Here is a 64,756-nt window from a genome sequence, read left to right on the forward strand (position 1 = left end):
GCACTCCAAATCCAAACATGTGAAAACGGAGCTGGAAAATCAAAATTTCATTCCTTCCGTTCTCATCCCTTTTGTGTGCCCAGTCTGTGAATTATTGGCACATGTGTGGTATTGCTGTACTCAGGACAACCCGCAGAATGATTTTTGCGGTGTTTGTCTAAAGTGGCACGGGTTGGGCACAGTATATGAGGCACTAAAATGACATTTTTGAGATAAAAACGCAATTTTTACTCTGCACCATTTACTTTGCATTTAATTTTGACCAGCGTGTCGGGGGTTAAAATGCTCACCACAACCACCGATAAATTCTTTGAGGGGTCTAGTTTCCGTAATGGTATCATTTATTGGGGTTTCTATTGCACTGGCACCTCACGGGCCCTGCCAACATGACATGGCACTCCAAATCCAAACATGTGAAAACGGAGCTGGAAAATCAAAATTTCACTCCTTCCGTTTTCATCCCTTCTGTGTGCCCAGTCTGTAAATTATTGGCACATGTGTGGTATTGCTGTACTCAGGACAACCCGCAGAATGATTTTTGGGGTGTTTGTCTAAAGTGGCATGGGTTGGGCACAGTATATGAGGCACTAAAATGACATTTTTGAGATAAAAACGCAATTTTTACTCTGCACCATTTACTTTGCATTTAATTTTGACCAGCGTGTCGGGGGTTAAAATGCTCACCACAACCACCGATAAATTCTTTGAGGGGTCTAGTTTCCGTAATGGTATCATTTATTGGGGTTTCTATTGCACTGGCACCTCACGGGCCCTGCCAACATGACATGGCACTCCAAATCCAAACATGTGAAAACGGAGCTGGAAAATCAAAATTTCACTCCTTCCGTTTTCATCCCTTCTGTGTGCCCAGTCTGTAAATTATTGGCACATGTGTGGTATTGCTGTACTCAGGACAACCCGCAGAATGATTTTTGGGGTGTTTGTCTAAAGTGGCATGGGTTGGGCACAGTATATGAGGCACTAAAATGACATTTTTGAGATAAAAACGCAATTTTTACTCTGCACCATTTACTTTGCATTTAATTTTGACCAGCGTGTCGGGGGTTAAAATGCTCACCACAACCACCGATAAATTCTTTGAGGGGTCTAGTTTCCGTAATGGTATCATTTATTGGGGTTTCTATTGCACTGGCACCTCACGGGCCCTGCCAACATGACATGGCACTCCAAATCCAAACATGTGAAAACGGAGCTGGAAAATCTAAATTTCACTCCTTCTGTTTTCATCCCTTCTGTGTGCCCAGTCTGTAAATTATTGGCACATGTGTGGTATTGCTGTACTCGGGACAACCTGCAGAATGATTTTTGGGGTGTTTGTCTAAAGTGGCACGGGTTGGGCACAGTATATGAGGCACTAAAATGACATTTTTGAGATAAAAACGCAATTTTTACTCTGCACCATTTACTTTGCATTTAATTTTGACCAGCGTGTCGGGGGTTAAAATGCTCAGCACAACCACCGATAAATTCTTTGAGGGGTCTAGTTTCCGTAATGGTATCATTTATTGGGGTTTCTATTGCACTGGCACCTCACGGGCCCTGCCAACATGACATGGCACTCCAAATCCAAACATGTGAAAACGGAGCTGGAAAATCAAAATTTCACTCCTTCCGTTTTCATCCCTTCTGTGTGCCCAGTCTGTGAATTATTGGCACATGTGTGGTATTGCTGTACTCGGGACAACCTGCAGAATGATTTTTGGGGTGTTTGTCTAAAGTGGCATGGGTTGGGCACAGTATATGAGGCACTAAAATGACATTTTTGAGATAAAAACGCAATTTTTACTCTGCACCATTTACTTTGCATTTAATTTTGACCAGCGTGTCGGGGGTTAAAATGCTCACCACAACCACCGATATATTCTTTGAGGGGTCTAGTTTCCGTAATGGTATCATTTATTGGGGGTTTCTATTGCACTGGCACCTCACGGGCCCTGCCAACATGACATGGCACTCCAAATCCAAACATGTGAAAACGGAGCTGGAAAATCAAAATTTCACTCCTTCCGTTCTCATCCCTTCTGTGCGCCCAGTCTGTAAATTATTGGCACATGTGTGGTATTGCTGTACTCGGGACAACCCGCAGAATGATTTTTGGGGTGTTTGTCTAAAGTGGCATGGGTTGGGCACAGTATATGAGGCACTAAAATGACATTTTTGAGATAAAAACACAATTTTTACTCTGCACCATTTACTTTGCATTCAATTTTGACCAGCGTGTCGGGGGTTAAAATGCTCACCACAACCACCGATAAATTCTTTGAGGGGTCTAGTTTCCGAAATGGTGACATTTTGGGGGGTTTTCTATTGTACTTTTACTTCAGGGGCTCTTCAATTACACTGTGGCACCACAAAATATTTGCAGCCAAATTGGCCTTCCAAATTCCCGGTATCGCTAACTCTGTTCTGGACATCGATGTGCGGGGAAACAGCAGCTGACATCCACATGTCTGGTATTGCCGTACTCGGAAGAAGCAGGGCAAGAAATTAGGAATATATATTTACCTCAAATTCCTTCTGAATGTATCCGTTTTAGGGCTAAATTGGAAAGATTGAAATCAAAAATTGAAATTTCAAAATTTCCACTCCATTTTCATATGCTTCCGGAAAAATAATTAAAGGGTTAACAGACTTCTTAAATGCTGATTTGAATAGGTTGAGATGTTAGGTTCATAAATTGGTGTTACTTGTGGGGGTATATAGTACATAAGCCTTTATAGAGCACTTCCAAACTGAATTGATCACCAAAAAGTTCGCATTTTTCAAATTTCAAGAAAATCTGAGAAGTTGCTACTAAAACTTCAAACCTTCTCACATCCATAAAAATAATGGAAACGTAAAACAAATTATGGATATAAAAAGAAGACCAATGGCAAAAGGTTTCTATCAAAAAAAATTTGTGGTATCACTTTTTGTCTAAAAATTATAACATTTGAAACTTTGAAAATAGTCATTTTTTTCAAATTTTTCCTAAATTTTTGAATTTTTACCCCCCAAAAAAGGAACGGATCACTGAAATGACACTACTAACATAAACTACAATGTCTCACGAGAAAACAATCTCAAAATCACAGAGATATCTTAAAGCGTTGAAAAGTTATTACCACAGGAAGAGACACTGGTCAAATTTCCAAAAAAAGTTGCGAGCCTTAACCTGCAAACAGGCTGCGTCCTTAAGGGGTTAATATTCATGTAAAAATTATATTATGATATAAAAACAAACATTTACTTGTTTCTTGCAGCAGTATAAAATTGAACAGGTACATTTAGGCGGCTACATTCGTATATATACGTCGGCCGTATACATACATCCCCCATACACTTCTATGGACTCATGGCGCCTATCTTTCTATGGAATACGGCACCATGCGCTGTGTATACCTATGGAGAGGGGCGGGGGTGAGCAGCGCTCATACCTTGCTCCCCTCCCCGGTGCTGATGCATGCCCGCCTTACTACGGTATGGCGACCATACATCGTGTGAATGTAGCCTTAGAAACACCCTCCAAAAAGGTGGTATAGGGGGCACATTGAGGAGAGAGGGACAAAGTTTTAAAGATTCCTTGTAGAATTGCCAAGACATTAAATTGTGATGAGGATATGGTAGCATACAGATTTTTTTTTAAACCAGACTTCACCTCAGAAAGTTAATAGATAAAAGGATTACATTTTTTCCTGCAGCAAATGTAATTAAAAAAAAAAAAAAACAAGAAAACACATTTGTCTTATAATTTGTTGTAGCACACAAAATCACTTTCCAGTTTATTAGTTTATTTTACAAAATAAATTGGAAGGGAAGGGATGACATACAAATAAAAAGCTGCACAGTCATACTTACAGAAATCAGCACAGAGAAAACCTACTATTAGACCATACAAGGTTCTTCAGTTTGTGCCGCTTACAAATGTCTTGGAGTTAACAATATGATTTAAAGCATGGTAGATGAAGATTCTGCTGGTGGAAAACTAACCATATCCAACTCTGAAGTACTCCTAGAATTTCCAATGTAAAACCAGGATTTTTTTCTAGGAAAAACAGCTACTAGCTACCAATTCACTTATCTGGTGATCATTACAGGAAGGTAAACCTCCACTTAAAAAGCTGTACAAGAGAAATCCCCATGCAAGGGGCATATTAGCTATATGATGGGAGCCTTGTGAGCCGCACAAACATCAGCCCATATAGAACTTCAGATGGATTTCCAAGTGTCCAGTTTATGCCAACCATCTTCAGTGTCTGCTACATCACTCCTGTGCTGGAGGATCCTGGCCCTCACGCTTTACTGAAATGAGAAAGAAAAGTACAATTATTGTTTTAATGTTCTCATTTAATAAACTGTTTTATGAGCAAAGTTATTTTAAGGTATAGAAGAAAATACTGCAAACAACATTTAACCTCTTAACGGCGCAGCCCTTTTTTCGTTTTTGCATTTTCATTTTTCAATCCCCACCTTCAAAAATCTGTAACTTTTTTATTTTTCCATGTACAGAGCTGTGCGATGGCTTATTTTCTGCGTAACAAATTACACTTCAAAATGTTGGGAAGCTGGAAAAAAATTCCAAATGCAGTGAAGTTGGTAAAAAAACGCATTTGTGCCGTATTCTTGTGAGCTTGGATTTTACGGATTTCACTGAGCGCCCCAAATGACATGTCTACTTTATTCTTTGTGTCGGCACGATTACGGGGATACCAAATTTGTATAGGTTTTATAATGTTTTCATACATTAAAAAATATTTAAAACCTCCTGTACAAAATTTTTTGGGGGATTTTGCCATCTTCTGGCGCTAACAACTTTTTTTATACTTGGTGCATGGAGCTGTGGGTGGTGTCATTTTTTGCGGATTTTGATAACGTTTACAATGTTATTTTTAGAACTGTGCAACCTTTTGATCACTTTTTATAGAATTTTTTAATTTTTTTTTTAAAAATGGCAAAAAAGTGCCATTTTCGACTTTGGGGCGAGATTTTCCCTTGCCGGTTTAAACGCAGTGAAAAAACGCTATCACATTTTGATAGATCGGGCATTTTCGGACGCAGCGATACCTAATGTGTTAAGGATTTTTACTGTGTATTTATATTTATATCAGTTCTAGGAAAAAGGGGGGTGATTTGAGTTTTTAGGGTTTTTTATATTTTTTTTTCCTTTTTTATTTTTACTATTTTTCAGACTCCCTAGGGTACTTTAACCCTAGGTTGTCTGTAAGATCCTATCATATACTGCCATACTACAGTATAGAAGTATATGGGGATTTTACTCCTCATACATTACAATGTGCTGATAGCACATTGTAATGCATGGGTTAACCCGAAGTATCCTCGGTTCTTCGCGAGACGTCACGCGGAGCCGCCGGACGCGATCGGCAGGAAAACACCCGCGGTGTTACCGGTAAGCCTTTGCTTCAATATGCAGCAAAGACTTACCGGCAATGGAGAGGGCTCGGCCCACCCCCAGCTTGATAAATGTTTTTTTTGCAAGTTTAAAGAGGAGGTTGACAACTTGTACAATAAAAAATGGCAAGCTTTCCATTACTTACTTTCGTCTCTGGCTTTCATACGGGCTATGAAGGAATAGCTTTTGTTCCTGCGATAATTTTCATAAGGGTCATCAAGGGAAACTCCAACACCCTTATACTGGTCCCACTTGTCACGAACGTCACCTCCTTTAATTGGATCTTGAATTCCCTGCTCATTGGCACCAAGACCACCAGCTCCACTCCATCCTAAAAGAATGAACACAAATAAATGAGCTTACACTGTGTGGCCTTTGACAGGTTTTTCGGGTTTTATTTTTATGCCATTCACAGCACAGGTCCAATAACAATTCTGTTGTAATATACAGATTTTTACCAAATACGTGGTGGTGGTGGGTGTATATGTGGGGGTGCGTTTAATAATAATAATTCTTTATTTATATAGCGCACACAGATTACGCAGCGCTGCACAAAGCATTTCAAATTGGTCCCTGTCCCCATGGGGCTCACAATCTAAACAATCTAACAGTATGTTTTGGAGTGTGGGAGGAAACCAGAGTACCCGGAGGAAACCCACGCAAACATGGAGAGAACATACAAACTCTTTGCAGATGTTGACCTGGGTGGGATTCATACTTTATCAAGTGTTTTTATGGAAAAGTGACATTTGAGAGGCTTATATTTTATTTATTTTAATTTAATGTTTTAGTTAACAAGATTTTATTGAATTAAAAGCATAATAGTGCCTTATAATAGGTCATGGTATAACATATGCCCCTCGCAGGGACAGAAGTTATTTTAGAGTGATGCATAACCAGCTACTGTATTATACAAACTGAACGAGTGAATGATGGAGGAGAGTTGTGGAGTGTTGGATTAACTTCAGAATGGAGTCAGTACAAGATTAGTATAGGGGGTCACGAAAGGTAAGAGTGGTAACAAGCATACGTGTTCGTGAGCCATATGTAATCTACCAATATCCTTAATGTTTTAAAAATTTTTATTTTACTCAATACAAACTGATGTTTGATCTGTACCATTTCCAATAGCCACCATTAACCCCTTCCCGACATTTGACGTACTATTACTGCATGGCGGGAGGTGCGTTCCCGCAAAATGCAGTAATAGTACGTCAAGCTTCTGGCACCGGCTCCTGAACGGAGCCGGCGCCAGAAGCTGCGGGTGTCGGCTATATATTATAGCCGACACCTGCCTCTAACACCTGCGATCAGAGATTTCTCCGATCGCGGGTGTTAACCCCTAACACACCGCGGTCGCGCTGACCGCGGCGTGTCAGGGGCATTTAGCTGGAATCGGACCCCCCGCGGTGCTTATCGGGGGGTCTGCTGCTCCGATCGCAGCCCCGGGACTGCCAGTGCCCGGGGCTGTGCGATCCTCCTTCCGGGAGCCGGGTCCGTGCCTTCTGGCAGGACCCGGCTGTGACACACTGAGCATGCGCAGTGTGTCACATAATACAGTGTAATACATCTCTATTACACTGTATTAGGTGAAGAATAGCTTGAACAAGTGATCAGTGGATCACTTGTTCAAGCTAACCTGTAAAAGTAAAAAAAAAAAAAAAGTAAAAATCACTAATTAAACACACTTTTGAATAAAAAGAATTAATTAAATAAAGTTAAAGTCCCCTAAACACAAACATTCCCTATACACATCTAATAAAGTGAAAAAAAAACCCTGAAAATCACCAAAGAACCCCACATATTTGGTATTGCTGCGTCCATAACAATCTGTACAATAAGTCAGAAACATTATTGGACCCGAACGGTGAATGCCGTAAAAACAAAACGCGAAAAACTCGCCAAAAATGTACATTTTCATAAAATCCCTTCACAAAATTGTTCCAAAAAGTGATAAAAAAAAAAGTTATTTGCACCAAAATGGTCCCAGTGAAAAGGACAACTCAACAAGTAAAAAAATAAGCCCTAAACTAGCACGGTCAACCAAAAAATATTAAAGTTATATCTCAGAAAAGATGGCGATGCAAAAACAAATGAGATTTTCTTTATATTTTTTTTCCCTGTAAAATATATAAAACTATATAAATGAGGCATCACCGTAATCATAGTGATCTAGAGAATAAAAATATTATAGTATTTTAAGTGTACGACCCCCAAAATATACAAAAAAAAGAACCCAAAATTGACAATTTTCTTTTCCTCCATATATTAAAGAGTTAATAAAATCTCATTGAGGCGTGGCCAACTGCCGTAGGAGATGGATGCACTGTGTGCAAGCTCCTCTGCCCAGTGAAGTATCCCCAGCCATCCTACCCTTGAAGGGGGTCTGACATCCCAGAAAGAGTCACCTCTACCTCCAGGGGGCTTATTGGGTCCCATACAAGTACCTCTGTCCGGGGAACTTTGTTGCTGAGTGGCCCCCACGGATTCCCGGGCCTCATCCACTACCAGAGGCCTTCTGGCTCCAACAACAGAGCCTGTGACTGCCGCTCCCCATCGCTGCCCCACCGGAGCATAAGGTGGGCTTTTGTGACTGTGGGGGGGTCTTTTCTGGCTGCGGCCTACCTGTGGCCCGAATCCCCGGCCTCGCCTGGCGGCGGCTCCCGGCGCATGTGCACCCTCACCCGGACCGGAAGTCGGAGGTTCACCGCTGGCTCCTACATCAGCCCAGCTCTGCCCAAAGCCCCATCTGGCCTCCGGATCCCTGTAGGAGCCTCCGCAGCCCGTTTCCAGCACCCAGCAGGCCCTGAGGCCCACATGTTCAGTGAGGCCTACTAGGCCTTAGAAGCCCCGGCCTCGAGTAAATCTGCTGCCCGACCTTAGGGCTCTGCATCTGGGGAGGTGATCAGGAGCCTTCCCCCGGGACTACACTGTGGAACCCAGGACCAGGATCAGTAAGGGCCCCTGGACTCTGCTATACTTTCTGTTAAGGGGCTAAGACTGTATACTGCTCTTCCAGGCATAGGGGCATCTTCCCGGCGTCCGTTACGCATCCATCAGGACGGATTGCTCTGGTGTTCCTCCCCATTGTGTGCACCCTTTGCCTGGTTCCCCTGCTGGCAGCTGAATACTCCCACATCAGGTCAGTTGTGCTGGCGAACGGCTTGTCTGTAATTTACTACCACCATGCACCAGAGAGCGTGTGACGAGGAGCGTGGCTGGACCTTGAGGAAGATGGCCGCACACTGAGTGAGCTCTGTTACCCCGGTGCCAGAATTACCCCGAAAGAGAGGAGCTACCCTGGCCCCTAAAGCTAAAAAGGCCCCTGGAAGGGGAGTGAAGACCCCTGGACCACGACCAGTCACATCGAGAGGAGATACGGCACTCACCCGGTACCTCCGCTCCGTTCCCGCCACTGAACTACCGGCGGGGCCTGCGCACAGTCGCAGAATGCCGGCGAAAAAGGCTCCACCAGCATCACCGGGAGCCACGCCGTCGCCCACGGCCTCAGCGGGTAAGCGCGGCTCCCCGGACACCTCCATATTGCCCCCGCAGATGCGGCGCCATGCGGTGGCTTCCCTGCAACACGCGGACTCCGGTCGCCATCTTGGCGCCCATGCGCCACAGGTGCAGCAGGCTTCCCCTCTGGCGCAGCAGCGACAGTCCTCAGGCGCATCGACTAAGGAGAAAAGACAGGGATCTCCTAGGCAGCAGCATGGAGGTGAGCAGATGTCCCAAACTATTGACCCTCTGCTTATTGATGATGGCTTGCCCCCTGTGGCATCTGGACAGGGAGACCTGCAAACACAGGCACCGCCTCTCAGATCCCCGACTATATCGCAGCCAGGAGTGTTCACACCTGGGATTCCATATGTGCCGCTATCGCAGTCACTTGGCGACGACATCAGTGCTACTCCTGCTATGGCACGCTATGCAGCACCTTCCCCAGAATGGGAGTCCTCACCCGAACAACAATTTACCACCTCTGCTGAGGACAGGAGATTACCGGCCCCTGATCTCAACTGGCATGCCCACTTGCAGAACCTGCCCACTAAAGAGGACTTTAAGTGTTTGATGGCTGAGGTCAAAGAAACCTTTAAAACTGAATTTTCGGAGATGAGACGTGACATCCAGTCTATGACGCAGAAAATTGACACCCTGGAAGCTGAGCAAGCAGATACAAAACGCCAAGTTTCTCATACGCAACAGGTTCTGCACACACAGTCCTCCATGCTACAGGATATGGCCAGACATCTGGAAGACCTAGATAACAGGGGCAGGCGCAACAATATTCGGGTGAGGGGCATCCCTGAAGTTGAGGGTAAGGAGGATGTCTGTTCTACTCTCCAAGCCTTGTTTTCTGCACTGCTGGGGGAACCGGAGACGCAAGTCAAACTGGACAGAGCACACCGAGCACTAAGGCCTAAAATGATGGGGGCGAACCCGAGAGATATCATCTGCTGTGTCCACGATTTTGAGCTAAAAGAGCGTATTATGTCCCTGGCAAGGAAAAAGAGGGATTTCACTTTCAATGGCGAGGAGGTGCAGCTCTATCAGGACTTGTTAGCAATTACCCTTCAGAAGAGGAGGATTATGCGGCCGTTGCTGAATGTGTTACGTGAGCACGAGATCTCCTACAGATGGAACTTTCCATTTGTTTTATTGGCTACCAAAGATGGAGTCACGACCACACTATCTGCAAGTGCGGATTTGCAGGAATTCTGCAATGTCTGGGATATCCCGACTCCAGAGATGGATGATTGGGACCTTCTCCCTCCGAGGTTTCAGCGGCTAGATGGCAGCCAACCTCAGCAGAAACGAAGAAGACAGCGAAATAGAACCTCCTCTCGAGACCCGCCTGATTAAGGGCGACTGACCGCCCTGCTGCATATCCTTTACAGTTAACTTCTTGTGCCATGTTGGTCCAGAGGAGGGGGGTTTCTTTTATATAATTGTACTTCCAGGGTACTTCCTCTCTTAATTTGTTAACTACTTACGTGCACTAAGGCACTGGGGTGCTTCTCCCGGTGTAACGTTTCATTGTAATTTACTGTTTAACCCTTTTTCTTAGGGTGTGATAAACTTGTGCTTCAGAGTGTTTATAGACCTTTAGAGTTCTCCGTTGCCACACTACCCCCCGAGAGTAGGTCCTGCTCAGACCTTACCCCCCTAGTTTTTAGGTGGTTAAGGATTCTGGATCAGCCGACTGTGCTCCCCGAGTTCAGGGGCAGACCGGCTGTATAGACCTACACTGGAGATGGGAGAGTCCTCCTCTCTCTAGTTTCAGTATTGTCATTCTATTTTTTCCCTCCCTACCTGGTTTGTTCTATTTATTTGTTTTCCCTTCCCTGTCGTCCTTGATTGAGTGTCTGACTCCCCGATTGTCTGTTGTGTCTTTGTCTGTTGGTCTTTGTTTTCTTTTTTGTCTCCCCTTCTGCTGTAGGGTGCTGTGTACGAGGGGCCTCATTCCCAGCACCTGGAAGAGGGGTGCCGGAGGCACTGATTAGATCCTCCCCGTTGGAGACTGTCCTGAGGTAAAATCTGCATAGGAGACACTACCTGCACCAACCCCACACGATAGCTGTTTAATTCACCATGGTCCAATTCCTGACACTGAATGTGAAGGGGCTTTCCTGCAGGAAACGCACTGACACCACCGGGAACCTTAATTTTGCGAGGCATCTATACCCTGTCTCTTATATGGCCTCCACCGATAATAAAAAGGCGGGAGTAGCGATTTTATTCTCTACTTCTTGTCCCATCGTCCCGGAAACAGTGACCTCGGATCCCAATGGGCGATACATTATCATTCAGGGTAAATTGTTTGGGTCCACAATTCTCTTATGCAATTTGTATGCCCCCAATAAGTCTCAGGTTCGCTTTGTCACCAAAGTCCTGAACAAATTAGCTAAACTCCCGCCAGCGCCATTACTGCTGGGGGGCGACTTTAACGTAATTTTTTCAGAGACCATGGACCGCTTAGCAATAAACCCAACGCCCCCAGCAAGATCCCAAAACACCATCTCCGCGGCCTTCCGCAGAGTCATCCGACGTTTTGCCCTATATGACTTATGGAGGGTGGGCAACCCGGGCGACCGCTCTTTTACCTTCTACTCGGCCCCGCATGGCACACACACCCGTATTGATTACTGGTTTGGAGACATACAAATACTGCGGCTGATGCAATCTGCAGAGGTGGGGGATATTTCCTGTTCAGATCATGCGCCAGTACACTTAACACTAAGGGAGGATTTCTCTTCAGTTAGGGCTTGTCACTGGCGCCTAAACGAGTCCCTTCTTAAAAAACCCTTAATTAAGGAGGAGCTTACTGCAGCCTTAAAAGAATATTTTCAATTTAATGAGGAATCTATACCCTCCATCCCTATGATCTGGGAGGCCCACAAAGCAGTTTTTAGGGGACACTGTATGGAGCAAGGGGCCAGACTCAAAAAGAATAGGCTGCATTTGGAAAGGGAACTGCGAAAGGAGATAGGCAAACAAGAGGCAGCACTTCTAGCTAAACCCACTAGGAGTCGCTTACGCCGGTTGACAGAGACAAGGGAGCAGCTTGGGGAAATTCAAACGCAAGCGGTGGAGAAACTACTTGTGTTCACTAAACAAAGATATTATGAGCAAGCCAATAAACCACACTCTCTGTTAGCAAGGCAGCTGAGGGAAAGGAGAGACCTTCAGGTCCCCCATGTCATACGGGATGCTGCGGGAGGCCTACTTCATGACCCGAGGGCAATAGCATCACGCTTCCATGAATTTTATGCCAAACTATATTCTCTACCAGATACCCTGCCCCGAGACGAGAGCCACAGGAAAGCAACGCTGGTTGATTTTTTAGAATCGTGCTCCCTTCCAGGGCTATCCCGGGAGGCTGTAGAGGCCCTCAACTCAGACCTAACACCAAATGAGATAGGAGAGGTAATAAAGGAAATGCCCAATGGGAAGTCCCCTGGCCCGGATGGGCTCACATACTTGTACTATCAAGTTTTCTCCGATGTGTTGTTGCCCCGTATGACGAAGTTATTTAACACCTTCCTCAAAGGCGAACCCCTGCCTGAGACCCTTACTCACTCATACATTACTCTCATCCCTAAACCGGGAAAAGACGCAACTGATTGTGCCAATTACAGACCAATAGCACTCTTAAATACAGATTTGAAAATTTTTACGAAATTACTGGCCAATCGTTTGATTCAGTGGATCCCCCACCTGATCCATAAAGATCAGGTTGGGTTTGTCCCTGGTCGACAGGGGGGAGACAACACTAGGAGAACAATTGATCTCATTGACCTGGTTAACAAACGGGGGGATCAAGCTCTGGTATTGAGCTTAGACGCGGAAAAGGCGTTTGATCGCCTTAGTTGGCCCTTTATGTTCCAGGTCATGGAACAAATCGGTATACGGGGCCCTTTCCTTCAGGCGTTGAAAGGGCTATACTCAAATCCCACAGCCCAAATCAAGCTCCCGCACGCATCTTCCCCACCTCTGCAGATACGCAATGGCACGCAACAGGGTTGCCCGCTATCCCCACTTCTGTTCATACTGTGCATAGAGCCACTGGCCTCCATCATCAGGCAAGACCCCAATATTCATGGTATTGCACTCCGGGATAAAGAATTCAAGTTGGCGCTTTTCGCGGACGATATTTTGCTTACTGTAACTCAGCCCCTTATCTCTCTGCCCAATTTACACGCGCGGCTGTTACAATACGGGCGCTTATCCGGATACAAGGTCAACACTACTAAGACGGAGGCTATGCCGCTTAATTTACCACAACCATTAGTGGACAACCTCAAACTGTCCTTTAAATTCAACTGGAAAACGGACGCTATTAAATATTTGGGGATATTACTGACTCCTTCGTATGGCTCTCTCTATGCACAGAATTTCCCTGGGCTTTTCCGGGAGATAAGAACCTTGCTGGATAAATGGAATTCCCTTCCCCTGTCTCTTTTTGGCAGGATAGCAGCGGTCAAAATGACCATCTTGCCTAAGTTGCTTTATGGCTTTGAGACGTTGCCAGTGTCGATCCCGCTAGGCGCCTTGCGATCTCTACAGGCGATGATCTTGCATTTCATATGGGCCAAAAAGAGACATAGGGTTTCCAAGTCAGTCCTGTTATCCCACAAGTCTAGGGGAGGCTTGTCAGTGCCAGATATCACTAAGTATTATTGGGCGACCCACCTGAGACGCATTCCAGCCTGGTCCACTTTGTGGGCATTCTCCAAGTGGATGGAGATTGAAAAATTGTGGTTAGCCCCATTCCACCCCAACTCCTACCTCTGGTCGGAGAAACCACCCCCAACACCTAGCTCTTTGCTAGGTCCCATTGCCTTCACAATCAGAGTTTGGAAGGCTTGTATGAACAAATTCCCTTTGGTGTCACAGTGTTCTCCGATGCAGTCCTTTTTACATACTCCTTCCTTGCAGTGTGCAGGGGCTATGCAGGATTTCAAGCCCTGGCATGAGAAGGGGTTATTCAGATTTGCAGACATTGTGGACTACCGGGATAGGAAGATTTTACCCTTTGAGGCCCTGCGAGACAAGTTCAACCTCCCGCCCTCCGCCAATCTGCACTATATGCGGATCAGACATCTGCTGCAATCTATAGAGGGTACTGAGACGGTCTCGGTGCCTACGGTTTTTGAGCACATATGTAAAAATGCCACTCAAACGGCTGGTCTTATATCAGACATTTATATGGTATTATTACACCCGGACCCAGAAGAGGTGATCGCATACATGACCAAGTGGGAGGCCATAGTGGGGGAGACGATATAACAGGAGACTTGGCAGTTGATCTGGCGGAGAGATGTCTCGTTGTGCCACGAACAAGGAGAACCAGTACAAGCTAATGTTACAGTGGTACCATACACCCTCTTTGCTGCATAGATTGTTCCCTGACACACCTGACATCTGCTGGCGTTGTGGTCTCGCTGGCGGGACCCTTCAGCACATCTTTTGGAGCTGCCCATTCATACAGCCCTTCTGGCAAGAGGTAAAGACTCTTGTTCAAGCAGTCACAGCGGTAGTTGCTCCGCTCTCCCCTCTATTCTATCTACTGAATGTCTCTACCCAACCCCTGGCCAAGACAACCACCAAAATGTGTCTGCACATACTCACTGCAGCCAGGTGCCTAATATCGCAATTTTGGAAGAGACAGGCCCCCCCCCCTCTCGCCTTGACCTTCTCTCCAGAGTGAGGGGTATTCGCACAATGGAATCCCTAACTGCCTCCTTGGACAATCGCATTCAGGCTTTTGATAAGGTGTGGAACCAGTGGGACCGTTTCTGGGCAGGGGAGTTGGGGCGTGAGGAGGGGTGAAGCGGTCATCCAATGGATTGGGGGGAATCTTTTTTCTTTGTTTACATGTCGTTTGTCGTTACTGTGAGTATGAATGGTACCCTTGTGTTTCTATTATTGGTTGTTTTTTCGTTATGGGTTATTAGGACCCTTGCTAGGAAGGTGTTAATACTTAGGCGAGTATGTTTGATTGTAACCTCTAGCGGTGAGGCCAAATATTTCATAAATCCGATGCAGTTCCTGACTGCCCATTTAAAGGCCTCTGCACTGTTAGGATTCTGTGTAACATGATAACACACCTGGAATCGTTGTTTACCTATTATGTTTGATAAATGAATAATTCCTAGCCAAAGTAACAGATTGGTGTATATTCCTGCTCCTAGATCTTGTTTTTTATGTTTAAATTTAAAAATCTTATTGCCTGTTTTGCCTGCTTATATGTGTCATCACATTGTATGTTAAACGTTTAATAAAAATACAATTATAAAAAAAAAAAAAAAATCTCATCTAAAAGCTACTGACCCACTAAAATGAAGTATTTGTAAAGTGCATCTCATGTCGCAAAAAATAAGCCCTTATATGTCCATATTGCCAAAATAAAGATTGTATAGCCATTATAAAGTGACAATGCATAATCTGCTCTGAATGGCGCAGCTCCCCCCTCAATGCCCTGGCGTGTGCCCATACAGCAGGTTACCACCACATATGGGGTATTATTATACACGGGAGAGATTGGGTATAAAAATTTTTGGAGCGTTTTGGCATTTTATCCACTGAGAATTTGTACATTTTACGAAAAATACATTAATTTAGTAAAAAAAAAAAAATTAATTTCAAAATTGCATCCGATTTTGTTTTAACCCCTGTAAACCAATTAAAGGGTTAACAAACTTAATAAAAGTTGTTTTACGTACGTTGGGGGGTGTAGTTTTTATAATGGGGTTTTACTTTTATTTAGGCCTCTCAAAGTGACTTCAAACCTGAGAGGGTCCCTCAATAGCAGGATTTTGCTTTTTTTTATGAAAATGTGAAAAATCGCACCTACAAACAGCTTACAAAAATGATAGTATGTATAAAAAACCACGGAGGTATAAAGTAGACATTTGGTGAATGTTAGTTATTACGTTTTCTGGTGTTATGACTATGTGTGGAAAAAGTAGAACATTTTGAATTTCAAAAATTGAGAATTTTTCCAAATTTTCACCAAATATCTGATTTTCTCATAAATAAATGCAAAACATACCACCAAAATTTTTTAACTAACATGAAGTACAATGTGTCACGAGAAAACAATTTCAAAATCACTTGGATATGTTAAAGCGTTCCAAAGTTATAACCACTTATAGTGACACAGGGCAGATTTGAAAAAATGGGCCGTGTCAGGAAGGTGAAAAGTGACTTCGGCGTTAACTTTTACATATACACTTATCACCATCAGGACTGGAGTGTGAAAGGGGGCAGCTACGACAGGGCAGAGAGTACAGTGCTGGGTCATTTATTTTTGAGATACAAAAGCGTTGCATATAAACTTCCATATAAAAATCTGCCAATGACAATAAATTTATGACTTACCCATTTTCACCAGCATCTGATGTCCCTTGTTCTCTTCCCCTAGGCGTACATTGGGGACATTTCCTCCAGAGCCTGATCCTAAACCTGAAGAAGAACTGCAAGAGCAACAATTGGGGTAGGTTTACTAAGCAAAACATGCTAGGATTCTGGCAACAGTAGGGCTACAAAGCTGTCTGACAAAATTTTCATTACTTATATTGATCTAAGTGTTTAAGATAATTTACAAAAAGAGAAAGGACTTTTTTTCACAATAGGGTTCATGCAAAGAAAGATAGCTTTGGTCATTAATGATGAAGAAAATGAGGAGTGCAGGCTGCATTTTGTAGGATATAAATAATGAAGGAGCATAACAGAAACCCTTAAACACAGATACGAGCTTATAAGCTTATATCTACTTTCAGCAAATAATTGATATAGTTTAATGAAAAGTTATACAATTTTTAAATATACTTTCTGTATTGATTCCCCTGGCTTTCTAGATCTCTGCTTGCAATACTTCTATAGAAATTGTGGTTTCTTTCCAGTGGATAGAAATCTGTCCCTGGTCATGTGATGGACACACATGTAATTTATACAGAAAGAACACAGGAAAAATGTGCAACTTTTACACAAACTATATACATTTTTTGTTGAAAGTGGACAACCCCTTTAAAAGGAGTTTCCACACCAACAAAAGTTAGACCCTAGCCACGAGATAGGTTCCTCCGTTGGACCCCTCGTCACCCCGTCAGACTAATGGAGCAGATGGCCGCAAATGACCGTTCTTCTACATTAATATCTATGGAACTAATGGAAATTGCTGAGCGCTGCGCATCACTGAGACCCCCACTAATCAGCAAGTTGGGCCCTAGACCGTGGATAGGGCCTAACTTTGCTTCGTGGGAAAACCCCTTTAAACTAAAGCATAAAACATTTATCACCAGCAAATGTGAAAATATAGCCCGTTATATATAAAAACTACTTGTTTCCTCTAAGCAGCCCAGTGTATTAGATTAACTTCTTTAGGCCAAGTTTACAACTGTATCAGGAGTTTCAATTACACTGTGATTTAGGAGAGCATAATGGAAATGAAAAACAGGAAGGAAAGCATCCACTATGCTTCCAAGATATACACTGGGGAAAAAAGTTGGACTTTGTGTGAATTTGTCCTCTATAAATAATAGATGGCCTAAAACAGTGATGGCGAACCTTTTAGAGACTGAGTGCCCAAACTACAACCGAAAGCCACATATTTTTCACAAAGTGCCAAATGCCAATTTAAAGTGACTTATTGCTCCCTGCTGTGTCACAGATTTGAACGTATTGGAGCCCTGAAGACACCAACACAGAAGATGGAGAAATTCATATTATTATTGTAGCTTCCGTCTAAGGTCCCCTTTAACAGGATGAATCACAGGCCCTAAGAAGGGGCTTCACTGATAATCCACCTCTGTCCACTCCTCCTTGCTCCTCCCTTACTCTTCAAGTCACTTTAAAATAGCGCTGAACATGGCAGGTTCTGGGCTGCCTGTGACTGCAGGAGGAGGAGTCCTGAATGGTGACCTTTGTGCTGGGTAATGGCCTTGGTGCCCACAGATAGGGGTCCAAGTGCCACCTATGCCATAGGTTTGCCACCACTGGCCTAAAAGAACCAGCTAAAAGCAGGGTTCTTCTGGACTCTGACCTATCTTTTGCACTGTATATTCATTCACTCGCTCTTGCCACATGCATCTCAAAACGAACTTTAGAATCCGCCCAATTCTCACATTGGAAACCCCTAAAAACGCTAATTGTTGCACTGATTCACTCTCGTATAGACTACTGCAACTTCCTAAACTCTCTCCACTCTGATCTATGCCTAAAGAAATTCTACCACGAGAACCTTCCTACATCTCTTCTCTCTTCCAAGTCTATCACCCAACCCAAGATCTTCGATCTGTCAGTGATCTTAGATTATATTATTGCTTAATTCCTACCCCCATTCCAATTCCAATTCCCATGTCCAGGACTTCTCCACCTCCACCTCTTTGGAATACCCTATCCTGGCTAACAAACTAATACACAACCTCCATATATGCTCTTTAAACTCATCTCTTTAGGCAAGCATATCACATTCCCTAACTGCATGAAGCTTCAACTCTCTCTTTACTATCCCAGCCAATGTACTCCTCCTGTTAATCCAGTAGACACCAAATACCAAGCTACTTGAAAGATGGTAGACTGCCTTTAGTGTCTCTGGTTACTCAGAACTTGACCATTATTGCACCCTATCCAATTTATACTTACGGTGGAGTTGCACTTCGAGAACGAGATCTACGCTTTCTTCCAGGGGAGAATGATTTTGACCTGGATCGTGATCTTGAACGACTTCGGGAGGACCGAGAACGGCTTCTACTCCTTCAAAAAGACACGTACAGCTCAATTTACATGCTTTTACTAAAGAGATGCTAAAACACAGCGCGTGATTAAAAACCTGTAATTTGTTCATTGTCCCATCTTACCTTGATCTAGATCGAGAATAAGACCTGGATCTGGATCGAGATCTCGACCGAGACCTAGAGTATGAGCGGGAGGACTTTGAAGATCTGGAGTTGGAACGGGAAGAGGAGGGACCACGACTTTTTGATCGGCTGTTAGATCTTGATGGCCTAACCACAACAACAGTAACTTTAATTTATACTGAACAAAACACAGAAATACTCTAAATGTTTGACACATACTAAGCCATTTTATAGTGAATGAACCATATTTAACCAGATTATTTTAGCAATTTACGTTTATTTTAGAAGGAGGCCATGGATAACAAATATTAGAAGATTATGAGTAAATACCCCTGGTTTTTAATTCTTGATTTTGACAGTAGATTTCCTTTAAAAAGCACGATAAGCGGCAAGGTGCCTGGTATAATGAGGCGAACTAATGTTTAGTTAAAGCTCAGAATAGCAGGTTTTGTTTTCTGTTGTGCCGAAGAAAGGCTTTTTTGTTTGTTATTTATTATTGCTACATGCTACAGTATTAATCTTTAAAAATATTACTTAACCCCTAGGGGACACAGCCTATTTTGGCCTTAAGGACGCGGCCCCATTCTTCAAATCTGACCTGTGTCACTATAAGTGGTTATAGTTTTGGAACGCTATGAGATATCCAGGGGATTTTGAGATTGTTTTCTCGTGACACATTGTACTTCAAATTAGTTTAAAAATTTGGATGATATCTTTTGTGTTTAGTTATGAAAAAAAACTAAATTTGGCAAAAATTTGGAAAAATTCTTTATTTTCAACGTTCTCTACTTTTGATGCAGATAGTCATAGCTCCCAAATAAATTCATAACTTACATTTCCCAAATGTCTGCTTTATGTTGGCATGGTTTTTTAAGATTCCACATATTTTACTAGAATGTTATGAGGCTCAGAATTTAGGTATCATTTTTCAAATTTTTTGTAAAGTCACCAAAACCCGTATTTAGATGGACCTGCTCAACTTCTAATTGACACTGAGAGGCCTAAATAATAGTGGGACTCGTAAAATACCCCATTGTGGAAACTACACACCTCAACGTATGAAAAACCACTTTTAAGAAGTTTGTTAACGCTTTACGTGTTTTAAAGGGGTTAAAACAAAATGGAGGTGCAGTCTGCAAATTGTAATATTTTTTCACAATACACTCATTTTGGGTGGAAAATTAAACATTTACAATGGATTAAATGAATAAAGGCTCCACAAAGTTTGTTACCCAATTTCTCCCGAGTACACGGATACCCCATATGTGGTGGTAACCTGCTGTATGGGCGCACGGCCGGGCATAGAAGGGAAGGAGGCGCCATCCAGATCAGATTTGCTATGTCACATTGTACAGGCTATAATTTTTTTCTTTTTTTAATGTGGACCTATAGGGGCTTATTTCTTTTGCCACATGAGATGCACTTTTCTGGTACGTAATTTGGGGGAATCTATAGGCTAATTGGTGAGATTTTATTAACTCTTTGTTGGTGGAGGAAATGAAAATCATCACTTTTCAGGAAGATTTTTATGGGTTTTTTTTTTTGCCCGTTTACCATACCATGAAAATAGTATATTATTTTTATTCTATGGGTCGCCACGATTACAAAAAGACCTCATTTATATAGATTTTTTATTTTTTCCCCATTTTTAGTGCATAAAAAGTAATTTGGCAAAAATGTTGTTACTTTTAGCATCACCGTCTTTCATATGCATAACTTTTTTATTTTTCGCCTCACAAATCTGTTTAAGGGCTTATTTTTTGCGAGAAGGATTGTTCTTTTTAGTGGTCTTATTTTAGAGTGCATAACATTTTTTAAATCCCTTTTTAGAGCATTTTTATAGGGTATTAATTGAAAATGATCTTTTTTCTGGAGCTTTTTTTTGTTTTGTTTTTTACGGGGTTAACTTTGCGGATCTAATAACGATTCTGTTTTATTATGCAGATTGTTACGGACGCAGGGATACCAAATATGTGGGGGTTTTGTGTATTTTATTCAATTGTACTGAATAAAAACCAATTTGGAGAAAATCTTGTTCATTTTAGCATCATCATCTTTTCATATGCATAACTTTTTTATTTTTCGGCTGACAAATCTAGTTAGGGGCTTATTTTTTGCGAGAAGAGTTGTTCTTTTTAGTGGGCTTATTTTGGAGTGCATAACATTTTTTAAATTACTTTTTAGAGCATTTTTTTATAGGGTATTAATTAAAAATTATCTTTTTTTGGAACGTTTTTGCGGGTTTTTTTTCTACGGCGTGTACCGCGCGGGTCCAGTAACGATTCTGTTTTATTATACAGATTGTTACGGACGCGGCCATACCAAATATGCGGGGTTTTTTGTGTTTTTTATACTTTATTAAGTGTTTTTATGGGAAAGTGACATTTTAGGGGCTTATATTTTTATGTATTTATTTTTTATTTATTATAATGTGTAGTGTTAAGTGTTTTTTCATATTTTTACTTCTACATACTTGAACTTAAACCAGTGATGCTCTGATCACTGGTTTAAGTTCAATACACTGCTCTACAATACTATTTTATTGTAGAGCAGTGTAAACTGTCTGAGCAAGCTTGCGCATGCTCAGACAGTTTACAGTCAGACCCGGAAGGGGTCTGACTGCCATGGAAACCGGGCAGCTCCGGGGCACATGCCAGTCCCCGGAGCTGCCCAGAAGTGGATCGGATCCCCCGGTAAGCGGCACGGGGGATCCGATCCACAGCGCAATCACACCCTTAAACGCCGCGGTCATGTTTGACCGCGGCGTGTAAGGGGTTAACACCCGCGATCGGAGCCGGCTCCGATCGCGGGTGTTAGCGCAGGCTGTCAGCTGTACTAGACAGCTGACAGCCGCTGCTTCTGGTACCGGCTCCGTTCGTGAGCCGGTGCCAGAAGCAGGACGTTATAGAACGTCCCCGTGCGCTAAGCATCTAGCCCCGGGGACGTACTATAACGTCCTGGTGCGCCTAGGGGTTAAAAGGTATTCATACCTGCTTCTTTTATCCTGTCCCTTCCTTCGGCGAGCTCTCATCTTTGCTCTGAAGAACTCATAAAGTCCATTCTGCTCCCATCCTTCACTGGGGAAAGAATAAATGGGTGTGGGGAGAGATCTTAATAATAGGCATATAAATCGGTTTAATTGAAAATAACATATTTTCTTACAACATACATTTCAGGTACATTTTCTTAAACATATGAAGACACAGATTAAGTCAAAATTAGTGCACCAGGATTCAACCCCAATAGGAAACATGTCTAACTCCCTCAAAAAAAGGAGATTAGGGTGGGACATTAAGTAGGTGGGACAGCCTTTATAAGAATCAGCAGGGTCCCAGTGGGAAAATTGCCTGCTCCTCAGCGCCGAAATTGGAATTTCGTTAAGTCTGCAGATTTTGACCACACACACTAACAAAAGGATTAAAAGTTGAGAGTAAATATTTGAAACCTTATGCTTGTGTAAAACGTTAAAAATTAGGTTAATAAGAATTACTTGATTTTAAAAAAAATTACAAAAAAAAAAAAAATCTATGTATTTGATTAAAGTCCTTTTTTTTCTTCCTTACTACCTACCAATTTATATGTGTGTGTAAATAAGCTTTTTCTTATACACAGACTGTAGATAGTTCCAAATGACTGAAAAGGGTTGTCTACTTACACAAACCATATAAAATATTTGCTGAAAGGAAAAGATATCCAATTTTCCAACACTTTCTGCATCAATTCCTCATTGTTTTATACATCTCTGCTTGCTGTCCTGCTAAAAGCTTCAATTTTTACTTCCAGTGGATAGACATCTGTCCATGTGATGTTATGAAGGTGCACAAGCTGTTATTATCACACAGCTCCTATTACTCCCTGTGATAATAACGGTTTGTGCACCACCATCACATCACAGACAGATTTCTATCCACTGGAAGTAAAAATAGAAGCATTTATAGCAGGACAGCAGAGGACAGAGATTTAGAAAACCATGAGGGATTGATACAGAAAGTATATTGGAAATTGTAAACTAACCATATCAAATATTTGTGAAACCCCTTTATCTCTTTACAGTCACTTGACTCAACCATTTGTCTTAAAGAGCTGAACTATTAAAGGGGTATTCCGGGAATATGAACGACTGACACAAAAATCCTCGATGATATAAATAAATGAGTACAACAATACTCAATGTCATTAGTCACAAAGCGGAGGTTAAATAGTTTGATTTTATGATTTACAAAATGTATGGCCTCTCTAAAGTAGGTGGAGTTATCACTAAGATGGAAACTACAAGTTCCATGATCCTTTAGTTCTCAGTAACTCCTCCTCCCTCTTATGCTCTGCTCCCAGTGATGCTCTGCTCTGTTACCATAGTAATGATGTGTAACTCCCATCACCACAACACTGGCCATACTGGATGCACTTCAACCAACCGACTATAGCCAAACGTAGTGGTGATCACATGACCTGCCGGGGCAGGTGCAGGACATGTGATATGGACATGTGACCAGCGGCCATCTTCTGTTCTGTGTCTGATCCGCAATGGACCACGCGGGGGAAATTAACGGACTGATTAAAGGGCCAGTAGCATTTAAATTCTTCTGCTAATTCTAATTTTCTTCTAAGGGGAGCAAAATTTTAAACAACAACTAATTACATACTAGTTTATATTTTGAGTACCCATTTGTATATGAATTATGCTTATTCCTGGAATACCCCTTTAAGTGAAACATTCTCCCAGCTTGTGAACAGTTACTCTTAAGCCTTCTCTTCCCATCAGTCTGTTGTGTACAGACTTCAGAACGGCTTTCAGATATACTATAAAATTAAGTGATGCTCAATAAGTCGTGTCATTCATTAACAATATCAGAAAATAGATTTTTCATAGTAAAACAGAGGGTTCCACGTGTCTGGCCTCCTCAAAAGTAGTAATATCTGCCAAAGTTATAGGACAAGCAAGTTTGTTCCGACAATCACATGCGGCTGTTTAACCGACTGGCCCAAACACAGAGCAGCTGACCCAACATGTCTAGCTCAGTTCAGCTTTCTCAGAGTTCAGGCCATGAAATATGGGAAATATGCACATGTAAAAAGCAAACCGCTTTAGGGTTCAGGAATAACCAAAAAGAAATAAAATAAATATAACTTACCTATTCCGAGGTCTGTCATGTGATGGAGGGCTGTAAAAAGCCTCAACAGCAGCCAAAAGTCTATCACTTGGTGGCATTGGAGGAGGAAGACGGATATCCTTAGGGTCAAGAGGTTTGTACTCATGATCTTCCAGCTACAGGAAAGTGATGTAAACAAAATAAAAATGAGGAGAAAATTTACTGAAATATGTTGTATATCACCAACTGATGCTGTACATGCAAAACATGTACTTTATATACTCGTACACAATGCTAATGATGAACAAAAAGGAATAATTACCTTGACCAAAGGAGCCATAAGTCCTGCTGGAAGATCAAAATAAGGAACATTTGGCACAAGACTTGGGTCATCATGGTTGACATGTGGAGGTCCTTGTCTACGCATGTGAGGGGGTTGCCCATTAAAACCATGCGGAGGAGGGCCAAAGTCTTGGTGCTGGGGACCTCCCCCCCATGGAGGATGTTCATTCATACCAGGATGTGGCATTCTGTGGCCTTGGTGATGGTGTGGAGGGCCCATCTCTAAAGAGATTGACAATAGATTATCAATTTAAATTAAATTTCTATGGATTATTGATATATACAAAAATCTTATTAATGAACAATATCAAGATGGAGAACAATACTACCTGAAGGAAAGTCTCCTTGGGGATAATCAAAACGATGAGGAAAGGGTGGTCTCTCAAAAGGATGGCGTGGGGGGAAATCATCCTGGATAAATCGTGGTGGAAATCTGTTGAAATTATGAGGATGAGGTGGTTGATTAAACTGTGGAGGGTGCTGTTGATGGGGTGGAAATGGCCCCCGAAAATGTGGAGGATGCTGCATGCGAAAATGTGGGTCTCTTTGAGCACCGCCACCCCCCCAAGGTGGTTGATCATGTTGGTTACTCCAAGGAGCATCAAACTGGTTATTCCATGGAGGTTCTCTCTGATTGTTCCATGCTGGTTCAGGTTCATTGTTCCAGTTTGGATCTCTGTCACTCCACATGCCTTCGTGGCTATTATTCCATGGAGGGCAATGAGGGGGGCCCTGATGATGAGGAAAAGGGGGCTGATCACAGGGCTATAGATAAAGTTAAAATGACAAGAATTTAAAGAGGGTAATCTTTCTCCATTCTAAAACGTGCTCACAGTCCAAAAAAAGAATACACCCACACCTTACATATCCAAGTGACTAAGTAAAACATTTGCTCACAAACTGAGTAACTCTCATTGCAACTGTCACCAACACAAACAAATCATTTTACATTAAAAAAAAATGTGTAAGATGCACCTAAAAATATCATTCCAGTTGTACATAACCAGCTCCTACCTGCTGCTGGCCCCAGGGTGCCATAGGTTGAGGCTGGTCAAACCAAGGTGGCTTATTAGGGGGAATTGCTTCATGTGGTCCTGGACCCCTGGTTCCCGCATTTCCAGAATCTGGTACGCTCCCAGGAGGTGGCTCAAATTCTGCAGCAGTAGGGATCGCAAGTGCTGGTTTTACATCCTCTAGGGGCAAAATGAAAAGAAGGACAAGGAAAAATGCAAAGACCATTGAAGGTGAAAAATGTTACTCATAATAAGTAGCAATTATTACCTGGTGGGGGAACTTGAGCTGGTGCTGGAGCTGGGGCTGGGGCTGGAGCCGGTGGTTCAGGAATTGGCTCCATTACTGGGATCTGAATTTGCTGCTGCTGTTGTTGCTGCTGCTGCTGCTGCTGCTGCTGCTTTAGACCAGCCACAAATTCCTCATGCTGCGTTTTTAAGTTCTGAATTTGTTGTTGAAATGCCATAAGAATTGGCTGTACGACACTGGAGTACTCCCCCAATAGAGCAGCCTGAAGACAAGCATAACATTTTAATTCAGACTTATTACTGGTTTCACAGACCAAGAAAGGTCATATCAGAACGTACCTGGTGCTGGCCCAAGCCAAGTGCAGGACTTTGCAGCTGAAGAATAGTAGCTTCATCAAAATACCCATTCTTCTCCCACAGCTGAAGTAGCTGAAAATTCAACAAGACCATTTTAAACAGAGTTTTAAAAGAACAACTGCTTGTTTACTAAAAAAAAGCTTATTTACAATTCTGTCCTAGAAAAGAGAAAAACCTTTTAGGTCAGGCCTAAAACTTAACTTTTATTGTGCTTCAAATTAAACGTAACCAATTTACATCACACTAACTTTCTTAAAATTGCATGGGTAGACTGCTATCATGTCTCTATATCTGTATGGAGCGGACACTCTGCTCCATAGGTGAATTGCATTAAAAGATCTCTGCAGCGATCCTGCTTATTAATAGCCACAACATGTTTCGCATGGAAACCAGTGTCATCAGGGATCGGGGCTGCTAATTTGTGGTAGGAGCTGGAGTAGGTATATGCGCCTTCTGGGTGGGACCGGATCCTGTCAAACTAATGTAATGGCCTATCAGATACAATTTGATTTATGTCTTGGCCAATGAGTGTATGGGATAAAAATTCATCTGTTTTTGTTGGCCAGGAAATGACCTAAAATAACGACGACAATGTCTTGATTGGTGACATTGTCCTCGTTATATTAGGTCATGTGTTAGGCTGCAAACAGTACAAAATGCAGGCAGGAGAGGCTGAACAATTGATTTGTTAGAATAGATTAAGTATAATTTACAATTAATCTTGCTTTAACCCAATGGGAACACCTCTTACTCACAGAAATGACCACAAATAAAAAAAGCTGTGCTTCTGCAATCACTGGCCATAACTGAAGAATGAAAACAAAACTACTGATGGGCAGGTACCTACTTTGAGTATGTGCACACTATTCTATAAGGGGGCATGGGGAAGCCAGAAAAAGGTCTCCTGATGACAGGTTTCCTTTAATAGTGCTCTATAAAAAAAAAAAAAAAAATAAAATAAAAATGAAAGCACTACAGTTTGCACCATTGGGTTTCTGTTCTGTGTCAGTTAATACTTTGTTCTACTGTATCGGAAATCTATAACCCCGATGTGAATTCAACCCCGGACTATGATTCATTGGATTTGGCTCTTTTTAAGTATGTATTTATATATAGTTTTTCTAGAAACATTGCCAAATCAAAAAAATATGCCATTGAAGCAGGGTGAGAGTAGCATTTTAATCTGCAAGTAGAAGTTATTTGTTACAACCCTTCACATTATCACACCCTGGAAAACGGTCTGGTTTGCTGTGGAAAGACACAGAATATCTTATGTCTTGCTACAGCAGTATCTATTTATCTGCCATAATATGGGCTCTACTTACACGTGCAATCTTCTGCTGCTTATCTTCTTCCACGGCTAAAAAACTGGTGCAATAAATAGGAACAACTACTTTTTGAAGGGCAGCCAGAAGATCTCGTGCTTGCTTCCGCTGACTGTGAAGAAAACAATACTTATTTTAAATGGTCATATTTTTTAGGTTAGGTTTTCCCGCCAAAAATAATCCCACTCTTGCGGAACAGCAAATGGACATCTCAACAGATGGAGGGAAGTTAAAATAAAATGATTATGCATTATATACAGAAGAAGTTGAAAGTGTGCCACAAACAAAGTGTACTTAAACTTTGGCCCAGTTCACACCATTGTCTGACACAAAATATATATACCCACAAAAAAAATGTGAGCTGCAGTGTTATTTATGCGGTTACAAATAACACATACATCAGTTGTCTGTTATTCTATTCTATAACACATTTTTACTTCTCTCACAACCAATGCGTCCTTTTGGGTTAGTTTTAAGATCTAAAACTTTGCTTGCTTTTTCAAAGCAGAAATCTTACTTACCAGTGATGTAATACGTCATTTGTCAAATATATTAGATGTAAGCGCAATTCAAAGTGTGCTCCTTCAGCTGTGATCCGATTGCGAAGGTGACCAGCCATGAGCTCACAGTGCTGAGGGGATTTGGCATTGCTGAACATCCAATTTTTTCCAGCCTGAAAAGAGAAAATTGGTCATCCTTGTTTCAATGGCTTATCAAACATTCATTATCTTCATTATATTTATTATCAAACTTTATATTACACTTAATAACATTAAGGTAAACAGAATTATATATACACATTTATCTTTAACCCCTTCCCAATTCTAAACAATATAAAAATAGCAACTAGAAGAGCTAGGATATCAGCCCAATTCCAAGCACGATACAGTAGAGATATCACTAAGAAAATGATGCCATCTCTATCATTAACTCTGGCCAATCCCTGCTCGGCTTGTAAGTAGCCCGGGAGGCTCAGAGTGAAGAAGAAGATGAAGGCTACCAGCAGAGTGTGAGAAGAGGAGCCTGTATGTGTCTGACCTGTAACTTCTCTCCCTGCACAGGATCAGATCCCCTGGGTCTCTGCTCTCACACTCTTAACCACTTGTTGCCTTGTATGTAGTGGCTGCTGTCTTGTGAAGGTGCCTTACCCCACAGACTAAGCTCTTGCGGCCATTGTACAAGCACTGCCATCTCATGTGTCCTCTCCTCCTCATAGATTGTAAGCTCTTGTGGCCATTTGTCACTTATACTCATACCAATACAACTCTTGAGACCCCCTGACTACATGCCAGCATAATTCTACCTATCTAAAGATAGACGGCACTGCCCGGGAGAGGAGGAGGGGGTGAGCGCTGCACTGCACCACCCAGTTACTTTACTGTTACTTTATTAAAAATTTTAGCATACTATTCGGGGAAAAAAAAAAAAATGTCTTATTTTTCCTCCTTTAAAACCTAGGTGCGTCTTATGGTCCAGTGCATCTTATAGTCAGAAAAATATGGTACATAATGCATTTGGAGTAGAAACCAGTATTCCCGTGTTGATAATCCCCATTTTATTCAAAGTATCAGTTGCCCCTTATTTTTATACTTTTTGCCTAAAACACTACCGGCCCCCTTAATGGAGTACAGGAATTATGGGGCTTAGGGAGTAAAAGACACTTTGTCCTCTACAAGAACAAAAAGAGGTACACGTTTTCCCCAGAGTGGATTATATGCAACACCACCAAGTGGTCAACATGTGAGTAACCCATATAGGGGTTTTCTTTGCTTTATACCACTATCCACTGTTTTTCTCAACTTACTGATATGGCATCCTTAGTACAAGTGTCAATGATGGGCTGAAGTAGGTTATCAAACTCATTCATATCCAACTGCGTCTCTTCCCGCAACTTCTGCATTTGCTGTTCAGTTGCATGTTCCACTGCAGAAGTAATTTGCTCCTATTATAAAAACAAACAATGGAAAAAAAATTAACCTTTCATGGTTTTATTTCTCAACTATATTTTTAAGCAAGTTTTTCCAAGCTCCATTCTGAATTTACTAAAAATTCACCTTTATAATGAAATCTGCTAAGGAAATAAAATGATCCCAACAGATCTGCTTGCACCAAGTGAAATGAATTGTAATAAAAGAGTTTTTTGCCCCTACATGGACTGTGTGGACCTGTGAAAAAACAGTCAGGTCACTTAAAGCACTGATCAAGGTGGGTTTATGTGCAGTCCTTTATAGACACTTAGCACATTGACTAAAATATGCTGAATATCTCAAGTTAACCTTACGCAGAGAGGCATTCTCTGTAGCTGCTTTGTGGTCCTGTCACATTATGGAGGGTCAAGGGTCAAAATACCAATAAGTCGTAAGGACTGTGTACTGAATAAAAATAATGATTGGTACCTGTCTCATAGTGAGGAGTTGCTGTTCCTGTTGTTGAAGATTCCATTGGCTTTGCTGAATCAGATCCTCTATAGAAGGTGCACCCTGTGGTGGTGGAACTAAACTAGGCGGCAGAGGCAAAGCTGGTGGGGGAATTGTGGAGATTTGGGGCTTGGGTTCCATGTCCTGAGCTTGCTTGCAAATCACTATATCAAGAAAGAGAGACATTTTAAAAGGTTATTCAGCCAACATAATATTCAGCATTTCAGAATCCTGAATTAAGATAATCCACAATCTTTTCTGATTTATAGAATAAAAAGTGCTGCATGCATGATTTGGTCAGGCCTTCATGTGTCGACATGCACCCAATCCAATATCACAGTACAGATACTCATTAAATAAGCTACCTTCAGTAGTAGTAGCAATACAAATTGAGTTATAGGCAATTTGGAAAACAAGTAATCACATAAATCATTGGATAATGCAATACATTTTTCTACACATGCAATGAATGAGGCACATTAGAGGATCTAGACATACACTGTTGCTGCTCCATGGCAAGTTTACATTTGTAGTAGCTGTAGAATTCTCCTCCAAACAGAAATGAAAATTTTGGGTTGTCCTTCTGCTTCTCCATTGTCATCTTCTCAAATTCAGGTCCATTTCGAGCAACAAACTGTGCAAGCTTGTCAATAACATTACGAAGTTCTTGGTCTATTGAAGAAGGTGAAAATACATGTATAACAACATTTTGCGCATCAGCAAAAAAAGATGTGCTCTAATGTATTCTATTTGCTGCATCTAAACAAGATGTAGCAAGTGAGAATCCAGTAACAAGGACTTGCATACCTTTAGAAATTCCCAGAAATTCAGAAGCCAGCACATGTTGCCTTTAAGCTTCTATTTTTTGTATTTTATAAGGTTGGTTTGTAGAAGCTTATCACCTTGGTGCTTCTGTAATGTAGGTCAGTGACATAATGTATGAATGTTGCAAGGCCTGTGTACTGCTATGACCTTTTTAAAGGGAAGCAGATTTTACACCACTAAACTACTAGCAGACTCAGATAGGATTTTGCATATTTTTAGAATTTCCACTTTTATGTAAACCTATATAAAATGAATCCTTTTTAGAGTAACTGCACATTGTGGGGGGGGGGGGGGGGGGATCAGCAGCATCTACAGCAAGTAGAAGACCAGTAACTTTTCCCTGCAGATGATGCTGTGTAAATCAACCTTTGCAATGCAAAGGTTGTGTTCTACCTCCAACAATATTGTTGCGTTACATCAATCAGAAACAAGATTACCGCTAAAAATGTCAAAGCATTGTGTACCATACCATTAGGAACGAGAAGGGGAGAGTCACTTCAGATTCCTAAATTTTGGAATCTAAAGTACCTAGACAGTCAGATACAGGCTTTTTAAAACATAGGGGGAGATTATTCATACGTTGGCGTACAATCCCGTCCCTCTGGATACATAAGGAGGCTCCGACCTGCAGTAGAATTGCGCTATTGCTGACAACTGCTCAGTCTTGAATGGTCGCTAGTGGTAGCAAGTGCGCAGGAACCAGTGCCCCACTTGGTGTGAAGGTGGCATAGAGGGGAAAATAATAGTACCTAGAGAGCTGCTGTCGTACATCACCTGATAAATGTCACCATAGGTTCCATTTAGAGGTGTTTTGCAAAAACAATACAATCAAATTCCATGGGTTTCCTTCTTCATTCAATGATAATGAAGGAAAAGGCAGAAACCACATTACAAGACTCATGTATTAGAGCCATTGCACTGAGCAACACTGAACATTACATTGGGCAATGATGAATCAACAAGCACTGCCAGTGCAAAGATGTCACTGAACACGTAACTAACTTATATAGTGGTAAAAATGGCCTCCATTATAAAAGATGTGGCCAGGAGGATTCTGTAATCTTCAGGTACTATAATGCCCTCAGCTACAATCATTCAGAGGGTGATACGACACCTCCTTATTGCCGCCTCTCACCTTCAGGGGGGAGCGGGACCTCCATGACGAGAACTGCGGCCTGCGCCGACTGCACCTCCCACTACAGAACGCCGCCACTCGTTCACCACAGCCGGAAACGTCGCAAAACTGGCCCACACCTTACGACCCATCACCATGGCAGCGGTAGCTCATTACTGGAATACGGCTGCTGACGACAACGAGGCGCCGGAAACTCGGTGCTCTCCATTGTAACAAGAGTGCGAGCTGAGCATTACGTACAAGACGTGTATTCACCAGTAATGTGGGCTTGTGAATACAAGTGTGGACAAATGAGTTTCCTAGCGGCTGGTGAACCCGTCATTCAGGCGTGTATTGTTAGAGAACTAGGCCTCATCAGCAGCCACGGAAAGTGTAACTATTACCGGTATAGATAATGTTACCCGTGGCCTACTGCTGACCTAGGCTGAAGTTTTAGAGAATGGGTTCAGCCCTTTCCTATTATTTTTTTTCAATGTTTACAGGTCACTGATGACACTAGAGCAAAGATGGCGAACCTTTTAGAGACTGAGTGCCCAAACTGCAACCCAAAACCTAATTACTTATCGAAAAGTGCCAGTACAGCAATTTAACCTAAATACTGACGGTTTAGTTTAGAATCAATTTACACAGGACTGTCTGAGCTCGGATTCCAGCAGTCCTATACACACTGAAACGCCACTTTTACACCATTTTACATCACATAAAAGAGTAATAAAAAAGTTAACAAAAGGTCACGCAGTCCTCAAAATGGTAGCAATGAAAACAACGGCTCATTAAGCAAAATAAAATCACACCTCCCCAGCTCAGTAGCGTCACAAGATGGCGAAACTATTTTCTTTTTGGACACTGTTTTAATTATTGAAAAAGTATTAAAACACAATAAAACCTACAAATCTGGTATCACTGTGATTTTACCGAACCAAAGAATAAAGGAGACAAATGATTTGGAGCGCACAGCGAAAGTATTAAAATCCAGCTTCCCAGTACACGACATGGAATAATAAATAGCTGAGAAGTAAAATATGTTACGCAAAAAATAAGCCCTCACACTGCTATATATAAATATATAATATTCTATGCATAAATACATACATAGAGATACATATGTTACTTAGTCTTTGGTTGTCCAAGGTGGCGGCCATGCTGGAGGGTAGAAGTTCAGGTGTCCGTTGTTCCGTGGGGGGGAGTAATGCAGCATCTGGAGTTCGGGGCAGTGGGGTTATGAGGCATGAGTTCCAGGGGAGGGGGTGATGGGGGGCAGTGACCGGAGTTGAGCAGGGGGTAGTGAGAGCGGCCGGAGTTCGGGGGGGGGGGGGGGGTAGGGGTTGCGATAGCGGGCAGAACAGGCTGGGGTTCTGGCGCAGGGGGGGCTTGTGGTAGTGGGCACAGTTTGTGCCGCGAGTTTCGGTCCGGTTACTGGCGAAGTTTTATGGGAGGTGCGGGAGCGGGCCTTCCTGCTGATCTATTATGCCCTGTGGATGCCCTGAATTAAAAAAAATAAAATAAACTCACCTCAGACTCCGTGTTCCTCCGGCTGATCACTGCAGCGCACACGGAGTAAGGTGCCCAGCGCTGGCAGCGTAATGACATCATTACGCTGCCAGCACTGGGACGCTTTACCGTCCTGTGCGCTGCTCTGATCAGAGTGACAGAGCAGGCAGTGTCAGCGCAGCTCCGATACTGCTAACAGTTATGACAACCAGGTGTGGACAGTGGTTTTCCGCACCTGGCAGTGGTTGGGAGGATGAGCGCAGCACCCATGCCATAGGTTCGCCACCACTGCTCTAGTTAATCTGCAACCATCTTTTTTTTTTTTTTTTTAAAGAAATACAGAACAACGGTTGCCATACAGCTGTGAAAAAAATGGACGCTGATAAAAGACTGACTTGTAATGGAAATGCCAATGTGAATAAGCCCTAGCTCAGGCACAAAAAAAGGATAAAAGTTCACACCTGCACCCAGCAGATTCCATCACATATTTTGTTATTGATAATAGAAAAAGGGCACAACAGTGTGTCCTAATCACTAGCCTCTTAGAATGTGTTCTTAGTCCGTTCTTGGTGTGTTTTTAAAATAAAACCGGCACAAAAATAACGCATGCATTTTTGCATGTTTACCATGTGTTTGCCTTGTTTAACCCCTTAAGGACGCAGCCTGTTTGCAGGTTAAGGCTCGCAACTTTTTTTTGAAATTTGACCTGCGTCTCTTTATATGGTTATAACTTTTGAACACTGTTACTTATCAAAGCGATTCTGATATTGTTTTTTCCCCACATGTTGTACTTCATTTTAGTGGTAAATTTTGGCTGATACGTTTTGCGTTTATTTACAAAAAAAAGAAAAAAATGATGAATTTTTAGAAAAATTTGCCATTTTCGAAATTCAAAACCACCGCGTTTTCAGGCAGATAGATTTAACACCTAAATAACTTGCAGAATAACATTTCCCATTTGTCTACTTTACATTTTCATAATTTTTGAAATGTTTGGATAATTTATTTTGACGTCACGCGGCCTACAAATCGAATAGCGATTTTCCGTATTTTCGGAATTGACTATTTTGGGGATAAATACTGTTTGAAATCAAATTTTACATATTTAGCAACAAAACCGCCTATATAACCAACCCATTTTCAAATCTGCACCCCTCAAACTATCAGAAACAGCATTTACAAAGATTGTTAACCCCTTGAGATCTTCATAGTAATTGAATCAAAATGGCGGTGAAATTTAGAATGGTCAAATTTTGTCGGTTATACGTTCATCTAGCCCTAAAATTTACACATTTCCAAAAGATAAAAAGAGAAAACTCACCATAAAATTTGTTCTACAATTTCTCCTGAGTGCAGCGACCCCCCACATGTGGACATTACTTGTGTTATGGGGGCACAGCAAGGCGCAGAAGGGAAGGAGCACCCTGCAGCTGCCAGGATTTTAGTTTTCTGGTTGCCCCCTTTTGAAGGCTATAACATTTTCGCTTTTCCGTTATTTGGGCCATGTGACAGCATTTTTTTTGCGGGACGAGATGCTTTTTCCAGTGTTACCATTTTGGGGTTGGTATCACCTATTGTTGAAAATTTTGGAACTTTTTTTTGAGGTCATGAGTAGAAAAGCATCAATTCTGTACTGGATTTTTTACTTTTTTTTTTTTTTGTGTTCACCGTATAGCCTAATAATCCTGTTATCTTTATTCTATGGGTTGATACGATTACGGGGATACCAGACATGAATATTTTTTCTTATGTTTTACTAAATTTGCCAAATAAAACCCTAATGTGGGGAAAAATCTATCATTTTTGCATCGCCGGCTTCCAAGTGGCATAACATTGTTACGTTTTTGGCTACAGAGCTGGTTGATGGCTTGTTTTTTGCGGGACATGTTGTTCTTTGCAACAATATCATTCTGGAGTACATATGTTTTGTTGATCACTTTTTATTGCATTTTTAGTGGGATATAATAGGTAAAAATCATAATTTTTGGCGGGTTTTTAACGTTTTTTTTTTACGGCGTTCATCATATGGGTTCAATAGTTATTTAGTTTTATTCTACGGATTGTTACGGACGCGGTGATACTATATATGTGGGGTTTGTGTTATGATTTAGACTTTTTTGAGTGTTATATGTCTCTTTATATGTTTTGGGGCTTATGGGCATTTTTAGTGATTTCTAAAGTAATTTTTTATTGAAAAACATTTTTTTTTACATTTTTTTACATGATCCACCATGGGATATGAACAAGCAATCATCTGATTGCTTGTTCTTGATAATACTCTGCAATACTAATGTATTGCAGGGTATTATCAGTGCCAGCCTATGCAGATGCATAGGCTGACACTTTGCCTTTAAGATGACGTCACAGACGCCATCTTAAAGGTAAACCCTCCAGGCTTCTCTGGGGTCCCGATCGGACCCCAGAGGTGCCAAAACAGCAATCGGCCCCCCCGAAAACGGTGCGGGGGGGCCGATTGTGATGTAAAGACCCCCAGAAGGCATGTTAAATGCCGCGGTCGCGTTGACCGCGGCATTTAACGGGTTAAACACCCGCCATCGGAGCCCACTCCGACCGCGGGTGTTAGCCGGGGATGTCAACGGTAGATTACCGTTGAAATCCCGCGGCTAACGATGCCGGTTCGGCTGCTATACAGCGCTGAACCGGCATCGTCTCTGCGCAGTAGCTGTACTGCGCTGAGCGCTATTCGCGGGACTCAGCGCAGTACAGCTACGGCGCAGAGCGCTAAGGGGTTAAATCAGTTTTTCTTTATTTGAAAGTTTAACATGGAGGTTTGGTTATTATGTTGCCAATTCGAAGGCAATATCACCCATCTAAAAGAGACAGTTATCTCAGTAGCCCCCTTTCACTAATTTGCATATTATGGCAATAAAACATTAGTAGTGTGCTGGCTCTTTAAATCCTCGAGTTCCGGCACGCGCATGCCCTAGGAAGCGGGGACACGCCTCGCGGGCTCCCAGAGCAGGAACGCGGACAGGTAAGGCACAGAGGGTGGCCACGGGGAGGACCCCACATACCGAGGGGGCACCCGTGACATGAAGCAATCCATGGGTTCCAGATCCCTTCAAACAGTGGGAAGGGGTCTGTCCTAGTTGCCTCAATTCTCTCAAACATCATCAGTAGGTTTATTATGTTCTTAACCGCAGTAAATGGGTCCGGGGATTTCCATTTTGCTATGTGAATTCTAGTCGCTAAAGCTATAGATTTGACTAAGCGATGGGCTTTATTTTTAAGCTTTGTTGTTTTTTCTCTTAGTGGGAGTACTGAAGGGGTAACGTGTTGCATTACCTTAAAATGAGTGGATGAGAGTTTTCACACGGTTCCAGAGAGAGGCAACTATAGGGCAGTGCCACCATACATATCTTCCAGGGCATTGCAGCCTTGGAAGCAACTGTTCTATTGAGTAGAGCATGGGCTAAATTAAACATTAAAACATTTGTTCTCGCTGAAGGAGGGTGTTACAGTAAGTGCAGATATGTGGTAGGTGGATGGCGAGGAACTTTAGTAAGCAGCTGATAGGCCATCAGGGTCTGGGGCTTTACCCAACTTAAGGTTTTTTATTCTCTCAGCAATTTCTTCTTCCCTGACTGGAGCTGTAAGGGTTTCTGCAGCTGGTGCTGGAAGGGAGGCTGAATGGACCGTGTTCAGAAAGCTATCAATGCTAGTGCAGTCTGGTTGGGCTGATCAAGTATATAAGGTTTGGTAGAAATGGCGGAATGTATTGTAGATACGTTCAGGGTTGGAGGTAACACTTCCATCCTGTGATTTGAAAGAGAATACCATGTTGATGCATTCCTTTTGTTTGAGGTGACATGTTAACATTTTGACTATTTTGATTGCATATTTGTAAAGAAAAAAGGGCTTGTGTTGATTTTAGTGCTTCTTTCAGTTCTCGTAGTGAGGAGAGCTTAAAGCTGAAACTTAGTATTATATATTATTTAGTAAGATGTAATGTGTGGTGTAGTTAGATGGCTAATTCTAAATGCTGTAATTCGTTTTCTAGCATGTATTGTAACTGTGTGCGATTCCTTATTTATTTGTCCACTTGTTGTTGTATTGTATTGGAAATTAATTGTTTATGTCCTAACCAGCGGTTGGTTGGTAGCTGTGGAACTAAAGTACGACTTCAGTTCTGATTCTATCTGGGAGCGGATTGCGGGATCTACCAAGAGTGAGTGTCTTATTTAGTCTCCAGCGATATAGGAGTGAGATCTGAGTGCCAAACTTGAAGAGTGTAAAAACTGAGTCATGGTCTGACCATAAGGAGGGTCCTGAGTCATGGTCCTGAAGAGCCTGGAATTAGGCAGTCCGTTGATCGAAGAGCTCAGTATAGGTGCCCAGGTTAGTCTGGAATCAGGCCGGAGCTCCCTGGTGTGGTCTGCAATAGATTAATGCAGACACCAATGGATGGTTGCAGGCCACTGGTCCTCTACTCTAGGCCGAGGCTTCTTCCAGGTGGTAAGCTTCAGATGGGTGAAGGCCCTCCTGGCAACCCCAGGCTGCAGAACTGGCCACTGGAATCGAGGATCCCCCTGAAACTGGTCGGATGAGTAGGCGGCTGATTTCCTAACCGGGCGGGTTTACGACAGCAAAGAACGTGTTGTAGCCAGCTGCAGCTCAAATTCAAGGCCCTGGCGGGCCACAAGTCTGTGTGTAGCCCTCCTAACAAGGTCCCTGAGGTGCCCAGGAGGGTGGATGTCCTGTAAAGGGGCTTGGATGACGATGGATTTAAGTGCGTGAAGCCAGGGGCTGTGACTGCCGCATGACGCGTGGCAGTCACCGCCGGCCTTTGGAACAAGCAGGGCTGTCCGGGGAAGAGGCAGACCTCCCCCTCATGAAGAGGTTGGACCTCTTTGATTGGTTACTATAGGCAATGAGCATAACACAGCTTATATGTGAGGTAAGATGGAAACTGAGTTTTATTAATGTTTTTGCTCCTGTCACTCAGTGGTGGTCAGTGTAAAATTCCAGAGTGTGGGTAGGGACTCTCTAAGCATGCACATTATGATCCTTATGTGCTAACACTGTGGTTAGATTATATGGTTTAAGTACACTATTATCTAGCTTCTGAAGAAACTACTAATATCTGACACATAAAAAAGAGAGATGAGATCCATGAGATGGATATAACACAAAATGACTCTGCTTTCTCAGCTATAACACACAGTGAGGTCTGCTACATGCCCCCTCCCCTGTTATAAAGATCTTATCTTATCTGTAGCTTGTAGAGTAAGTATGTGCACGCTGCTTGCCGACAGGAAATGTCTGTGAGTGTGTGAGTGGCAGAGCTCAGGCTGCATCAAGCAGACAGGAGACTCTATTCATGAGAAAAATCTGCCCTGTCTGACTATAAAAATCAGAAAATTTATAGCCAAATCCCGGGACAGCCAAAATTGTATACACCAGGACTGATAGATACAGGTGGGAATTATATTTGTGAAATTCTGTAATTTTGTTAATAACAGTAAATTAGAGAATGTGTTATTTTGTTATCCTGAGTATATTTAAGAATCTTATCTTTGTGGGAATACCCCTTTAAGCCTTACTGTAGTGAGGTACTATTGATCATTTGTTAAAGCATAACTGTAAAGTTATAGTGATTTTACCAAATTATTTTGTGATTCCCCCTTTGAAAACAAAGAGAACGATGCCTACTTTGTGCTGCTCACCCTTTTACTCCCCAAAGTTATGGCATTTTCTGTTCTGAAAGTGTTTAACAAAAATCTTTCTCACCAGAGGTGAAGTAGGTGGAGACTAATGTCTGCCTGTCTATGCCCTCAAGCTGAGGCCAGTTAGCTTGCCCACATATCTCATGATGCCTGGTGTTGTCTCTCAAAGTAATTTAGCATTAAATCCATTTAGTTTTACACAAGAAAATCCATTGAACATTGCACAGTGCACATACAGGATGTATATGGTGACCAAGTACACCAATTATATGAGGTCTATAGCCTGTGCTGTGTGAGCACTAAGGGTTAATAGCTTATCTAAATGGAGCGAATACTGCCGCTGACAAGGTGGGTGAGGGGAGCAGCATGATGTGCAGAGAAAGTTCTGTAGAATCACAGATTGGGATGGAGGGACTGATAGGGAACAGGGGAGAACTTGTACCTCACTATTCTGTGCACAAAGACATCTGTATTCACTGACTTTAACACATCCAGCTCTGCTACATTCACATCACATGCCACATGACCTTCTCCCCGGTGAGTAGGAAGTAGCAACTCATCCCCACCCATGAAACCAACTGAGAAACAAAACTATAAAACAGCACATGGAGAGGAAGCAGCTATTGCAGATCAGAGGAAGCAGCTATTGCAGATCAGAGGTAATCTGAGGGGGATAGCAAAGAAACTACTGCACAAAGGTAACAAAGATAATAGGCATAGTTATTCTACATCCCAAGAACTATTGATTTGTGAGGGGAAAACCCCTTTACAGTTACTCTTTAAAGGAAACCTACCATTTAGAATGGTAGGGGTAAGCTGTAAGTACCGAGCACCAGCTCAGGGTGAGCTGGTGCCAGTACTTACTTTCGTTAGTGTTATAAACCGCGGTATCGTGGTTTTAACACTTTTTAAACTTTAAGAGCAGAAGGGGCTTCGGCGCTGCGCGCGACCGTGCGCGGCACCATCTCCGCTATTTCCTATGTAGGCGCACGCAGCGCCAAAGCCTCTTCTGCTCTAAAGTTTAAAAAGTGTTAAAACCGCGATACCGCGATTTATAACACTAACGAAAGTAAGTACCGGCACCAGCTCACCCTGAGCTGGTGCTCGGTACTTACAGCTTACCCCTACCATTCTAAATGGTAGGTTTCCTTTAAGGGCGCGTTCACAAGTTGCGCTTTGGTTGCGTTTTCATTGCGTTTGAAACGCATATACAACAGCTGATGTGAGGCAATTTGCCTAATTACATTACCGTTTACGTTTGTAAACAATGTTAACGCATGTGTTAACAAAACACATGCATTAACGCATGCGTTAACATCGCGTTTACGATGCGTTTTGTAAACGGAAACGTTAACAGTGATGTAATTAGGCAAATCACCTCTCCTCAGCTGTTGTATATGCGTTTCAAACGCAATGAAAACGCAACATGTGAACACGCCCTAAATGTTAGTGTCATCTCTAGGTGTCAAAATGTGAACATCATGATGAGAAGGGCTATTTAAATAGCATTTGTAAATGAATCAGGAAATTTATTGGGCAATTCATGGATCAAACACCTGGTGTGAATTTTACCGTGAAGCTCCTTGTTAGTGAATAGCAAGTTGTGCAAAAGGTAAAACAATGAAAAGCTGGACATGTGTATGAAAAGTTTAGATAAGGTCAAATTAAATGTATCTATAAATGTTAGGGCTCTTTCACATTTGCATTGCTTCCGTTGCGTATCCGTTGCTTTTTGTCGCCGTTGTGTCTCTGTGTAAAAAAAAAATGAAGGTTTAACTTGGCTTTGAAAATATCACACCTGGTTTTTCAGACTCATCAGTAAAAGAAAACTGTTGTTTTTTTCGTGGACTTATAGACTTGTATTGCCTCCCATGATCCGCATCTGAGAAAAAAAAAATAGGACAGTTTTCGTAAGTTTTTTTCCATTGACAACAGATCAGTGAAAATACAAGCCAATGTGAAAACACCCATTGAAAACAATGCCTTTGAGAGGCATCCGTAGAAAGCAGTGAACCACAGACGTGCATACTGTCTTCTCAGATAATCCTAATAATTTCAATAATAACAAGATTCAAGTGATATCAGCCTAGGGTCGAAATTCTTGGAAGCAGCAATATTAAATTTGGTTTTCTTGGTATGGAAACCAGAATGCAGTTTTTCAGCTTTTTCTGATCACTGCCTATGGCAATAGCTGTCATGAGAAGCCATGAAATTTCAATCTTTAACTGCACTTTAAAAAGTAGAACAGATGAGTGGAATAGTGAGTACAGTATAAGCTAGGTCATACGTTATAGAGGTTTATATACAATACAAACCGTTATTGATCCCTAGGAAATTGCTTTCTACAGGCATTTCTGGCATCGAATAACATATTATATAACATGAAATGTATGCTCCATATATGATATTTTACAGAGGACTCCATACCTTCCAATGTTTGGTAGGGCAAAACATTTTATCGAAAGATTTTCAATAAAATTGAAAAAATATTGTGAAGACATAAAGCACATGAACCAAAATTGGCACTCCCAGAGAAGAGTTGAGCAGATGGCCGCGCATGACCATTCTGCTCCATTCATCTCTATGGAGCCGACGGAGATTGTCAAGAGCCTCGCTCAGCAATCTCTGTCAGCTCCATAATCCATGTATGCCCCCTTTTTTAAAGGCTTTAAAAATTATGCAATGGGGCCTGAGGGCCTTCAGGCTCCATTAACACCTATGGAGCCTGGAGCCTCTCAGGCTTCTTTGCATAATTTTAAAAAGCTTTTTTTTGTAAAAAAAAACAGGACATCAGAAGTTAAAAGAGCAGATCCTGCCAGCGGGGGCACACACCAGCATGTCAGTATGCTGGGTTTACAATCCTTCATCCTAGTGGTATATTTCCTTTAACACAAAATATTCTATCCTGCAGGCTTTACTCTTTGGCCACTAGGCTTAATAGACTTTCACTTGCCATTTCTGTAGAAGTTTTCGATACAGCAGTCCCTTCATTTACATCACAGACAGGGCCACAATAGAAGATAAACTACTGTCAGTATGGACGATATTTCTAGAAACACCATAGACCTCAATGAGTAGCTCTAGTCTGCTACTGCCTATAGCCATGATAGTGAGCATTTACAGCACAATGATCACTAAATGTTACTTGAGCTCAGGCAAGATGACAACATACATACTCATGGACAAAAAAAATAAAAAAAAAAGGAAGAGAAAAGAAATAAAAGCAGATTTGAAAAAAAGTGATATTTTGTCATCTGGTTTTAATGAGTCAAAACAAAATTTGGTGACACATTCTCTTTAATGATACCAAACATGCAACAGAAGCACCCTGTGTCCCTTCAATTTCTGGAGATTACAGCAGTGTTCACAGCAGCACATTTAGCAGCTTGTTTACAATGGAGCTAATTTTTTTCCATGGCAAGCACAGTGATTTTCTATTCTTAAACAATACCGGTAATGTGAACAAACTTTTAATCCTACAGTATATTACACTAGCTGCACATTTTATTATATCAGGCATATTTTACTTGAGGGTGCCATCCACACGTTCAGTTTTTCAGATGCAGTTTTTGGAGCCAACAGCAGGTGTGGATGATAATGGGTTTAGATAAATAATTAAAAGGTGCTGCTCCTCCGCCTACTTTTACTCCATTCCTGGTTTGGGCATCAGAAATTGCATCTGAAAAACTGAATGTGTGGTCGCACCCTTAGGCTGGCGCCACACGTGGCGCTTTGTCTGCGCTTGCAAACGCAAACAAAGTCGCGCCCACCGGGGAGGGCCTCGGCCCGATCGCATCGGCGTTTCTATGGAAACGCCTGCGATCGGGAACGAGCCGTCGGTGTTTCGCGTTAAATTAACACGAAACACCGGCGGCTCGTTCCCGATCGCAGGCGCTTTCCGGTGGGCGCGACTTTGTCTGCGTTTGCAAGCGCAGACAAAAGCGCCACGTGTGGCGCCGGCCTTAGGGTGATGCCACACGTTAGCGTTTTGATTCTGTTTTGTAACAGAATCAAAATGCACTGGGGAGACCCACGGCCAATCAGCTCCCGCTGTCTTGTATTGCGTAAATGCCAGACAGCGTTTACATAGAAACGCATTGCCGATGAACCGCGGGCCGCCAGTGCGCTTTGATTCCTTACAAAACCGAATCAAAATGCTAATGTTTGGCATCGCCCTTAGAGGTAGGAAAACCTTGACTATTTAGCTGCTCCATATTTTTTCCAAAGACTAGACACAGTCCTTGGACTCCCCAGGTCGTCAGGTTAACTATTATATGCACACATTGTAGAATGGATGGGGAATTTATTACAGCCATTACCCAAACATCAGAAAAAAAAAGAAGCTGCAATGAGCTTGTTACTGATACTTCTAATGCCACTTTTTTAGTCACAGCCAGGGGTAGAGCTCAGCCTTTGCAAAGAATTCTGATACAAACATTGCAGAAAAATTCAGTATGTAGTGCCACACAAAAAAATCTGCAGGCAATATGCATAAAACCCCTAAAAATACAGACATGTTGGATACACAACACGCTATTAAATTGCGCATATTAGACAAACCACTTAAGCCGGGTACTCTAAAGTACTCAATAATTGCTTCAATTCCTAAAAAAGAGGTGCAGCTTCTCTCAATGATATGTTTTCACCCATTATCACCCACACCTGCTTTTTGGTTCAAAAACTGCATCTGAAAACTGAAACTTACGGGGGCAGCCTAAATGCTCTGTCTTGGGATGCTCATGCACTCTCTGGGGAGTGTTCATGTGTACATGAGACAGGCATGTTTGTCTGACATGTTCCAAGGAGTGTGTTCACATGTTCTGGTTACAAATGCATTGCAGACATCCGCATTCAATTTTTAACTGCACCTAAAAGCAGCATCAAATCTCAATGCAGTTCCATATAGACTTTAACTGTAGCATATCAGCACACCCTCAGTACATCAAAAGATAAAATGAAATCCTGTTTACAGGAAATCAAAATCCATCATGATAAACAAGTGGAACTTACTCATAGACCCAGGCACTGTGACTAAGGTCATGGTCTTATATTTGTCATCCATTGCCTCCTTCCTTCTAAAATCCACTTAAAATTATGCTAAAAGAGCCTGAAGAGCTACTCTAGCCCCATTGTCACCTGGCTATACACACTGTCTAACCCTACCCCCTGCTCCCTCAGCACTGAGAATACAGCAGAAACTGCTCAGGGGATGAGTGAGACGGTGTAAAGGCCTGTAAGGATAAGAGGATAAGAGTGGATAAGAGTGGATTTTAGAATAAGAGTGGATTTTAAAAGAAAAGAGGCCATGAATAACAAATATAAGAAGATTACCACAGTCATGATGCTTTGGGTAAGTTCCACTAGTTTATGATGGATTTTAAGGGTAGATTTCCTTTAGTGGACCTTTCATCAAGAAATCCTGACATTCATGGGGTCAATAAAAAACCAACATGAATACAAAATAGCAGCTTCCTTTCTCTGGATCAACACAATTCGTTCCAACACGACCAGTTTACCCTTATGGAACTTTGGCGTGTGTTGCACCCCATTTGTTCCAAATATCAGTTGCTTAGGCTCCCATCATCAACTAAATAAAAGACTGTTGTGTAATGGTTGTCTAATGATGGCTTTTGTCGATGACAGGTCCAGTTTAAAAAGTTTTATGTACACACCATGAACAGATGTATTGTGTGATGCACCAGCATGTGTATACTTTATATTGGAAAGGGATTTTTATTTTAGATTGGAGATTCCTCCAAGACTTGAGGTTGTTAACCTTGGATAAGCCACACCAGCAGTTCTTGACTACTCATATATATATATAAAAAAAAAATAAAATAATAAATACCAGATTGTACAATAGAACCATAAAAAAATCTGGAATATATATCTCATATTTACAATTACACAGCATTTGCCCATAGTAACTAACCAGACTTCACCTCTTTTCCTCCCAAGTTCTGGCTTAGAAAGAAAAGGCTTGATCCGATTTGTAATAAGAAACACTGGGCCTCCATTGATTTAAGGGCTTACACACTGAGCAGCTGCTATGACACTATACTTTTGCTTTACTACATAGTAGTTAAAAGCAATAATTTAGCAACAAAGATATTAATGACAAGGCAGAGACCACTACTGATCTGTAACATTTAGGCCACAGACAAAAATCATGGTCAGTCCGTGAATCAGGGAACCTGTCGAGGACAGAACTCTGAGAATCATACTGATATATGATGTAAGGGATACCTGATTCTACACTGTAATCATAAATACAGTTCAGCTCTGTTTTGTGGGAAAAAAGGGACTCTGTGTGTCAGAGATATATGAGACAAGGAGTCCCCACACTGTGGTAGGGCCATAAACTCAGGGCAGCACATGCGATTCATGGATTGACCATTGTGATTTTCCCCGGACCTAAGCAGCCAGATACTCGTCTTTCATGATTTGCTGCTCAAAAAATCATGAAAGCCACAATTGCATTAATTATAGTAAGTCACAACATAGTTGTGCCAACTATTCTCCCAGATGCAACAATTGTGCTGTTTTTATGTGCAAAATGTCTTCTGTGTAGTCAACTGTGCAAAAACCAAGGTGTTGAAACTAGTAGTGAGATATGTTTCATACATATAATCTATCTACGGGTTCTTAATCTTCATCAATGCCCCTTCATGCTTACCAGAGGAGATTGCCCTCAATATCGCCACTAGAGCATCAATGAAAGCTATCCATCCTAAATCTGATCCCAGATAAAAAATGGCTAGTTATACTAACAACTACTTTACACTCCAATGTGTACAATTCTAATATCCAAGAATGAGCCACTATCTGGCACCAAGTCTTTTTTATACATTTGATTAGCTGAAAAAAACAAACAACAGGCTGACAAAGAAAACAAGTTCTCCCACTCCTTAAGAGGTCAATGAATTGCATGCGGCCTTGATACACTTCTGAAGACGTGGGAAGAACTGAAGAATTCAATGGATGATCAAGAAGTGATTAAGTCAGAATATCTTGCACCATCTGCAGTCCAATAGTTAAAATGGAAACATGGCGAACCAGGTTGTGCATCAGATTTGACCATGGCTCATAGAAGAGTTCCTTGATGCAGTTCTTCTACTTCCAATGAACAAGCGTCACATTATAATCTACACCAGCCGATGATCAGAGGTTAGACAAACTGTAGATTACACAATTTGCCTGGCTGCATTCAGAATATGTGCAGTATGTAGCAGGAAGGAAGAGAAGTAGGATGAGGGAATGTTCAATAGGAAAGAAGCTTCAGACGTCATATCTGTTATGTGTGTTGGGGTGACCCTGCCGACTGTACTGAAAGTGATCAGTCAGTACACTGGTCCGACCATATTGATAGTCCCTTCCTGGAGTAAAGGTGGGCATTCCATTCTGGAGCTTTTCAGGAAGCTCACGGTGGTGGTCCAAGCCCTGGATTTCTGAGCTTGCAGTAGGAAGTAACTGCTTCTTTGCCTCTTTGTTATGATCATACTTGGCCTAAAAGAAACATGTAAAAAAAAAAAAGTTACAACTCAACATAAGCACTTTCACTTTCCAACAGAAGTACTTAATTGAGAATCTGCAGTGCCACCATCCCTCCAAGGTTTATGTCCATACACAAGAAAACATGGCTCTCTTATCCAGAAACACAATTAGGGCTCATACAGTCACGATGAAATTTATGTGCGGTTGTTTTCATTTCTCGGTTGATGGAGGAGGACAAGTGGTTTTGATGTCCAATTTTTGCAAATCATCATCTGCATTTGAATGCGCTGCTAAAATATTCATATTGAACGGATAGCCCAGTGGTGGCGAACCTATGGCACGGGTGCCAGAGCTGGCACTCAGAGCCATTTCTGTGGGCACTCAGACCATTGCCCCAGGACAGAGTTCACCAAATAGGACCAAATCCACCAAATCTTCCTGCAGTCCCAGGCAACTAAATACATGCTGCTCTCAGCGCTATTTTAAAGCAACACTTCATTGGCTGTATAGAACTGTGGGAAAAGTGAGAAGGTGTTGACAGGGCTGCATTATCTTTGGAGGTCATCTTGCTGGACCCACCATTCTTCCTGCACAGAGAGACCCTGGAGAGAAGCTACAATGAGAGTCTGAATTTGCCCTCCTTCTTTCAACTGTATTGGTTGCCTCAGGGGCCGATACGATTGAAAGATGTAGCAATAAGTTACTGCTTAAAATGCCATATTGGCACTTCACTGTAAATCAGTGGATTTTGGTTGTAGTTTGGGCACTCGGTCTCCAAAAGGTTCGCCATCACTGGGATAGCCCCTTTAACTATAGCACATATCTAGAGTAAAAGTACCCCCTGCCATGAATGTTCCCGACTCACCTTGTTATAAAGAAATACTCCAAGAATCGCAGTCAACATTCCAGCTACATTGGTTAATGTCACAGGGTTACGAAGCATAATGAGAGACACAGTGATAACCATGATCCGTTTGGTGGCATTTGCTACAGAATAACTGAGAGGACTGATCAGATTCAAAATGCTGAATGCAATGAGATTCTGGGCAAAGTTGCACGTCCCACTGATGACAAGGAGAAGGAGCGTCCATGACCACTGAGAAACAGAAGTCTGAAAAAAAAGAGAAACAAATTCAAAAATTAAAACAAAACCTATAATTAATTTGGTTTTCAATCAAATATCTTTACATGTGACGGTGCAATCCAAGATACACATCTAGGGATGCTTTGACATGGTGGGTGAGGAGGGTAAAGAGGATATTTCTTAGGACAAGACATTACTGTTCTGTAGAATAAGTCATGTGAGCAGCATAGTAAAAAATAAATATTGATCTAAAAAGCTTCCCGTCAAATGGTTCCAAGATATATACCGTAAAACCGTATATTATAAATATGATAAATTTTTATCAATTAAAAAATGTCAGTTTATCATCATTATTTAAAAGGCCAATTAGGATATTCTTAATCCACTGAACAGGGAGATAAGCTGATTGCTGGGCATCCAAAAGCAACCCATTTAACATCATCCTACAGTTTATTTTAATGTTGCAATGTCCATTAGGTTTGGAGGTGCCATTTTTAATTGAAAGTTAAATGAAAGTTATAAGCAAATTGTTTGCTCGTCTATGACCAATACCTTTCACTAAAACCTCTTTAACACAGACATAAGCGCCCGGCTGTAGCCCGGATATACGCACCTACAGTAGATCTTTTGTGTGAAAGGGGCCTAAATCATGGTTTAGGCATAACTATTAACATGGTAGATTGTGTTCTCTTCACCGTTCCTCATGCAAGGTCATCGCAGTACAAGGCTTGATCTTATTTTTAATTTTCATATTGTAATTAGAAAACTTGCGTTTCGGTAGATTTAAAAGCCAACGAATAAACACAGTACTGAGTAAATTATAGCAGTGTAAATATATATTGATGACAGAAGCTGTTTATTCTTACATACGAAGCAAAAGTATAGGATAGTACTACAACTCACCAAATCGCTCTCCACTAAAAAGGATGAGAGGTCCAATAACACCCATGTGGGGATCATAAAAAAGACCGCATGACAGCCCAGGAGGTTTAGCAAGCGCAGATGATGAATACGAGAGTCTCTGAGCACCTGCAGATTTAAATAGATATTACTATGTAGGTTGGGCTGTACAATAACCTAAGAGCAGCGAGATCCATTCAGTTGAGTAATGGTGGGTCTGGATAATGTGGCCATCACACAGACCACATTTCACGAACTGAACATGAAATAAGAATGAATATATATAATGAGAATATATATATCACATATCTCCTAAATAAGGCCCCCTTGCACAAGCCGATTGTTCTGGCTTTGTGCTACTTGTACCGTACCATTTCAGTAAAGCTAGTGCATATTCACATTCACTTTAATGGGCAATACAGCCATCCATTTGAATGGCCGTATTGCTCAGCCTACCGTACCATTGTTGGAAAAAAAGATTTTGCCTTCGGTATGGTCTGGCAGAATGGCTCCCAACGGAGAGGGAAGGGTGAGCAGCACTCACCTCTCCAGCCGAACGTATGCTTCTCTGGGGTCTCGGCAGCTAGCTCACGGCAAATGCACACATTAATGTGCATGAGACCTTATTAAAAGTCTACCTGGGTGAGAGGGTTGAGAGATTGACTGAACAACTGATACACAGTTTACTTTACCATAAGTGCTGGTACAGCAAATACCGTTTCCTTTTTTATGGTTATGTTTAAAAGAAGACGCTGTTGAGAGTACACTGGTACGAATGTGGGCTATGAAACTAAAGTACCATGCAGTCAATGACACCCACCTTCTTGGAGAAGATATTCTGCAGAGAAAAGCAGAGCGTCGCAGCCAATGCACTGATGAGTCCCCACATGTCAAATGAGATCTCGGTGACTGTGGCCAGAAGGACGCCTCCTATTATTGGAATTAGTGAAAGATACACCTAAAAAGTAGGAAGACATGTTTCATGTACATGTTGAATTGATCCGTTGACATACATCAGAAATGCAGCAAAATACACTTACCTTAGTAGTCTGTTTTTCCTTCATTATTATTCTTGAAAGGAGCACCACCCATATTGGCATTGTTGCCTTCACTGAAACACAAGAGCAAAAACTATGGTAACGAGTTAAAATTAACGATGCGTAAACAGGAAATTTGAAAAATTTTTTAGATCAGAAATGAAAGATTATCGAATTTTTGTTGGAAAAAAAAAAAAAAAAATCGCGAGGTGGGCTGGGGTGGGGGATGGGAGGGGTTGTAAAATAAACAAATATGTACTTATCTCCTCCGACACCGCTGTCACTTTGTGCCATGCTCCTGAAAGTACTTTCCTAAAGCATGGAAATTACAAGCTACTAACCTGTATCCTAAGCTTTAGAAGGAAGAATGTGAGAGAGAGTGTAATGGGTTGTTTGGGGGCAAGTAATTGCCACTGCAAAGTGTGCAAGGGCTCTTGTGAGGTTCCTGGAAGCACTTGGGGTTTATAAGCATTTATAACATTTAAGCTACAAGGAGACCACAAAGAAGAAATTCATGAACAGATCCTACATCAGGATGGCAGTAGCAATCTGCCACTGGAGCTACCTGCTTACGTGGAATCCAGACAGTAGATTTCCTTTTAATAGGCATTACATATTTGTCAGTCAGAGCCTACACATTTCAGGAGTAATACGTTACCACATTTTATCTATATTATTTGCTCAAAACTTGAGGTTTATTTTTAAGGAATAAGGATCAGTCCCTTACAGACACTCATCACTGTTCTTAGAAACAAGTCCTAGCGATATTGCGATATCTTCTGACTGCTTACAATTCGAAACACTTGGTATGGTTCAGATTGGAATATTCTTATTACGCTCTTTATCTGAAGTGTATTTAGAAATAACATTCACATATAATCAACCTAAAGGATCACCTTCTTGTGCGATTATAGACTGCCAGTTACCTCTATAGGTATACACAAAATTCCCAGGCCTTCCAGTATGCAGTATGATTTTACACATGACATCTAAGAAGTGTGCAAGTGGTAAAATCACTGTGCTAATCCTATGTATCCAATGGGGTGGTGTATTAACCCATTAGAACTAGGAGAGGTCTGTCTAATGAACAGCCTTATTGACTGTCAACAGTGTTATCTCCGGAAACTCAAACAGTCCCAGAATTAACTTATAGGATGTGTAAATTAGTGTTCCAGGATGGAGACCTTGTCACAATGGCTCTTAAAGCAGGATTCCCATCTGTAGAAAGCGTTCCACTGAAGATGTGTAAGATTCATTTTAGTAGTGATCACTGGAGACACATTGGCGAAACTGCCCTAAATGCTGTTAGCAAGAAAACACAAATCCAATTTCATATTCTACTTTTATTGATTGAATGCTGTTCCGTCAAGATAGTGCCCTTCTGTATGTATACCAGGTGATATGGTTTTTGAAAAGTAAGAAACTCTACACTAGCCTTTTCCATTTGATTTTATTAAGATCATAAAAACACCAGGCCATTTTGAGTTTCCATTTTTTACTCCACCCTTTCCGCAGGCCATATTTATCTTTTTTATTTTTCTTATTTACATGGAAATATATTTGGGCTTATTATCTGCAGCACAAATTGTACAGGTAAGCTGGAGTAAAAAAATCCATATGTGCTAGAATTGCAAAGCGCAGTTGTGCCATATCGTGATTACATCTTTTACTGTGTGGTACAACTAACACCTCCCCCTTTATTTATTGGGTCGATACGATAACAGAGATACCACTTTTATAGGTTTTATCATGCTTTAATTCTAGAAAAAAAATTAAAATCTTTTGTCCAAAAAATAATTTCTCAGTTTTGCCATAATCTAACCCCAACAACTTTTTTATTGTTCAAAGCTGTGCAAGGTGTCATTTTACAAGGGACAAGTTTACATTTTGATACCATTTTGAGGACTGCACAACCTAAATTTTTATGAGTTGGGAAAATGGCACATTTTTTAACTTGTTTATTTTTATATTCTAGGGAAAGGTGGGTGATTTGAATATTAAGATACATAATTTTTTTTACCATTTCAGGCCCCCCCCCTTGGGTACTTTAACCCTAGGGGGTCTGATCACTCATACTATATACTGCAATACAACTTTAACAGGCTCCCAGCTGTCATTGCGTCGACCAATGGCGTTGCAGGGGATGCCGACCAGCATTTTGGTGGTGGTGCGCAGGGAAAACAGAGTTTGGTGCAGCTGTCAGGGTCGAACATGGAACGTAACGGGTTAACTGTTGCTATCAGTGCCAGCTACTGGCATGTGTCAGCTGTGTAGTACAGCAGACACCCACCATGTACTGCCCTTACCGTTGTACAACATATATAGATAGTTGAGGCGTAAAGGATGCCCCCTTGTCCTGGTCAAAGGCCTTGGTATAGAAAAGTCTTTCAAAAGATCCCGGTACTACTCATTCAGATATTTGTACATTGTAATGTATTCCATGTGTGGTCTGACCATAAAGCTAAACTATGCCCTTATCCTGAGAATCTATGCCCCTCTTAATAAATCCCATCATTTTATTTGCCTCATTAGCAGCTAACCAACTCCAAACATACTGGTAGGTTGATTAGATTGTGAGCCCCATTGGGGACAGGGACTGATTTGGCAAGCCCTGTGCAGCGCTGTGTAATCTGTGTGCGCTATATAAATAAAGAATTATTATTATAACTATTTTTTTGTTTCCTTTGCCCAGGTGAAAAGATGTTACATTTCTATAGATTAAATTTACATTTTCTCCGGCCACTCCTCCAGCTTCCACAAAGCCCTCTATAACGTTGTACCATCAGCCTCAGTATTAAGTACTTTACACAGCTTCGTATCAATTGCAAATATTTAAATTCTACTGTGCAAACATCTAAGATTTTTAGATTTTATAATAGAAAATACATATTTAGGCTGCATTCACACTACCGCAAGGGGGACGTATATACGGCCGACGTATATACGGCCGATATACGTCCCCCATAGACGGCAATGGGCGCACGGCGCCCTACGGGAGCGGTACGGTGCAGCACACGTGCGGCACCGTACTGCTCCGTGCCCCGTGAAAAAAATAGGACATGTCCTATTTTTTCAGGGCATACGGCGCCGTGCGCCATATATCCCTATGGAGAGGGGCGGGGGTGAGCAGCGCTCTCCCCCTCCTCCTCTCCCCACGCGCTGCCGTGTGCCCGCCGTGCTACGGTACGGCGGGCACCGGTCGTGTGAATCCAGCCTAAGTTGGATGTAACCTTCTGCTTAGAAAACCTCTATATGGAGTGCAATGCCCAAGTCATGTCAGTGTGCACGGTGTGACTTCTAAGGTGCATGCAATTTCTGGAAATGAAAATCCCTTTATACCTGTGCAGCATGTGTATGCTTTTCAATATGTCCCACAGCCAGGAATAGGAGAAATTTCTGCAACAAATATAGATCAAACCTCATCTATTAGCCTTTCATGTATGAACAATTGTCAGTTTAGCCAAGTTCACAAACTTACATTGCATATTGTGGGAAGTTTCCCACTGACCTGCAGGTGCAGAAGAAATGATCATAGCAGTGACATATACAGGTAAGGACTTGTGCTTAAAGATGGTATGGTGGAGTACAGAGCCCCGGAGGGTCTGCATAGCAAGCCCATCGTACTACTGAATTACTGCAATGTGTGAACGGTGCTCTATAGGTCTGCAGATCCTATGAGTATGGTGACATCACATAATTACAGAGTTATTATGTTCTTCTGTGCAAGGGAACTGACCCCATTGTTTCAATGGCATCAACTGTAGCCTTATCTGTAACCAAGCGTCTAAAAACATTTCAAGATTGTTGAAAACTAGGAGAAACTCTTCATGCTGTGTTACTTCCATACTGACTGAAGGCCACCAGAGGAAACAGTCATCCACATGATGGGTCTGAACACAACCCAAACTCATAAGATTAGATTACCATGCACAGTGATTACAGTAAAATCTTTACTGTATTGTCTGAACTATTGAGCCCCATATCCTAACAAATATAGAGAGCTGTTCACATTGTGACCAGCACTGGGAAGAAACAGAAGCTTAGTCCTAATCGCAAGTTATTCCAGTGATGTTCTGGCACCACGCTGGAGTCCCGATGGCCGCTCTTGGCTACCACTGGTGGAACCAGACACATGACTCCTATGTTAAGTGGCTCCGCCCCTCTGACTCCAAACAGACTGCAGAACATCAATGATAGCCCAGGGTATTAGTGTCTTATAAGAGGAGCCACTCACCAGTATGTGCATACGACACGGGCACTTTCCAAATGCTGAAATGCGCGGACACCGAGGCGAAGTACTTCCCGAAGGCCAGCGGGATGATGTACCAGCGGTAGTAGCGGGCGGGCAGCTGGGTGTGCGGGACCCCCCATGCCCGGAGCATCGGGGGCAGGAAGCAGCAGATAGCCAGGATATGGAAGAGGGACACAGTCACTGGGTATGGGAAGCCGTTGAGAATGATCTTGTTCACCACGTTACCGCCAGAGCTCACCGAGTACCAGAGGAGGCACAGCATGGCTACCCGGGCCCCCTCCCGCACGTTACCAGGCGCCACTGGCCCTCCTCCAGCCCCGGACACCACCGCCATGACCCCGATCCTCCTCCTTCCCCACAGGGAAGCCGCGCACCACACCGGGACACACACACAAGAGAGACGTGGAAGAGCAGACGTCAAGAGAATGGGTGGTGATAGAGCATTTTCACAATGACCTCACTTCCGCTGGGACGAGCAGCTAGTCGCCATCGTAATTTCCGGAGCAGGCGCTGACAGACCGGCTGCTTGTCCGGGCTCAATGTAAAAGTAGATTGTTCCCCACAGATACGGGACACCTCTGCCGCCTTATCATCCTGGTCCCACTGAGCGGTGCAGTGCTCATCCCAGACCTCTAGGAGGCAGTAGCATAACTAGAGTCCTTGGTGCTGTTCATGCACATTTTCCTAGTGGGCCCAACCATAAAGGTCCACGTATATTGACACCCCCTCTCTTGTAATGGATACTAGTGGCGGGCTGTTCCTCCACCTATAATTATTCAGTTAGATGTTTTGATAAATGCTCCCACCACAGCATAATTGTCAAAAGAAGCCAAACCGTCTTCACAATAAAGCAAAATCCATTGCATTATCGGAATTTGGCTTATTTTATTGCTCGTCGTGTTACAAAAACACACACCAGTCTTTATCAAACATAAAAAGATAGGTAAGTGCTGAGAGATGATGGTGACTTTGTTGTATCCACACATGGCTGGCAAATGTAGCAGAACAAAGCTCAAGGACATCTAAGAAGACTTCCTATTACTTTCTACATCTAATAAATGGAAAACTTGTAAAAAAATAAAATAAAGGTCTTTAACCCCTTAAGGACGCAGTCATTTTACAGCTTAAGGCTCAGCCCCATTTTTTGGATTCTGACCTGCGTCACTTTATATGGTTATAACTTTTGAACACTTTTACTTATCAAAGTGATTCTGAGATTGTTTTGTCCCAACATGTTGTACTTCAATTTAGTGGTAAATGTTGGATGATAAGTTTTGCGCTTATTTACAAAAAAAAAAATACATTTTTTTAAAAATTTGCCATTTTTCAAAATTCTAAATCATTGTGTTTTCAGCTAATTAGATTTACCACCTAAATAGGTTGCTGAATAACATTTCCCATATGTCTACTTTACATTTTCATCATTTTTTAAATGTCTGCATAATATATTTTGCTGTCACATGGCTTACAATTAGAATATCGCTTTTCCAGATTTTCAGAATTGACTATTTTGGGTAAAATACAGTTTTGTATGAAATTTTACATATTTAGCATCAAAACCCCCTATGTATCAACCCATTTTCAAATCTGCACCCCTCCAGTCCGTAGACATGTTGTCAGCGAGAAATGGAGAGAGACGTTTTTTTAAATTAATGCATGGAGCCATATATGCTTTTAATATACCTGCTACTGAAGCGAGGCCGGAAAGGATAACTAGTTGCCCAAAATGCAAAAAAACCAAGGTTGATCTATACCACTCTATATGGACATGTCCTTTAACACAACTGTTCTGGTCCGAGATCAAACAGATTATAGCAGATTCTTACCAAGTTGCACTCCCGCTACAAGCTTTGACCATGTTATTCCACTCGACTGCCCCGTTGGAGGAGGACTCTGAGGAGTTTGCCCCACTCACTCCCATTATTCGCATAATTCTTTTGGTTGCAAAACGCACTTTATTGAATCATTGGTTAGAGCCTGCGGTACCTCAATGTGCGGAAGTACTGGCACAGGTAAAATTCTATTTGGAAGTAGACAAATTAGAGACCGAACGACTAGGCAATAAGAGGGCAAAATCCTTTTTTCAGGAATGGAAAAAATTTATAGTTACACACCTTACAGACAGCAAGATAAAACTGCTAATGATAAAACTAGTAAAGAATGGTACCACCTACAGAGCTTGAAGGGGACCCTGGGCAGATTGAGAGATAACAATTAAATCCAAATATTAACAACAGGATACTAGATGAGGCTTTATCAGAGATGGTAGTAATAGTATTCTATTAATATTTCTAATGATGTCGTTGTGCTGGAAATCTGGGCTCACTCCAATGTCCCCCGCCCATTCCCCCCCCTCCCTGTTTTAGGTTTAATGATGCACGCTCATAACCTCATGCAATCACTACGCAGGACTTTGCTTTAGGACTTTTGAAACCATTGAGGGCATGAGAAAGTCCCTAAGAGATGCACGTTGTGTCTCTGTTGTCTATTGATAAGTAATATAGAAGTGACAGGATTATACCGGGTAGAAAGAAGTAATATCTCACTACAATATATCTGCTCGATATGTAAAATATGTGCTTACAGAACGTTGTATTTCCAATGTTGACTGTATAACATTTCTTCTACTCAATAAATATCTTTAAAAAAAAATCTGCACCCCTCAAACTATCAGAAGCTTTTAGGAAGATTGTTAACGCTTGAGATCTTAATGGAAATTACAACAAAATGGAGGTGAAATTTAGAATTAAAATTGTGCCTGTTATACATTCATTTAGCCCTAAAATTTACACATTTCCAAAATATAAAAAGAGAAAACCCATCTTACAATTTTTCTATAATTTCTCCCGAGTACAGAGACTCCCTTCATGTGGCTGTTACTTGTTTTATGGACGCACAGCGAGGCGCAGAAGGGAAGGAGCGCCCTGCAGCTGCCAGGATTTTAGTTTCCTCATTGGCCCCTTTTGTAGGCTATAAAATTTTAGTTGTTGGGGCCATGTGACGGCATTATTTTTTTGCGGGATGAGGTGCTTTTTCCAGTGGGGTTTTTTTCCATTTTGGGGTTGATATCCCCCATTGTTGAAAATGTAGGAACTTTGTTTTTAGGTCAGGAGTACAAAAGAATCAATTCTGTACTGGATTCTTTTGTGGTGTTCACCGTATAGCCTAATAATCATGTTATCTTTATTCTATGGGTCAATACGATTACGGGAATACCATACTTGAATATTTTTTCTTATGTTTTACTAAATTTGCCAAATAAAACCCTAAAGTGGGGAAAAATCTGTCATTTTTGCATTGCCGTCTTCTGAATGGCATAACATTTTTACTTTTTTGGCTATGGAGCTGGTTGATGGCTTGTTTTTTGCTGGACATGTTGTACTTTACAACAGTATCATTCTGGAGTACATGTTTTTTTTAGCACTTTTATTGCATTTTTTTGTGGGATTAAATAGGTAAAAATCATAATTTTTGGTGGATTTTTAACAGTTCTTTTTACGGCATTCATCATGTGGGTTCAATAATTATTTACTTTTATTCTATGGGTTGTTATGGATGCGGTGATACTACATATGTGGGGTTTGTGTTATGATTTAGACTTTTTTGTTCATTATATGTCTCTGTGTTTCGGGGCTTTTGGCAATTTTAATTTATTAGTTCATTTTTTTTATTGAATAACATTTTTTTTCCTTTTTCTTTTTATTACTTTCACAATGGGAAATGAGCAAGCAATCATGTGATTGCTTGTTCATTATAATACTCTGCAATACTGATGTATTGCAGTGTATAAGCATAGGCTGACTCTGTGCCTTTAAGATGACTTCAGAGACGCCATCTTTCAGGCACTGGCTTCAGGCCTGATCGGACCCCAGGGATGCTATAGTAACGATCGTGGGAGGGGGCATCGTGGGGAAAAGACCCCCAGAAGGCATTTAAATGCTGCGGTTGCGCTGACCATGGCATTTAATGGGTTAAACACCCGTGATCGGAGCCCACTCCGACCACGGTTGTTACGCTGGGGTGTCGGCTGTTAGTTACAGCCGGCACCCCATGTATCCCGATGCCGGTTCGGCTCCAATACAGAGCTGAGCCGGCATCAGCACCACGGCGGATAGGGGTTAGGAAACTTGTCTTAGTGAGAATACCCCTTTAAGGCTCAGTCCCACTCCCTTTATATGAATATAACTTGTAAAAACTTTTACTAACCAAAGCTATTGTGAGAATATTTTTATCACGTTATCCTTCATTTTACTGATAAATTTCGGCTGATTAATATTTTTTATTAATGCAAAACTTGCCAAAATTTATAATTTTCAAAATTAAAAAAATTATCCAGTTTTCGGGCAGATCGCTTTACCACCTAAATTAGTTGCTAAATTACCCATATGTCTGTGTTACGTTTTCATCATTTTTGAAATGTCCGGATAAGTCATTTTGATGTCATGCAGCTTACAAATTGAACATCGGTTTTTCAAATTTTCAAGGAGATTTCAGAATTCAATTTTTGGGGATCATTATTGTTTTTAAATGAAATTTTAAATATATAATTACCATATATGAATCCACTATATCAACCCAATTTAAAATTTTCACCCCTCAAACTATTAGAAACAGTTTTTAGGAAGATTGTTAATCCCTTAAGATCTTTATAGTAATTAATTAAAAAAAACGGAGGTGAAATTTAGAATGGTCCTATTTTGTGGGTAATACTTTCATTTAGCCCCAAAATTAATAAATTTAACCCCTTAACGCCGAAGCCACTTTTCACCTTACTGACACGGCCCATTTTTTCAAATCTGCCCTGTGTCACTATAAGTGGTTATAACTTTGGAACACTAACATATCCAAGTGTTTTAGAAATAGTTTTCTCGTGACACTTTGTACTTCATGATAGTTTTGGTGGTATGTGTTTTTTGTTCACAATTTTTGAAATTCAAAAATATACTACTTTTTCCACACATAGTCATAACCGCAAAAAAAAACCTTGATAACTGACATTTACCGAATGTCTACTTTATGTGGACATAGTTTTTTATGCATACTCTTATTTTTGTAGGATGTTATGGGGCTTTGAACGTTAGGTGCGATTTTTCACATTTTCATTAAAAAAACGCAAAATCCTGCTATTGAGGGACCTGCTCAGGTTTCAAGTACTTTTGAGAGGCCCAAATAATAGTAAACGCGATAAATTACCCCATTATAGAAACTACACCCCTTAACGTATGTAAAACAGCTTTTATTAAGTCTGTTAACCCTTTCATTGTTTTACAGGGGTTAAAAGAAAATCAGATGCAATTTTGAAATTACATTTTATTGGCTTAAGAAAGTGTTTTTCATAAAATGTACAAATTCTCAGTGGATAAAATACCAAAATGCGCCACCCTATATGTGGTGGTAACCTGCTGTATGGGCTCACACCAGGGCAGTGAAGGGAAGCTGCGCCATTCAGAGCAGATTATGCATTGTCACTTTTTATTGGCTATACAATCTTTATTTTTGGGGCAATTTGGACATATTAGGGCTTATTTTTTGCTACATGAGATGCACTTTACAAAAACTTCATTTTAGTTGTCATTAGCTTATTGATGAGATTTTATTAATTCTTGAATGTATTCTTATTCTTGTATTCTTTTGGGGGTTGTTCACCATACACCCAAAAATACTATATTATCTTTATTATTTATGTGATTACTGTGATACCTCATTTATATATTTTTACTGTAAAAAAAACTAAAATAAAGAAAATTTCATTTGTTATCGTATCACCACCTTTTCAGAGATATAACTTTAATTCTTCTTTAATTTCTTAATTGACAGAGCTTGTTAAGGGCTTATTTTTTACGTGTTGAGTCGTCCTTTACAGTGGTACCATTTTGGCACACACAACTTTTTTTCATCACTTTTTGGAATTTTTGTGTAGGTTATTTATGAAAAATTTACATTTTTGGCAAGTGTTTCGGGTATTCTTTTTACGGCGTTCATTGAGCAGGTGCAATAATGTTTTTGAGTTCAGATTGTTACAGACGTGGCAATACCAAATATGTGGGGTTTTTTTGGTGATTTTTTTTTTTTACTTTATTAGACGTGTATAGGGAATGTTTGTGTTTAGGGGACTTTTACTTTATTTAATTATTTTTATTAGAAAAACTTTATTAAGTGTTTTTAACTTATTTTTTACTTATTAACAGGTTGGCTTGAACCATCGATGCTCTGGGTGGTGTCATTTTTTGCGACTTTTGATGACCTTTTGGATACTTCTATTTTAGGACTGTACGGCCTTTTGATCACTTTTTATAGAATTTTTTATGTTTTTCAAAATGGCATTTTCAACTTTTCGCTATTTTCTGTTATGGGGTTAAACGCCGTAAAAAAGTGATTATATTTTGATACAGCGGGTAGTTGTTTATGATTTTTACTGTTTATTTATATGACTTCTAGGGAAAGGGGGGGTGTGATTTGAATTTTTAGATTCTTTTCATATAATTTTTTTTTTTTTTTACTTTAAAAAAAAATATCTCTTCGTTGGCACGCGCACCATCTCCACTGCCGTCTCTATATAACTGGCCAGGGAGGAAAAGCTGCCAGTCGCCGAGAGCTCCAGCGATCTCTCTTTCTTTGGGCTGAATCTGACCGGCTCTGTGCTCAACAGTGCTGCCTAGAGACACAGTAGCAGGTCAGTGCCCACCCCTCCAGGCCCTCCTCCTCCCCCTGCAGCCTGGGAACACAAGCAGAATGAGAGAGTACTGCCCAAGCACACAGCAGCCTGTGCCCAGTGAGTACAGAGAAGTGCAGCAGGAGGGCTGGAGCTTCTCTGTGTGTGTGTCACAGGCAGGTGGATTTGGGACTCTAAAAAATATATGTCCTTATTGTTTAGTGTCCCTAATTGCCCCGTATGACAGATATCCATGGCAACATATATACTTCCCTTGGCCTGGATCTTTTGTCGCTGTGCTTTGCTGCCAGTAAAGCCAGGGTTCACTACACTGCCCTCACTGACAGCAGGGCACAGGTGCCCAGAGCTCCGGACCAAGGGAAGTGTGTGTGTGTGTGTGTGTGTGTGTGTGTGTGTGTGTGTGTGTGTGTGTGTGTGTGTGTGTGTGTGTGTGTGTGTGTGTGTGTGTGTGTGTGTGTGTGTGTGTGTGTGTGTGTGTGTGTGTGTGTGTGGCCACAGACATGTGTCATGTGGTGATTTGATGGTAAATTCACCTGCCTTGTTCCATGTAACTTTGCTGTTCAGTGCACCCACCTCACAACACACACACCCCCTGCCGACTTCAACAATCCTTTATATTTCCCCTGTATGGGGGTAGTGTCCCTCACTGTATGGCGATGTGTTTCTCACTGTATGGGGGTAGTGTCCCTTACTGTATGGGGGTAGTGTTTCTCACTGTATGGCTGTATTCCTCACTGTGTGGCGGGAGTGACCCTCAGTGTGTGGGGGTAGCGTCCCTCACCGGGTGGGGGTAGTGACCCTCACTGTGTGTGTGTGTCAGATTAATGGAGCAGATGGCTGCGCATGACCGTTCTGCTCCATTAATCTTTATGGAGTTGACGGAAATTAACGAGCGATGCGTTAGGCGATCTCCGTCGGCTCCAAAGAGATTAATGGAGCAGAACGGACCCCTCGTTCTTGCGATCTGTGGGGGTCTCAGCACTAACTTTAGTTCGTGAGAAAACCCCTTTAAGGGGGTCGTATAATATTGCACGCCCCACAGTTTATTTTTTTTTTACAAAAGTTTAAAATATCCAATAAATTTCATTCCACTTCACAATTGTGTCCCACTTGTTCTTGTTTCTTTACCAAAAAAATTACAATTTTATATCTTTATGTTTGAAGCCTGAAATGTGGCAACAGGTAGAAAAGTTCCAGGGGGCCCAAATACTTTTGCAAGTCGCTGTATATCACCACCTTCATGTGCATAATTCACAAAACTAGACCGTGCTGCTAGTTTCACTTGAGCAGGACTTTTAATCACATGCAATATCCAATGTGAGTCCTGCACGTCAAAGCTCATGTTAGATAAATGTTTCATACCTGCACGAGTTTAAACTCACAGCATGCATTTAAAATGCCCTTTCCAAGTCTTTTAGAACGTTAAAAAAAATGTATGAACAAATGCGAGTGGAATGCATTTTTCACCGATCCACTGCCATAGAAAACAGACCACATCCAACAATTTTTTTTGACAAACGGGAAAAATGTTAAAAACCTGATCAAACATGAAGAACTGGCAGTGACAATTTTTCATCAAATTTTGAATGGCCAAGCTGATGATTTCGGTAATGCTTTTTTAACAGTAGCCTTATTCCTTTTAAGGATGTATTATTCTGCCAAGTGGTGTATCCCTTGTCTGATACCATTCAATCTAAACCCTGTGGTGTCAACAAGTGGGTCACAGCGCATTTTGGTTGTTTTCATTGCGTTTTGAAACACATTAGAACAGCTGAGGAGAGGTGATTTGCCAAATTACATAATTGTTAACACTTGCGCTTACAAAATGCTAAACACAAAATAATAAACACAATGTTTACACACATTAACATACATGATGTGTTAACATATTAACATGGGTGTTAACATCACATTTATGATGTGTTTTGTAAATGCAAGTGTTAACAATAATGTTATTAGAAAAACCACATCTTCTCAGCTGTTCTAATGCATTTCAAAATGAAATGAAAATGCGACCAGAATGCGCCGTGTGAATGTGCCCTAAGAGAACAGGCACAATAAACCTTACTCCCATCCACTGTGAATCAAAGCTTAAATCTGACTGCTGCTGTGATCACCTATTTAAGACGTAAGTAAAACACAAAGGCGATGTAAATGCCATCTTACTTCAATAGATGATCGCAGGAGGACTCAGAGTGATGCATTTTGAACCACAACGCAAATGCCACTTGTGAGCGCAGCCTCAGGAAATCCATATAAGACTGGGTTCATACCGCCTCTTTTTGCTGTACATTGTAATGACACATCAGGCAGATTCCCGTGTCCTTACAGCCTACAGTGGGGTAGGGGGAGTATTCAGTCAGCCACCAATTGTACAAGTTCTCCCACTTAAAAAGATGAGAGGCCTGTAATTGACATCACAGGTAGACCTCAACTATGAGAGACAAAATGTGAAACCAAATCCAGGTTTTCTATGGGGTAAAGATCTGGAGACTGGCTAGGCCACTCCTTGAAATGCTTGTTATTAAGCCACTCCTTCACTACCCTGTCACTTTGCTTGGGATCATTGTCATGCTAAAAGACCCAGCAACATTTCATCTTCCATGCCCTTTGATGGAAGGAGGTTTGCTTTCAAACTTTTTCATACTTCGGTGTACGGAGCTGTGGGTGGTGTCATTTTTTTGCGACTTCTGATTAAGTTTTCAATGCTAGCATTTTTAGGGCCTAGTGACCTCTTGATCACTATTTAATTTTTTATATTTTTCAAAATGGCTAAAAATTCCATTTTCAAATTTGGGCGCTATTTTTCGTTACAGGGTGAAACGCAGTGAAAAAACGTTAGTATATTTTGATAGTTTGGGCATTTTCGGATGCGGCAATGCCTGATGTATTTATGATTTTTAGTGTTCATTTATATTTATATCAGTTCAAGGGAAAGGGGGGTGATTTGAATTTTTTTTTTTAATTAAAACTTTTTTTTTTTTTAAACTTTTTATTTTTACTTTTACCATTTGAGACTCCCTAGGGTACTTTAACCCTATGTTGTCTAAATGATCCAATCATATACTGCCATACTAAAGTATGGCAGTATATGGGGATTTTCCTCCTCATTCATTACAACGTGCAATTTGCACATAGTAATGAATGGGTTAAATCCAGACAGCCTCAGGTCTTCGGAAGACCCGAGGCTGTCATGGCAACCGATCACCGCTCCCTGATGACATCACAGGGAGCAACGATCTCCAACAAGATTTGTCTTTGTTTACTCTCCTCATTCCATTAATTTTTCCGTTAACAGATGTATATTGGCTTGTTTTCTGTGTGACAAATTCTACTTTTTGGTGGCACAATTTAATATTCCATGGAATGTACTAGAAAAATATTCCAAGTGCGGTGAAACTGATAAAACACACATTTGCAGAGTTTTCTTGTGGGCTCTGCACTCTGATCTGACCCAAAGAATAAAGGGAAGGTGTCATTTAATCACAGGGATATCAAATTTATATAGGCTAACTTAATAAAACCTATTTTAAAAATTTTAAAATCTTTTATACAAAAAGAAAAATTTGCTATTTTGACAAATTCTGAGGCCAAATACTTTTTCATACTTCAGCATAAGTCTAATTTTAATTCAAATATTTATGGATGAAAAAATGGCAATTTGGTCATTTGTGCGCTATTTTCCGTTACGATGTGCGCAGTCGTGAATAATCTTTATATTTTGAACGGGCATTCAGGGACGTGGCTATGGGCAACATGTTCATAATTTTTATGGTTTATTTTTATATGTATTCTAGGAAAAGGGTGGAGGCAATTTAAACGTACTTTTTTAAAATCCTTTTTATTTATTTTTACTTCAGACACAATTATTTCAGTTACAACTAATACCCACCTGTAACCACAGCAGTGTTTCACTGGTTTCAGCTGTGTTATTCATCCAACACCCGCAGTGTATGGAGAGAGCTCACAGGCCCACGTTCTTTCAGGGATTTAGGCCATAAGCTCAGTTTATGCTCAAAAGTTGGTGTAGGAAGGAGGGTTTTGGGTTCATGGAGAACTGGGCTGACTTTGCTGTCGGCTACAGGCTCTACAGTAGGGATGGGCTGCACCTCAATGGGGAGGGTGCATGTGTTTTGGGGGGAAAAAAAAAATGTCTATAAGGTTGGAAAAGTGTTTAAACTTGGGTGTGGGGAAGACAACTACACTTGTGCAGGGCAAATAGACAGGGTAGATAGGGGTTTGGGAAGAGTCATAGTCCATGGGGGAGGAAAGGGGGCTGGCATTAGAACAATAGGGAAAACCATATAAAGTGTATGTACACAAATGGCAGAAGCCTCACAAACAAAATGGAGGAACTGGAACTCTTGATGTTGGAGCGGAAATATGATATAGTGGGTATCAGCGAGACCTGGCTGGACAGTAGCTATGACTGGGCTGTTACTATAGATGGTTATAGTCTTTTTAGAAAGGATCGTATAAATAAAAACGGGGGAGGGGTTTGTTTATATGTGAATTCTTGCCTCAAGCCCGTCCTGCGAGATGACATCAGTAATGCAAATGCAAATGTGGAGTCTCTATGGGTGGAGGTAAGGGGAGGGAAAAAGAATAATA

At 41.5% G+C, this 64,756-nt stretch overlaps 2 protein-coding genes across 5 annotated transcripts; both read right to left on the reverse strand.

Moving 5' to 3' along the window:
• Positions 1-3,770: 3,770 nt before the first annotated feature.
• Positions 3,771-31,762, reverse strand: CHERP (calcium homeostasis endoplasmic reticulum protein). 4 transcript variants are annotated; one of them, XM_072156497.1, is made up of 18 exons: positions 31,528-31,762; positions 30,093-30,239; positions 29,547-29,731; positions 28,955-29,092; positions 27,672-27,823; positions 27,151-27,262; positions 25,808-25,897; positions 25,491-25,731; positions 25,224-25,402; positions 24,539-24,974; positions 24,190-24,431; positions 23,910-24,043; positions 21,768-21,854; positions 18,778-18,924; positions 18,563-18,673; positions 16,298-16,392; positions 5,556-5,741; positions 3,771-4,302 (listed from the first exon to the last, which is right to left on the reverse strand). In XM_072156497.1, the coding sequence occupies exons 1-18, from the start codon at positions 31,550-31,552 to the stop codon at positions 4,265-4,267; spliced, it is 2,745 nt and encodes a 914-aa protein (XP_072012598.1). In that variant the 5' UTR covers positions 31,553-31,762; the 3' UTR covers positions 3,771-4,264. The 4 variants fall into 4 exon arrangements, with proteins under 4 accessions (XP_072012598.1, XP_072012615.1, XP_072012589.1 ...); XM_072156514.1 differs by having other exon boundaries at positions 24,539-24,941; positions 30,066-30,239; positions 31,528-31,760; XM_072156488.1 differs by having other exon boundaries at positions 30,066-30,239; positions 31,528-31,759.
• Positions 31,763-41,948: 10,186 nt separating this feature from the next.
• SLC35E1 (solute carrier family 35 member E1) lies at positions 41,949-54,033 on the reverse strand. Its single transcript, XM_072156528.1, has 6 exons — positions 53,455-54,033; positions 49,224-49,294; positions 49,004-49,141; positions 48,187-48,312; positions 47,065-47,310; positions 41,949-46,211 (listed from the first exon to the last, which is right to left on the reverse strand). Exons 1-6 carry the CDS (start codon positions 53,804-53,806, stop codon positions 45,984-45,986), a joined length of 1,161 nt encoding a protein of 386 aa, XP_072012629.1. The 5' UTR covers positions 53,807-54,033; the 3' UTR covers positions 41,949-45,983.
• Between the last annotated feature and the right edge of the window lie 10,723 nt (positions 54,034-64,756).

This window comes from Engystomops pustulosus, chromosome 1, assembly GCF_040894005.1.
Source record: "Engystomops pustulosus chromosome 1, aEngPut4.maternal, whole genome shotgun sequence".
Taxonomy (NCBI): domain Eukaryota; kingdom Metazoa; phylum Chordata; class Amphibia; order Anura; family Leptodactylidae; genus Engystomops; species Engystomops pustulosus.

Excerpts from the sequence above, each read along its gene's own strand:
- CHERP (XM_072156488.1), bottom strand. The coding sequence starts at position 31,552 with ATGGAGGTCCCGCTCCCCCCTGAAG. Across the intron at positions 30,240-31,527 it reads GGTCCCGCTCCCCCCTGAAG|ACCAAGAACTTCGTAATGTT; the intron begins GTGAGAGGCGGC and ends CTTCTTCAATAG. Across the intron at positions 18,925-21,767 it reads GGACAGGATAAAAGAAGCAG|GCCATCAAGATCTAACAGCC; the intron begins GTATGAATACCT and ends TGTTGTGGTTAG.
- SLC35E1 (XM_072156528.1), bottom strand. The coding sequence starts at position 53,806 with ATGGCGGTGGTGTCCGGGGCTGGAGGAGGGCCAGTGGCGCCTGGTAAC. Across the intron at positions 47,311-48,186 it reads TTTTAGTGGAGAGCGATTTG|ACTTCTGTTTCTCAGTGGTC; the intron begins GTGAGTTGTAGT and ends CTTTTTTTTCAG. Across the intron at positions 46,212-47,064 it reads GAGTATTTCTTTATAACAAG|GCCAAGTATGATCATAACAA; the intron begins GTGAGTCGGGAA and ends TGTTTCTTTTAG.